This window comes from Pseudopipra pipra, chromosome 2 (assembly GCF_036250125.1).
Source record: "Pseudopipra pipra isolate bDixPip1 chromosome 2, bDixPip1.hap1, whole genome shotgun sequence".
Classification (NCBI taxonomy): domain Eukaryota; kingdom Metazoa; phylum Chordata; class Aves; order Passeriformes; family Pipridae; genus Pseudopipra; species Pseudopipra pipra.
The window spans coordinates 101,971,300-102,043,240 of NC_087550.1; the positions used below are offsets into that span (position 1 = coordinate 101,971,300).

The window sequence follows — 71,941 nt, forward strand, 5'->3', positions numbered from 1 at the left end:
TCCATTACAGCAGGGTCAGGAAACTGTTCCATCCCTTAGCCTAAATATGACTTCTTAAAATGAATAGCAAAAGGATGCATCATAAATATCGATATTTAAATACTATGGTTTGATGGAAATGCATTTGAACTTTTTATGTTTACATTTTGTCATATTAAAATAGATTGCTTGTCTCATTTCAGATAGCTTTTTATGCACTGAGTTAGAATCACCTTAATCAAATTATAAACACCAAGATAGTGCTTTGCAACTTGTTTAATTAACTAAATTGTATTTTGAGTGTGGTGGATTGTAAAAAGGTCAGTTTATCAAAACATTCAAACTTAAATTTTATGGCTCACCAGGAAGGCTAATAGAATTCGTAAGTAAGTAGAGATGATTGGTTTTCCATGTCTATCCACAACTTGAAAGTTATACAATTAGTAGCTCTTGCCCTCTACATCTACTTTATTTGAAACTGGAAAGAAAATTTGTATTATTCCAGATTCTGTGTTGCTTTAGAGCTCTGAATGAAAAGCTCACTGAGCTGAAATAGTTCACCTGAAATGAAGGAAAAACATCTCTCTGAACTTGCATGGAAGAATACCTGTAAAAGGCATTAATGATAAAAGGTATAGTAAAAATAGAGGGTATTTCTATGAAATGAAGTGGTCTTTGGCCATATTTAGTACAGGGAATGCCAACACAGCTTGCTGAGGGGTCCTCACACCAGTAGGCCTGCCTGAGGGGCAGGGGTGGAGGGAGATTGTGGAGTCTTTTTCCTCAACGATACCCACTTAGCAGAATGAGAGTATTCTAGTTCTGCAACAGCTTGTCCTGACTGACAAGTGCCCTTTGCTTGGTGCCTCTCCTGCCTGCTTCGACCCCCACTTCTGCCCAGCCATTTGCCTAACCCAGGACTGTGTTACTTTCCCACCAGATGCCCAAGGCCCTGCCTGTACCCCCACCCACAGCCCCTGCCTGCTGTAGACAGCTGCTCCTGTAACTAACTCGTCTTCTCTCCCATCTCCCCCACCCTACACTGCTCCCTGCTGTCCAGACTTCTCCACCAGGGCTGTCACTATCCCTGCTCTGCCTTAGCCCACCACACCCCACCATCCTGCCTTGGTCCCTCTACATCCCCACACACACCCTCCCCAGACTACCCTTGCTGCCTCGTGTTGTTGAGGATATAGAGCCAAGCCACAATGACAAGCACTTCCCAACGAGTTTGTTTACTTCATCTGGGTGGAGGACATGTTTCTGTGTCTTTCAGAGTCAGGAACTCCACCTTGCCAGCATTTTGAGCTGAGTGAAGAATCATGCTTTTTACATGGCTATTTCCTCAGCCACCATAAATTAGCCAGGTTCTTCTCCAAGCTTCTCCTGTCATAACTGCTCTCCTTTTCCATCTTAGTTTTCCATCTGCTTAGTCTCCTGAAGAAAAAGGTTACCAGGAGGGAAGGAGCCGGAGTACCCTGCATTACAGCTTGCCATTAGAAAATGCTTATTGTGACCACCACATCCAAACTACAGAAGGAAACAGAAGCAGCAGCTAGAGAATGCTAGAGATTGTACCTCTAGCCTCCAGGATGTCCTAGCCCCTTTTGCTTGTTCCCAGGAGTTGAACTTGATGATTGTTGTGTATCAGTTCCAACTCAGGATATTCTATGACTCAATGAACTCCATAGAACTGTCTCACAGCAGCCCTCTTTCTGAAACATTGGGAAGTTTCCAAGTCCTGTTTCTAAGATCTGTTGGAGTAACAAACCTTTTTTATTTGTCTCTGTGTTACAGAAAGCAAAGAAAATGCAACAACCCTCGGTACAAGCACAGTTTCAAGCGTGGAAAAATAATCAAAGATCCTTAGATCTTTCATGTCTCTTCAAATCATATGGAACAAATGTTTACAGCTAATTCCACATGGCATTTTATTTTCTTCCAGGGAGAAATTAGATTTCACAGTTGAAGGAACTGAGCTACATCCAGTAAAAAGGGAGGTTGCAATTCTCTAGGTAGGCAGAAATTTGTACATGGCACAGGCCACTCTCTGCACTTTCTGCCCTGAAGGATCATCCATCCCCTCAGCACAGCCGGGTGGTCAGTGCAAGCACAAACTGACTCAGCAAAGTGAGTCTGCACACAGAGGAAGGGCAGCCTGCACAGACATATTTTATTCCTGGAGATGTAACCTCATTTAAAAATGGAAAAAAAACCCCCAGAAATAAAAAGAGTTGAACATTTCATTTGGTATAATTTCAGCTGTTGTGATTTCTTTTCCACAGGCAAAAGAAGAAGAGCATTGTGCAGTGGATTTGGCCAGGAAGTAGTTTAGTTTCACTGTCAAGATTTTTTTTAGAGATTGGAATTTTTTTCTCTCTTGAATTGTAATGAGAAGTCAAAATCTGGATAACATTTTTTTAAACTTGAGCCAGAGCACTCCAGTAATGAAGTGGCTTATATATGCTGCAGTATAAGCAACTGCTCCCTCAAAGACTGAATACTCAGTATTCTGTTTCAGAGAACCAAGGAATGTAATACTTTTATAGGCTTTTTTGAGTCTTTTAGGTGTTTCTTTTAGCCTGTGCTTTTAACCTTCTATTGCATCCTAGAATTAGGTCACGTGCTTGCCACAGGTCCACAGACAGAGGCAGAAGGCATGCTATTAGATCACAAAGTGATCAAGTATGTCATTTACTATGCAAGGACGTACCCAAAGACACTGAGTACCTAAATTTAACAGAATATTGTTTTCAGACACATTAGAACAAAGAGTATGTGTCTTTTCCCATATCAAGAAAAAAAATTTTAACTTTTATATTTAACTCTAGTAATAATTTTATTTTATAAATATATTTAATAAAACTTGTAGGCAATTACTAATTATTTCCTAACTTATATTTGATATATTTTATATCCCTGCATTTTTAATAGTGTTTATTAATAAATAAGTGTTGCAATGTACAGTTTAAAGAACATAACGTTCTAATATTTAAATGAAATTACATACTGTGATAAATCCTTTTGTCTCTATTCATTTCTTAGCACAACTTTGTCAAATCCAGAGATGATTTTGTTAGTGTTTCCACAAGTAGAAACAGAAGTACTTGGCCTTTTTTCTAAGCCCCACTAAGAGTAGATTGTAGTCATTCCATGTGGCTTCAGCTGGTCCTCTCTGAGCTCTCAATGGTCACAGTGTTAGAGCTGATGTGGATTAGACATCTAATCTTACATGAGTAATGTTATCAGTCCTGGTAGTTCAGGCAATTGCTCTGATTAATTCAAGCAGCAGTAGGCTAAGAAATTTTGTGAAGATCACACAGTGGCAACCCCAGAAAAAAGACCTGCAAACAATGCTTTAAAATAAAGTAGCTGAAATTCCATCTCACTTATCCTTTTTCCTGGCCTCCAGTACTCCAATGAGTCCCATGAACTTAAGTGGGTTGGAGCTAAAGATTGGATGTTTCATAGTGTAAGGAAACAAAACCACATATGCTCTTAAAAAACACAGGAGGTCTTACTGCTCCGCTGTGGGAATGACAAGTTTTTTATATTTTTATATTTTCTATCAAACCTAATATTTTATTTACAAAGACAACATAGCCAGATACCCATGCAGAGTATGAGAAAAGCCCCCTCCACCTCCCACCCCCCTTTTTCTTCTTCACGGTGTTTCTACAAAACACTTGCTACTTTCTGGGTTCAGGTAGGATCCAGTGGATAGATCAAGTGAGTGTGATGAGCCTCATGCAAATTTTCTCTTTCTGCTGGACTCTCAGTAGTGAACAGGAACATAACAAAGGGGGGTACTTAGCACAGTGCTTCCCTTTGGAGCCTCAGAAATACAGAGCAAAGGACATGACCTACTTCCTTCACACTTGAGTAAGATAACCTGAGGCCACATTAGACTTGTAGAGATATGATGGATTTCATCCTTCTTGGCATTTTCTACTCTATGATTACCAAGGTTAAGAAAAAATACTTAGATGTAAATATATGTGTATATATACATCCTGCAAGAACATTTTTAATTTTTAATCTTTTCTACATATCACAGTTTTGTAAATGTGCATTTGTTTCATTTGAAAGAAAGAAATGAGAAATTTCAGTGCAGGGAACAGACAGTCAGCACTAGATATGTTTTCCTGGTCTTTAAATAGAAGGGTTTTCTTTTTTTGTTGTCATTTTCTTAGCTGCTGTAATGACTTTTGTGTCATGCTGCAGATGTAATACATTTGTGGATAAAGCAGGCTGTGCTCTTTGCCAGAAAGAGTGCATGGCTTTAAAAGGAGAGATCCTCAGGAGATAAAGTAACAGAGATGCCTTGTTTAGAACTACAGTATATCTGTAGCTTAATTTTTGTATACTATGATTGTTTCTACCAAGTGAATAAGCTAAACAACCTCATTTGTTTAAACAGTATTAAACACATCCTTTATATCCATGCATTACTATAAAATTTTTTAAAACTTATAGAGGACAATCTTACAGTCTCTATAGTTGGTGTTGTGATGTTATTTTAGGGAAGTGTAATGGAGAAAAAAAATTCTAGAAGAACTGCTTTTAAAGAAGTCACAACAGAAATAAAAAATAACCCAGATCAAGACCCTGAGATGAGCTGAGTTTGTTAGAACATGATGCTAATAATGCCAAGGTTGTGGGATCCAACCCTGTATGGGCCGTTTACTTAACAGCTGGACTGGATGCTTCTTGTGGGTGCCTTCCAACACAGAATATTCTGTGATTCTGTGAAGTGATGTGGTCATTAAATTACAAGAAAGGGTTGTTTATTCTGTCAAAGACAAACATTTCTTATGAACATGACAAAAGAGTAAGAAATAATTTTTTAAGTAAACTGTTTAAGATTGTCCAGTGCCACTCCAATTTTCTTCTGTGAAACTTGATTGGATATTATGTATTAGAACAATATGCGTACTTTGTTTTGAGTAGAATTATAGGATATAAAATTCTAGTTTCAGTTCTAGTAAGAAAACACTTACCCACAGGCTTAGGAGTGTTTATATTCAGAACAACCCTCACAGTTGTGCTTGCTATTGAGCATCTGTTTGCATCCTTCCAAAGAGAATTTAGGCAAGTAATTAACATTGACATATGTTTACACATTGTCTTGAATAGGGATGTTTTCCTCGTTGAGGCTTCGTTCTGAACTGATGTAAATAACTGGCATCAGAAGTTACTTGTATGAGGCATAATTAGTTCAGAATCTCATCCCTCAGCTGCACAAAGCAGATGGTTAAAGTATCCTCATTTCCTAAGGAGTGACTGTATATCACAAAAGGGTGGCTTTTCAAAAGATCTCCTGTTGGAAATGCAAATATATGTTTCAGGCAACTTCAATTTTTTTCCCTCCTTTTCATACTTTAGGACTCATCCTGTCAGTTACATCCCATTCCAAAACTGCAGGGAAGCTCGGTGAGAATAAGCTCCATTACCATAAAAAATTATGAATGTCACAGCCAGGCTTTTGGTTTGCACTTAAGGTGTTCTCCTCTTAACTCCTCCCTCTTTTCCTCTTAGTCCCCCCTTCTGCCCTGTACTCCTGCAGCTGCAGCAGATGCTTTCTCAGATGTAGGACTGTGTTCTGTTATTTTTGTAGCTGATTTAGAAAGGAACTTGTTCCATATCCTAGATGCAAGTAGTGCACCAAGGAGGTTTTTACTACCTTTCTTTCAAAATTTAACAAGCCTGAATATACAGTTTGAAATATAAAACTGTACAAAATCATCAAACTAGAATACTTTATATTGTGTTAGCATTAGTTTACAGTCTGCTGTGTTTTTCTCTCTTAGAGAAAAGGAAGCAAGAGGGGATCAACTGAGATTGAGAAAATTCGATGTTTTGAGACACTGAATCTTGAGGAATCAACATCACCTCCTGCAAGACTTTTCAGGTTAACCATGAAATTTGTTTCATTTACATTTCTTGAGAAATTGTCAGTCATCCTAAGGTTACACTTTGTGTTCTTGTCCTAACCTAATGTTGCTGAGTGCTACTGATACTGATACTTTAAGGTTGGTCACAATGGTCTTAAAGGTCTTTTCCAACCTAAATGATTCTGTGATATTTACAGCAAATACCAAACCAGTCCCTATTACTGAAGCTGTGATTTTGCTGGAATATTTTTAATTGACTGTGATGGAATTTTGATCAAGTCTTGTTTCTTTTACATTCAAAAATCTACGAGATATTTGGTTTAATATTATCTGGAATACGTATGTATGATTATCACTTATTTTAAAGCATAATTAAGCATGTAAAATTCTTATTTTAATTCTCACTGTCTCATTCTACTTCTCTTTTTAGGCCACAACACCAAGAGGAGACTGTGCCCCATGACTGCCCGATTACCATTCAAATGTACCACAGTCAGGAAATCCAAGGCTGTGCTTTATATCAGAATATGCAGCTGCACAAAGTACTATACTTGCTCAAGAAATAAATGCTGTGAGAAAAGCGCAACTTTAAATTTGCTCCCTTTCATCTCTTTCAGTTGTCCTGCTCAGATTCCTCCTAGAGCCTCCATCAGTCCCAATTCTATGGGCAGTGGGACATGTAGATGTGAGAAGTGGCCAAAGATCCCCTCCTGGAGTGCCATGGACAAACCTTGCCACAGCAAGCAGAAGGCTGCTAGAGTGAGTAACAGCGTTGCTAAATAACGCATTAATTCATGACCCTGCAAGAACTGACTTGCCCAAGGGCAACCTCATGACAGGTATGTAACATTTATCAGCCTGGTTGATCTGAGGTGTCATTCCAATCTTCCTTTCCCTTCTCCCTCACCCTATGTTGTGTCACTGAATGACACAGGTATGTTAAATCAGTGTATTTATGTCAGGAGCACATAATTCAATTAAGTGGGGAAAAGTGTATGCTATAGTTTTAGGATGGGAGACTCACAAAACAGCATCTCTAAAAGAGCCTTTAGGATCATGATAGCTGAACACAAATTTCCACTGTAAAGCTGTGGCCAAAGGAGCTAATGGCATCCTTGGACATGGAAGAGGCACATATTGAGTAAAAGCACTCAACATGTTTTGACACTGCTGTGATCACCAGGAGAATATTGTGTCTAGTTCTGGTGACTATAATTGAAGAAAGATGTTGTAAGCTGAACAGAGGTCAAAGGAGAGACTTGACAATGACTAATAGATGGGTGGATAACATGTAAAGAGAAAAGCTCACAGGGCTCCATCATTTAACTAAATAAGGAGACAGGAAGCAAATTGATCAGATGTGTGTACTTACCAGTGAGAGTAAACATTTAATAACAAGAGCTCTTTGGGCTAACAAACAAAAGCAATATCAAAAGCAATTCGTAGTTCAGTGCAGATGACTGAAAAGAATGTACATAAGGGAAATTAAACCCTAACCTAACACAGCCACATACACAGAGTCAGCCCAGTACTAAACAAGATCTAAAAAGCAAAGCAGATGTTAGTAATTATTAGGTAGGCATCAAAGGAAGATAGGAAGATAGAAAAGCAAGCTGACTATCTATATTGGGTAGTTAAGCTGTAGGACTACTTACTGAAGGATGTTATAGATACTAATTATTTGTTTAAAAAGGCAACTGAATGAATTAACAGAAGAAATATACCTCTCAAAGGGCATTAGGTATAACTGCATCACCTTTGGATCAGGATTCTCTGATACTGTACAGCTACCCTGAGCATATACTTTGCCTCAGTATTTGTTAGTGGATGCTGTCAGAGACAGGCTCCTGGACTTGGTGAGGAGTAACACAAGCTTGGTGTAACACAAGCCAGAAGCTGGAGGATGAACATGGAAAAACTGTAGTGGAAAGAAAGAGTTTACATGTGGACTATAAGGTCTTTTGTACATAGATGATGGGAATATCCGGAAATATTTGATGCCATCCTTTGTTTCTGCAGCTTTTCTTTAGGACACTTTGGTTAAGAAAGTACATCATTATATTATTTATATTTATACTCACACCTTTCCATGTATGTGCTAAGCTTCTTTTAACATCATAGCTGCTATACAATGTAGCTTACAGTATAACTGGAGGAAATAATACACTACATTATATCTGCTGTATTTGATAAAAAAGTTAGTGATGTTTTTACCTACAAAATAAACTAGATGAAATTATTTTTGTCTTTATTCTTAATATCTCTAGCTAAATTCTAGTCTTTTGTTGTAAGACCATTCTAGTGATTATGTCCCATAAGCTGAGTGGGTAGCGACAATAGAAATTCAGCACAAGAGAATATATGGATGAGTGTAAAACAAGACAGTTTTACAAGCTGTCTTATATTAATATATTTTCTCTAAACAATGTTATTTCTTTTGTATAATTTATTATAACATGTTTTCCTGAAATATTTTCTGTAGAATTTAGTTGCAGTTATTCCAGGATTTTAGTTTTTATCTGTAAAGACTGAGACAGGAAAATTTGTACAATAGTACCCTCCTAGGTGCAACTTTTTCAGAAGGGAATTCTCTCATGTCTGTGTACATACTTGACAGTGAAAGACCGTGTTTGATAGAGGGAACAGTAGTTTATGAGTGTTTGGGCTTCAACCTTTTAAGGCTTGATTTTTTTAAAGCTTGGTCTTAGTAATTTATAGTCAAAAATTAAAAAGTATGAACCCAAAATTAAAAATTAATCCAAAAATGTAGATGTGAGCAACTGGGAACCTAATTTAGAATTGTGAGACTGCCTGTATCAGGCATTTGTTTTGAAAATTGAAATTAATCATAAAGGCTTATCTACTACTACCACAGGTTTCATCATTATGGAACACTTAATAATGTACAGAATTATCAACTGATTTGTAACACTAATTTGAACACCTTCATGTAGCTTCAAAACCACTTGTCACAGAAGCAAAAGAGCCATGAAACCCCCAGCCAGTTGCAAGGACAAAGAAAATACCTTATTACCAGTCATGGGTGGCTTAGTTGGGAGAAGACCTAAAAAGAGAATTTTTGTATATTGAACTCTTTGTTTATGTCAGATAACAACATGCATGATAATATGCTGCATCTACTCTAAATTTGTTCCTAAATAAGTTCCTGATGTTACTAACAGAGATGCATGGAGCACAGGGAGACTGTTTCTGTCGGGATGGATCCAAACAGCCTTGAACTTGTGACCACTGGGTAACTGAAAGAAGTATTTCTTAATAATTTCTTGATTCATAGACTAAAAGTGCCAATGAGAAAAACTTCAACAAAGTAGAAGCTGGCTGAACACAAGCCAGCAGTGTGCCCAGGTGGCCAAGAAGGCCAATGGCATCCCAGCCTGTATCAGCAATAGTGTGGCCAGCAGGACCAGGGAAGAGATTGTCCGCCTGTACTGGGCACGGGTGAGGCTGCACCTCGAGTCCTGTGTCCAGTTCCAGGCTTCTTGATGCAGGAAGGACATTGAGGTGCTGGAGCATGTCCAGAGAAGGGCAGTGGAGCTGGTGAAGGGTCTGGAGCACAAGTCTTATGAGGAGCAGCTGAGGGAGCTGGGGTTGTTTAGCCTGGAGAAAAGGAGGCTCAAGGGAGATCTCATTACTCTCTACAACTACCTGAAAGGAGCTTGTAGGCAAGTGGGGGTGAGTCTCTTCTCCCAGGTAACAAGTGACACAGTGAGAGGAAATTACCTCGAGTTGCGCAAGGAGAGGTATAGAGATGGATGTTAGGAAAAATTTCTTCATGGAAACGTTTGTCAAACTGTGGAACAGGATGCCCAGGGAAGTGATGGAGTCACCATCCCTGGAGGTATTTAAAAGGCATGTAGATGTGGTGCTTAGGAACATGGTTTAATGGTGTACCTGGCAGTGCTGGGTTAGCAGTTGGATTTGATGATCTCAGAGGTCTTTTCCACCCTAAAATGTTCCATGATTCTAAATAAACTGGGAAAACCACAGAGCTAAATGCAACTGCAAATTTCCGTGGATTATTTTTGCATAAATGAAAACAATATTGATGGGGTTTGTAAAGATATTGAGATGGTGCTTAAATTAAAACAAGATTGGAAAATACAGAGTTAAAGTATGTTAATACCTCAGGGAGGTGAAATGTCAGCTGTCATGGTGCTGTTGCTGCGACTGTATAAATCTGCAAGAGAGACAGCCTCAAGAGGTAAAGTATTACTTAAATTCCTGCTTTTTTTCTTTAAGTCTCCCTCTCTTCTAGATGGGATTCTGTGTTGTACAACTGGGTCTGTGAAACTACTGCCTCCAGTCCTTCAAACTCTCTTTATGTCAGCCATTGTAGAAGTGTCTATAAAATTAGCTATCTAGTGTGTAGGAGGTCCCCATTCCAGAAGATCCTAGATCTTCCCTCCACCACCCTCCTCAGTGAAAACAGTGCTTGAGAAAACGTGGTAACTGACAATATGAACAGATACACCTGCTCTGCCTGGGCGAGAAATGATGATGAACTGCATTTTTCTCAGGCAAGTCCCAAGTTGTGCTGCTCTGGGGTTGGGTCAAGAGGTCAGATATCTATTTGGGAATGTCAGTTTAGCCCAGCTTCCTAGAGGCAGCCTCTAAGGTAATGAATTGGAAAGTGTTTCTGAGCTCTTTATGTGCTCTTGCTTATATCTTTATATCAGACAGAAAATCAAGAGTGTGGTGTCCCATCAGCACCCACTGGGCCTTACTGTCCATCTGAGAAAGGCAGGCTTTCACAGACCTAAAGAGACAAACAGGACATCAGGATGACAAAAAGTACTACTTGTGCTCAATTCAACCTGAGTCCTCTAGCACAGCAGTTGCTTGATAAAGAAGGTCAAGAGTTGTCAGGGTTAAGAATAAAAGTAAACTGGAAGATCTGCTTCTATGTTTATTTGCTCATCTATCTCCTCCTGGACAAATGCAACATCTGACCTTAGTTTTACTGCCCAACTTAATTATTGGCATTTGTAGGTGGGAAGGAGGTAACAACAACAATAAGAGAAGCCACCAAAGTGGTGTAAGTTTTTATGATATTTTTATCTCTCAGAAAAAAGGACTAGCAGTATGGTCTGACTGTGTATGCACACATCGTTACACAGCCTCTAACAAATTAAACCAAATTGTGTTTCAAATGATGAGATTTTTAAATCCATATTTACTGCTTTATTTTGTCTTCTGTTCTATATCTTTAGATCTGGATCTATTTCCTAGTTTCTCTCTGTTAATCAGAAAGTAACTTAAAGGAAAAAGAAAGAAAAGCTCGAATTTTATTTATGGAGTTAATATGAACAGCCAGGGCTTTAAGAAACACATAGCTTGACAGGAGACAGAAGATACAAATCACAAGAGCTATGCAATGGAGCTTTAAGAAAAAATAATAATAAACCCTTGGAAAGAAGCTAGGAACAAAGAAGACTTTGACTTCTTTTCTGATGTTCAGATTTGAAAGCAATAGCATTGTGAACACGCAGCAGCGTAACTTGTTTTGAATATCATGGTCTGTTATGCCTGGGTTCCATCAGGAGATGCTTTGTCTATATGGAGAGATCACCAGTCATGCAAATCTGCTGCTGAACATTCTGGGTTCTGTTAAGCCTTTATGATTTCTTTTTATTATGTGCTTCAGTTCAGAGAAGATATTTTGAAGAGGAAATTTAAAAAGCAGGGCACAACAGTTTTCCGATGGGTACTTCTAAAAGAGGTTCAGTAAATGAAGATATAATTACCACATCTGGGTAGAACAACTTGACTTCATTTTCCCAAACCATATGATACAATCAGGTTAAGAAGGCCAATACTGACTTCTCACAGTGAGGAACAGTCTATATTTAGTCACAGAACTGCTTCTATAAGCTCTCAGCACATTTTTACTTTTCCTTTCATGTACTCATTTTGATCAACAGAGGTATCACCATGCCCCCAGCCTTCTTTCTGCCTGGCTCAGTTCATGTCACTCACCTCTCCAGCCTCTGCAAGGCTTTCTCCCTTCTTGCTTCCCAGCTGACTCGAGGTATTACTTCTGCATGAGGCATTACCTTTGCACACTCATGTCCTGCACCTTTGATACCTCTATTTCTTTCATCAGTTCACCATTATACCTCTAGTCTCCCACAGAGGAGCTGGTTCCTGAAGCGTGATGCCATTATAAGGAATATTGGGCACAAAAGGTCACTTCATGGGAAGCAGAGGGCACTTCCTCTTGGCTTTGATAACAGCAGGAAGCAGGAGCTTTCTGCCTGAGAATTACTTTCACCTCTGCTGGTGCCTGACATCCACTGTCTTTGCAGTGGAAAATGGTTCACATAGGTCAGACCAACACTGCAGTAGATCAGATGGAAGATCACTGAGTGCACACACATATTCTCTCGTTAGTATGTATTGGACAAGCTTTATGGGAGCTGAAGTGATTTAGCACATGCTTCCAGCCATATGATAGGGGTACAGTTTTGCAGATAGGAACTGTTCCTCATGTGCACATCACAGCTGAACCTCAGACCATCCCCTATGGCTCTCTTTAGATGATAGTGACACGATCATCAATACAAAACCCACAAAAATACCACTGCCAGCATAATGGAAATAATAAGATCCACTCAGTTACTCTTAGGAGGTGTTCTGGGGCTTTCAGCCAGTGTTGGACATGGAAAGCTGTATGTATGGACACAAATCAGGATAATAATCTCCACCAGATTACAGATGAAGTCTGTCTAAAATATTGTAACAGTTAAATATACATCCAGCAGTGAAACACAAACCTGATGTGCTCAGCTTGGACTGGTTATTTTCCCTGGCAGGTTGGACAAAGCAAAATTAATTTCCATGATAATAATTCATTTATTTTGGCCAGTGCTTTGCGGTTTCTTCTGCTCATCCAAAAAGATGACAGCTCCATCAGAGGATGACACTCTGATCACTTCACACAAAAAAACCAGAAAAACAAAAAAAACCCCAAACAAACAAAAACTCAAACAAAACAAAACAAACAAAAACCCGAACAAACAAACAAAAACCAAACCAAACCAAACCAAACAAAAAAACCCAAACAAATTAAAAAAAAAATAAATCAGGAAATGAAGGAGCAATTTAATCTCCAAAATTACCAAGACCAAATGTCAGAGGTACACACCAGCTCATAAGCATGATTACTGCATATCAGTTTGCTCTAACATCACTAGATGCTCTAAAGAGAGAAGAGTTTAATCTCTGTACTATATTTTTTCCCCATCTTTCTGAAATCTGCAGGCAACTATAGTTCTGTCATTATTCCACAAAGCAAACGGATAGTCTAAAACTTGAATCCTGCCTAACTCAGGCCATCAAACTATAAGCTTCTCTCCACTAAAATCAGATACAGCCAATAGAAACCACCAAAAACTATAACAGAACTACTTCTCATCAAATGAAGAGGACTCTTCTGTGACTGATACCTCTTTAAGGAATGGAGCTCAGATTGATGTGTTTTGTGTGTGCAGAAGAGATCATATATGTCTTCTGGCTCAGTGGATTTAATAAGGTGGTTCTGTGTTTTCTTCTTGTTTAAATTAAGGAATGCCAATATATAGAAAACAAGTAAAGACACAATGACATGGTCACTTGGACTTGATTTAAAGGAATCATAGCCTGCTTCAGGACACTTGCCCTTATTTACTGACATTGAATTACAGTGGTTTTTAGTAATACGTAAATAGGTGCCATTTGCAGCCTTTTCTTATAAGTCATTCTTATTTTTCCTCATCCTTAGTTGTCAGTGTTTCAAGTGTATCTTTCTCTCCTCTTAATTAAAGAATTGTGATGTCCAGATTTTCTCAGTTATGACATTCCCTGATTTCTAAACACATTTCAGTGCCTTAATTTTAGATACTCTTCTGTCCATGATCTGATTGTTGTCACCTAATTTTAATGCCAGGCTTCTCATCCAAGTAATTTTGCAGACATCCTCAACAACCCATGATGAGAGGTAGGCACTCCTGTAGGATGACATATTTCATGTGAAGACATGGGTTAAAACTTGGTAAGATGAATCCCATGGTTGCATACCTACACTTGTTCAGCTCTCCACAGGGAAAGTGAGGCACCAAGGAGTGAGATTACATATATCCAACATACTTAGCTGAGAAACATCAAAAAAGTATGTTAGGAAAAAGGAATAATTTAGAATTAGCGTAGCTTTTATTTTGCTTTCAGTGATTAGTAGTAACAGTTGACTAATGTTTGTTGTGCTTGATGGTAACGTTACTATTGATCAAAAGCCATTAAAAAATTATTTTTAAAATACTGTGATGGGATCTTTTCATACAACAGGACATTAGTTACAGTAAAAAACAACTTGGTCAAGTGGTGTCCAAAGCACAGGAATTGCAACTGTTCATTAAGTAGTATCAGCTTCAGAGAGGTGTCAGGATTTTGATACAAGTCAGGTCTATCATGTAATTCTGGTAATGAGAGCTTCCTATTACAGCAGTGTCAGCCTCCACTCAGAGTTAATTGCTGCTGGTGTCATTATCACAGAACTTGGCTCTGCTCTCACCTGTCTCTCAAATGTGGACAACAGTGTCTAGGCTGTCCTTTTAAATGGATGAGAAAAAACTGCCTGTCTGTGCCTTGAGCTTCTGAGCTTTGATTAATTCGCCTAATATCATTATAAATGTCCAAGATATAACTGATCACATAAATGCCATGTGTTATTTCTTACTGTAGCCTGTTCTACATCTCCTTATCATTTATTTCCTCTGTCTTCAAAAACGGAAGCGTGGAAGCCTGCCCCAGAGACTATCACCAGAGAAGTCAGTCCTGAATGTGGCTGTGGCCCAAGGCAACTACAAACCTGAAGGTAATTCAGCTATCCAGCTTGTCAGAAGCAATAAATATTGTGTATCACAAGAAAAATATTCTGACTGGTGGAAAATAATGGATTGGGAAGGGTAAGTATGCCCTGCAGAATGCTTTTGTTCCATGATCATGGTCTTCCACATATCTCATATTTGAAGACAAGACTGCAGGCAGTCCTGGCGTCTTTCAGAATCTATGTTAGAATTACCTTGGTAACTTTTAAACATTACTCTAAAAGCCTCGTTGTCTCTGTACAACTCCATTTTCATTACCATCCTTGGCTGGCAGGTTGAATAAAATTTACAGCAGTCACTGCCTAGTATAATAGCTAAGATAGTATTCAGTGGCCTTAATTTTTGTATGTGCCTGAAGAAGGACTTGTGTACACAGAAGCTATCCATTTTTTTTCAGTATTTAGTTTAAGTGACAAAAAGATAAAATCTCTCCTAACAAAAGTTGTCTCTCATGTATGCACAAACCTTCTTTAGACCACCACCATCACAGCTGCAATAGCAGTGACACCGTGGGAGACCAGTGTGAAGTGCTGCAGTGCCAATCCCTTATCACTTCAGTCTCTCCTCAGCTTTAGTAATACTTTTGCACAAAGACAGGGCAGCCCCATCCTGCATAGGGTTTAATTATTTTTTTTGAGTTTTACAAGCAGAGAAATCTTCTTAAGCAACCGAAGATATTTTTCATTAATATCCAGCTGGAGCAGAAAAAAAGCACCTCTTCCCAAGTCATTAAATGAGAAATGGTTTTAGGAGGTACTGGAGGTGAAGGCAGTGCAACAAACAGGAGTTGTCTGGAAGAGATAAGATTCCTTGTCTGTCTCATGATTAATACTAGATGAGTTTGATTTTATGTACTTGATAGAAGTGTGGAAGGGAAGAATTTTTGAGATAGGGATGCCCAAATTACTTTGGAACAGACTGAAATTACTTACCTACTGTTACAACTGTAAGAAAATCAACAAATAAAGCAACCTTAACTTGACGTAAAGTGTTTGCAATTTATAACTTAAGGAGATCACACACTGTTCTGGATGAAGAAAGCAGCACACAACCCCAGCAACTTGAAGAAAATAGTAAATTGGTAAGCTGAGATATGGACCTGAATGCCCTCCCTTATGATTATGTAAAAACATACAATACAGGCAGCTCTTCTTATAGAGCCTGAGCAGAGGGCTCTATCACGAATAAAGAAGCAGAGGGAATCTAGAAAAAGGAGGGACATTTACGGGTTTTTCCCTTTGGGTTGAGAAACTGAGACTTTTGCAGTATTGCTTCTGTAAGGACAAGTTACATATACATCTTAACAAAAGCTTTAAATTCTTCTTGAAAAAAAGAACGAAGATCTTCCTTTCTTGAATGTAACAGGAACAAATATCAGGAGTCATGTTTCTCCTGTTTTAATGCACTCTCAGTTTTCTTCTTCTCCTACTGAGATCTATGTTAAAGATTCCTTTCTTTGTCCATCTGTACTCAAATATACAATTTATTTCTCGGGTTTATTTTTCTGATAGGCACAACATACAGCCCACCACCTTACAACTACAGATGTCTGTTGGCCCCCATAACTTAATCCATCATGCCATGCTGCCAACTGCTGTAAGTGGTAGCTCAGCTGTCCATGTTCACTTAGTTTAGCTTCTCAGTTTCATCTGGCATTGTGTCAGGAAGAGTGCTGAGCTTGCCTATTGACTCTGTGTTTGATCTTGGACAGTTTGCTGGCATCCATTATTCTCTGGCATCCTTCATCACAGCGACTGAGGCGGAATGTAATGACATTGTTGAACAGCTGCTCCAACCTTCCATAACATGAAACCAACCACGGAGGAAGAAACCATTTCAATGACTAGCAGAAAGAGTACTCCACTGAAATGTAATTTTCTCAAACAAATTGCTTCTGTGTTTTTCTGCGTGGTAAGTAAAAGCAGGAATGTTTTAACCATGAGCATTTCTGTTAGTGGCATTCTGAAAAGTGACTTTCTGTTTAATTCCTTTTCCTAAGTGACCAAATTTAAGATGCAGTCATGTACAATAGCTAAAGTGTGAACTATTTGTTTTGTGGGAATAAAGGATTTGTATTGAGCACTTACTTGAGAAAGCTGTTTCTGAATGATGATAAGCCCAGGTTAATCAATACGCAGCCATCCACTGCTTAAATGTTTTCCACACTAGCCTAGCAAAAATTAGGCAGTTTTTCTGGATTATTTTTCTTTTTCAATAACATTCTGAGTACTAAGCGTAAGGTTTCCTGAAATGTATAAAATCAGATACAATTTGTCTTCTTGTCTCATACATTCATGTGAAAAACATACTGGTTTCATTTAAATCAAGTCAAGGGTTTTGTCACTGACTTCACTGATGCTGGTATTTCAATTTTTGTACTCTTATTTCAGCATTAAATCACCCTTCCTAGCACTCCTGGGCCTTTGTATGTCTGTGAGTAGTCTGGTACAGGATAAAGGGAGTCCAGGTCTGTCAAAGTGAGACATCAGATCCATATTTCCCTTTTTAGTAAGATGACGTGACATTGTAAGCATTAAATGTATGCCAAGCTATTTGAATGAAAAATTCACAGAAATATAACATGTTGTCTCATAATAAACCATACTGGACAAGATTCAGAGATTTCCTTAAAAAATCTCTACTTTTATAGTATTCTGTGAAAGGAACCATAAATAAGAATCATCATTATTTCTGTACAAGAGGTTATTTTAGAGGTTTCTTTTTCTGCCATATGGACTCCTGTTGTCTGTCATGCTAAGAACATTTATTTGTAAAGTCTAGGGTTGTGCAGTTTTGGAAAGTTTCCATGTACATTTTGAAAATGTAGATGCAATCTCTGCATAAGGTCACTAAAGGCATATGTAGTTTCATTGCCTGTTACAGCATGCACAGAGAATATTTGGCTTTCTAACACATTGCACAGTGGAGGAGAAAGATTGTTTAAGTATTTACCAAGTGATTAAAAAATCCAGACAATTACATATGTCTCACATTCTTTAAATACTCATCTTAGACCACAGCATAACTACTCAAAAAATACATGTAGCATGACTTTTAACCCAAGGAAGGAATTTTTCATAGAATCATCAAATCTTATAATGGTTTGTGTTGGATGGGACCTTAAAGATCATCTACTCCCTGCCGTGGGCAGGGACATTTTTCACTAGATCAGGTTGCTCAAAGCCCCATCTAACATGACTGAATACTTCCAGGGATGGGGGATCCAAAACTTCTCTGCGCAACCTGTTCCAGTGTCTCACCAACCTCCCCATGAAAAATATCTTCCTTGTGTCCAGTCAAAATCTACCAACTTTCAGTTTAAAACCATTACTCTTTGTCCTATTACAATAGGCCTTGTACAAAGTATGTCTCCATCTGTCTTATAAGCCCCTTAAGTATTGAAAGGCCACTGGGTTTTCACAGTTTTATCATTTTGTTTTGTCTTTGGAGGGAAAACTCCAGTGTCAGCAAACAGACATTGGCAGAAGAGCAGAGTATTGCCAAGCGTAAGTGAGCGTGTAGAACAGGTCTTCTTGAGAACCAAAAGATTCTTTGGGCAGAGATTGTCTTTCCACCCTACATGTCCACTGTACCTGCAGCAATGGTATCCTACATATGGTTGTCATAATAATTATAATAAATATAGGTATTTTCATCAGCAATATCACCTCCCACAGACTTCTGAAGGTATAAATATATTTACTTTCAGAGAAAAAAAAAGTCATTTAGACAAATCATTATCCTGTATGCTAAAGTAATGCTTCATAAAAGGGAACTCTATTGAAACAGACTTCATTGGTACTCCCTGAACTGATCTGACAGAGCATGTTTGGCTTGTTTCATCCATCAGGGAACTCTCAGTTTACTTAAATATTATGAAAACAGAAGGTTCAAATTTAGAGGAGAATTAAGTACCTCCCAGCTTTTGGGCAGACAACTACGTCATGGTCTGCATGAAACAGAGAAAACTACTTCTGATAGAGCTCCTGGCAGAACTTTAGGCAGTGGGATCCTCCTCTAAGGAGTTATTGTAAAAAGTCAGTGTTACAGAGTAGACCCAGCTATTTTGGGGCAACGAGAGCCACTGGACGAGAAAAAGCAGATGGGAACTAGTGGTTTCCCTGTTATCTCATGGCCCATAATTACATATACAGGACAAGCCCAAGTCTATCCTCTGACTTTAAAAAGCAGTTTTTACATATGTCTGCTGAATCTTATTCAGAAACCAGCCTGTGAATAACAAACCCAATATTTCTCTTTATAGTTGGTATGCTGATATCTCCTGTGCCCAGTCTGAGTAGCTGCTCTGTCTGAAAGTCATACACATCCTTTATTGTTTGTATATCAACAACCACAGAAATGTTTCTGTGTCTGTTGTCTTTGCTATACAGTGTAGCTAGAGGATGCTGATGTTCTTCAAATAGCTGTAGTATTATAAAGTGCTAGAAATCCTTGTCCTAATTTGGTATGGATAAACAGATTTCAAAGAAAGCCTCTTCCACATAAATGAGCAGATGACTCACCTCTAAAACAGGCTTGGAACAAAGCCACACTGAGTGCATTTCCCCTCAAAGCTCTATTTTTCCCTTTTGTTAGTCCTGTGTTGTTTGCTCCAGTGTGGCTTTTTCTGCAGGTGAGTGTAGAGGAATCCTCAGTGGTGGTTTTACAGCTCACCCAGACAGGAACACAACCCTGAGCAAACTCAGTGTTATGCTCACTGAGTCTTGACTGGATGCAGCTGACTAGGAGCCAGGATGGATAGCACCATAGTCAGGGGTACAAGCAGATGACTGCAGAAATACTTGTCCATATACTTTCCTGGAGGAGACACAGCCTCACACATTTTTTCCTCTTGGATGTGCTGTGTAAACATTTTCCTCTTGTGGCTTGCTACTTTCTTACACTCAGTGTTATCGGTACCCAGCCTCTAACAACTTTGATGGAACATGATCCTTTGGGAGCCTTGACTCAGTGTCCTTTCCCTTGGACCTGCACCATAGGTTCAGGAATGGAACTCAGGTGTGGATGAACTCTGGAGAAAGGCAGTTGTGTTTCAGTCCCCAAGTGTGCTGGATAACACTTAGTCCAGTTAACTCAGGGGACATGAAATTTCCTTCAAACTTCACAGCAGTGAACCTCTAGATGTCTTCTTTTACTCCCTGCAATATAGAGGTGTAGCTGTTTAATGAACTCTGAAAGTCAGAATTTCCAGCCCAGTATGGTAATCATAAACAGAAGTAAAACTGGAGAGTAAAAGTTAAGACTGGAGTAACATATAGACTAAAAATAGTGCAACTATAATAGAGTGCAGTGAAAATCTTTTTATATGCTCAGTAATGCAGAAATACTTTGGCAATAAAAAATATATCAGTCTAATTCTTCATGTAAAGGAACTGAGTGTGGTGGGTAGAACTCTTTTTCAGATAGGATATGTGTGTGTCAGTGTTAGGGTCTTATGACACATAGAGCCTCTGGAAGGGACATGAGGAAGGAGATGGGGTTAACAACTCTCAATCTCCCCAGTTATAAATCTGCACCAAAACAGAATTGCAGATGACTGGCTTCATGTCTGGGCTGGAGTAGAACTCACCTAATTTTAAATATTTATAGTGGGATACCACAACCTGTTACCTAAACCCTCTTTTTACTGGAAAGAAAGACTTCTCATGCATTATTCATCTTGTTCTAATGAAGTCCTTAAAGGAGTTCAGATGAGTCATGTCTCCTTTCTGGACATTACAGTGTAAAAGGCTAAAGTTCACTGAAATTAATCCCAACCTTGTTGCTTCTTGGAAATTATTCATTCTTTTTTTAATTTTTTTTTATTTAACTGGGGAAAAGAAGGTGCTTTTATCATTTAAGTTTAGCCAAATGTATTACAAAGCAGGAATGTGTATTACGTCTGTATTCAGCAAGGTTCCTGAGTGAATATCCCAAGAAAGTGTAACATTTCTATGAGCATGCTATGGACATGCTGCTTGCTGTGACAGGTCAACAACAATCTCTACATGGTATTAAAAAATGAACCTTGGGCACATTCAGCTCATATTGGTTCTTTGAATTCATAGATGACAGTGGCTCCCTGAATGGGGGAACAGAGGTCCAGAATCTTCTCATCTGAACAATGCCGTGTAACAGGCACATAATCCAGGGGAACAGCAGAGATTCAAGTGCGAGAGAGAAGGAAGAGAATGAAAAAGGGAATGGGAGAGGGAATGGGAAGGAGTAGGGGAAGGGAAGATGTTCCAAATTGGATGTAAGAACTATTGCTGGGGCAGAATATGAAAGTCTTTTGCTTAAGATGTAACTGTTGGGAGACAAGTCCTAACCATCAGACTACATTAAAGTGTATCACAGAAGTCTCCAATGGGTTGAGCCTGTACTGCATAGCCGGGGGGGCTAAGGAGAGGAAAGTAGGCTGAGGCAAATGTAACAATTTTCCTGGAGACATCTACTACATATTTTGTTATTTGGCCAGTTGAAGTGTTGCAGCTCATGACAACTAATCTATTAACACTTGGACTGGAAGGCACTTTGCAAGGTCTTGACATATACTACATATTGTGATGTTTTTAATAAGTAAAAAAGGAACAGTAAAATATTACATGTGTATAAAACCCCTGAGCACAAGTATTACCTTGCTGAAAATTATTGTTTTGAATCAATTCCCAAACTTATACACTACCATCAGCACAACTTCACCAGTTATCCTATGTACTCTTTCTACTTGATTGGTTTTGGCTTAGGCGTCTGGCCTTCTCAGCATTATGGTGAATCTCTTCCAATACTGAACGTTCCAAATACTGAGCCATCTTTTGGGAGAGTTTGGGTGTAACTTGATCTAACATATTCACAATCAATGTTGCTTAACTTTGCTGTACAATGGTTTTTTGGTATTGAACTACCCCATCTTGCAATACGTCTGCTGAAACAGCCCTTAAACACAGAAAATTTTCAATCTGGTGTCACGATGCAGCAGCTGCTGAATATTGAATATTGACTCTCTGTCATTACCTGGATGGTTGTAATATGGTAGGGAGAGGGAGGTATTTGTTTCCCTTTACTTTCTTTTATTTCAGAAAACCCATGTATATACTGTGACCTTTAACAGTTTTTCTTTATAAATATGTGACAAGGTTCCAGCATGCAGTATCTACAAAAGTAAATAAGGTCTCAACCACAGCTTCATCAGGAAATTGTATGAAGATAATTTTCCTTTTTGAAACTTGTGTCTTGGCCACCAAGAAAAGAATAACCAGAGAACAATGACCTTCACTGCTTTCAGTCTTGCAGTTACAGTCAGGAGGTTACAGAATCTTTGTTTGGTGGCCATTTCTGCTTGTCCATGCAAGAGGCAATGGGAGAATTTGGTGAAATTGGTCTTTCAGTCAATAGTTCCTTCTGTAATTTTCTCTTGCAGAGTGTAGCATTGAGATTTTATGGTTCTATGAAATAGTGTATCCCTTCCTACAAGTGCATTTTGTCCACATTCAGGGCATTTTGTACAAAGGCATTTTGTAGCAACTTTTATGTTGTGCCCTTTTTAAGGCATTTTATGCCATGTCTTATATCAACTGTGCAAGTCCTTGCAAGGTTCCTTCCCCAGCCCATCTGAGCCATGGCCATTCTTTCCCTTTGCCACATCACCTGGCACAGTAATATTTGTTCTCCGATATCCTATATGAAAACACATTGTGATTTCATGCATAAATCTTGTTCAAATCTATAGACATAAGGCTTAAATTTAAGCAGTAGCAAACAACACTCATAGGAAGTTTCCATAACTCAAACACAAAGCTGAGAGACAGGTATGTTACTCCAGTGCTGCAACTCTCCAGAGAAAACAGCACTGCCTGGGAGGGATACTGCACCTGCATTTGTCCACTGTTTGTTGTTTTTCCACTAAAGGAATTTTTTTTTCCCACTAGGAATTTGGGAGTTGAAATGAGAAAAAATTGTCCTGTTGAGAGAGCTAGAGAGTGCTCAGTTTGGAGTGGTGCTTCAGGGAAAGTGGAAGGAAAAATATGAAGTGGCTATAAGGAGGATTAAAGAGGGAGCAGAAGATGAACCCATAGAAGCTCAGGCCATGATGTAAGCTATGGCATTGCTTAATTATTTGGAAATAATGATCTCTCCAAACATTAATCAGTAATGTATAACACACACAGGAAAGAGTTCTTCTTATAAATAGCATTAAGTAATGGTGAGTACATTAGAAACAGGCTAAAAGGAGTCACAAAGGATATTTGAAGTATTATCAAAGGAACTTTCAAAGATCGATAGGGTCATCTACAAAGTTTTCCATAATTTCAGAGCTTTCACATATGCCACGTAAAACTATGCTTCATTAGCATTTGTACATAAACAGTTAGAAAGCTGTTCCTGCAATCCCACAGGCAGGAATGAGATCCCACAGGTAGGAATGAGAGACCGACAAATAACCAGGAAACACCGGAAACAAAAACATGGGACTTGAAGTTTCAGTCTCTGACTCCAAAGAGTTAAAGATGTTAGAATTTCCAATGAAGTCCCACAAGATGATAGTTGAAGCATATGAATTCAAGAATATTTTGGATATCCTGTATCCTGAAAGAAGGCACTACATTCCTGACAATTAACTAGTTGATAGGATCTGGATTCTGAATGTGAAAATTTTGTAAGGCCACACTTTTGTGCTGCTAAATCCTATTTCAGGTTTTGGCTACAATACTGTCTTTTCATCAATACTTTTGTTTGTCATCAATACCAAGTTTCAAAATAATAAGAAGAAGGACACTCAGTCCTTCTTGAAATGGAGTATCTGAAGGCTGAGCTGGGACTGTATCCAGGTTCAATAATTTCTTTCAATACATTATATTGATATTTGAAGAACAAAACTTAGAGAAATGTACAGTAATATCTATTTATTAATTGATTTTTTCTTTATTTCAGGAAAATTAATAATCCCAAACACTTTAGACTGTACAATGTATGCTCAAAATTATATCCTGCCTATTTAGTGACTGACTATTTGATCAGCCACCTAAGGAGTCATGGAAAGGAACCCTTCCTACCCTTTAGCTTTTTTGAAAGTATGTTATGATGTTTGTGATGCTATGGCATTTCTGGAGATCAGTCAGTTCATACATGGAGACTTGGTAATCTATCCCACAGGAGAAGCGGAACAGGGAAGGCAGGGGCATGACCCAACATTAGTCAGTTCTACGCCTCAGTATCAGCCACAGATGCACTGGCTCTGTTGGCACTCACCCCAAAAAGCATTGTGGTGTGCTGAACAGAGACACAAAGCTGGCTCAGTACAAGGCAGCTCTGGAGAAGCAGCACTAAAGTCACATGTAAACAGCACTGCCCATGTGGGTCCCTTCCAACTCAGGCTATTATATACTCTAATGTGCTCTGCTTCAGGGCAGAGCTGACAGGTTCTAGAGCACTGCATACTGTGCTGCCTGCATTTACGGGCTCTGGGCTCAAGGATTAATGTGTACACAGCACAGACATTCAACTGGAAAATTTGCCCACTGAAATAAAGGGTTCTGTCCAATGATGCTGTAGTCCTCCAGGAGAAAGAAATGCAATGTTAAAGATTTGGGTCACTTACATTGTTTCTAATGAGTTAGGGATTTATCTAATTGGGAACTATTTCTGCTAGAATAAAACGAGTGTGAACACTACTAGGATAAACTGGAATTTGGTGCATTATAAGCAGGAACAGAATTTGAAAGTCTGCAACTGCCCAGCTCTTTAAAATACATTTATCTGCCCGTTTTCAAGCAAGTATTTCAAGTTGCTTTTGATTAGGGGATCAGTCCTTTTATGGACTTGTACCTAAAGTTTATGCAAAACTTACCTTTCAAGAATGCTGCCATTCTTTGGGGAAATAAGCTGGTTTTTTATTGGCCTATTAACAGTGAACCTAACTAAATTTCTGGTGCATTGTGCTTCAGAGTCAGTAGCAATATTTTGCCTTCTAACTCTAGATAAAAATATGTTGGTAGGTTTTTGACTATTTATGTTACAGACTTGTTTCATTTTCCAATGGGGAAATGGAGGTTTAGTTGCATTTTAACTGTCTTGTTGATGCTTTCAAAGAATTGTCTTTATTTGTAAACACAGTTGTTAAATCCATACCTCACCAATTTTCACAGCTCAATTCAGAAATCAGGAATATCAGACAAATTAAGTAGCAGAATTCAAGTTTCAAATATAAAGTCAGTTTCCTGAAAACATGGGAAACCATGGGAAAACAGATATAAAACTGGAGCTTGATTTCAGATTGAAAACTGTAGATACAAACAGTATCACAGAAGTTAACGAGTATGCATGCAGAGAATACAGCCTTAGATAAATGTTCTCAAGTGATCATTTACACAACTAGGCTTCTATTGAACTTCTCATAAATCAAGCTGTTACAGTCCCCTTTCATTGCTCCACTCTGGTTTTAGTGCATTGCAAATAATCCAATCAATGTTTTCCACTTTTTGATGCCTTGGTAAATTCTGAAACGACTGAAAAGAGCCCAGGTTAGGAAGCCGTTTGAAAGACAGAGTTTAGTTCCTGGCTCTGTTGCTGTTTTTCTAGGTGAATGTGGATTTCTCACCTCTGTTTCCTCATCCCTCAAAGTCCTTATTTGTAAAGCTGGGATAATGGAACAGAATGTTTTTCAATCAATAGTCAAAAAGTGAAACAAGAGAGCCACTTACTGTTCCCTTACCGTTTCAAGCTTAATTGCATCAATCAAAGATGTCATTATTCACTGAAATGCTAGAGGGCAGACATTATTAGCAAACACCAAATACCTAATGTTATTTGCTCCTCTTTAGGTTCTTTCCATTCATCTCTTCTCATTTCTCCAATAAAGGCTGCTAGGAACTGTTTGGTTGACAGCAAAATTACTGTGGAAGTATCTGACTTCCAGACGACTCGGTAAGTGAGAGAACTGAGAGCCTGGTGAAGCTCTGATGTTGGTTTACTGGCATTGATCAGCTGGCTGATAGGAAAGTTAAGCCGAAGAGTGTGATACAGCTCTTTGTGTCTCCTTTCCATTAATGACTGTAAGACATTTTAGAAGAAGAATAGGGTCACTCCGCAGTCTCAAAAAGTTAAGTTTTAAAGGCAAATCGCAGCTGAGAGGTTTCACTAGTCATGTTTGTAAAGAAATCTCAAAGTTTATTTTGTGTATGAGGTTTTCACCTAATTTGGGGACCAAATAGCTTAATCAGATAAAGTGATTAATAGCTGCCTCAATGGCAAGGGTGAGCAGCCTACAGAGCATGTCCTCTGAGAAGAGGCTGAGGGGAGCAAGCTGCTTAGCCTGGAGAAGAGGAAGATAAGAGGGTATCTAAAAGCTGCCTGTAACTACTTACAAAGCCAATGGAGCCAAATAAGTCTTATCTGTGCCAGGTGATATAACAGCAGATATAGGCCACAGGCTGCAGCTCAGGAACTTCAAGCTGGATAGTAAGAGAAGTTGTTTTTCCAGGAAAGTGATGGAACAGTGAAATGTGCTGGTCAGGGAGACTACAAGATGGTAATCTTTGGAGGCTTTTAAGACTTAGCAACACAGAGTCGTGGCTGACCTGCTCTCATGCTATTTGATCAGGAGGCCAGGAGGCCAGGCTAGATGGCCTGACAACAGGTGTTTCTATGATTCTGAGTTATTTCTCTAGTAAGTTGGTAGCAATGATCTGTTCTAGATTATAGCTAATGCCTCTATGAGGTATTCTTTGGAAATTTAAGATTCTGCCTAGGCTTTTCTTAGGAACATTGTGATGTACAAGAAAGAAGCAGTAAAGTTTTTCACTGTAACTCAATCACAACCAAGTTTGGTTCTTGTCTTGTGTTCTGGATGATCATGTTCTGGATGATCCGCATATAAGTTCTCTAGGAACCAAGTTTCCAGTGAAGTGGTCAACATCCAAAGTTTTTCATTGCAGGAAGTCAGATGTATGGGCCTTTGGTATGTATGGAATTTGACACATGAATTTGTATGTATATATGGCATTACATTTGGATTTCATCAGCTTATTAAGCAGAAATTCTAGACATTTAACACACTGAAAGATTGTAAAAAGCAGTTACAGCTTGTGTTCTTGTTTAATATTTTTATGCAAACAAGCCCTATCCTATTTGGAATTTTTTAGCCCTTAGATTTTTCTTTAAGGCAAATAGAAACTCTGCCCACTCCCCATTTGCGACATATGTGTTTAATATAGTAAAGTAAATTTTGGCAGTGGAGATCAAGTGTAATCTTTGGTGTCTTTAGACCATAAATCAGTGCTGCCCAAGTCAAAAGGGCTTTTCTGTATGTCCCAGAGGTCAGAGTGGACTCTGTACATAAGCTGTCTGTGGGAGACTGTGAGAGCTGGGACTCTGTATCTCAGCAAAAAGTATATCTGTTTGCAGATCACTTTCTAGCCAGGAATTTTGAACATTTGAACTTCTACTTCAGTGGTTTCAAGCTATGCTTTACAAATCCCTGGGGTCTGTTCAGTGTTTCTTAAAGTCTTCAGAAGGTGTCAAAGGAAAGGGAACCTTTTGTGAACAGGCTTGAATTCCACTTATCTGGGTCTGCTCCTCCAGCAGGAAAATTTTGGCAGCTGTCAAGTTGATGAAAGATTGGCAACCCACTGTTCTTGACATTGAACAATGGTGAATAAAGCAGATAGAAGTGTTTCCAAATGCTGGGCTGCTTCTTATCTTTAACCTCAGCTAGTCTCCCAGTATTAATGACTCTGGCAGAGAAAGAGTTCCTTCATGCCCTTTACAAGTTGTTTATACATTTATAAAATTATATCAGAAGTTGGATTTTCTGGTGATAATGTTTTCTTTTTGCTCTTATCGATTAACTTCTGGCCCCAGGCTTTACTGTCATTAACTTCAATATTGGCATTAACTTCAATGAGAAATGTTATTTTTCCATAGAAGATTTTTTTTCTCATTTTAACACTATCCATTGATGCAGTGGAAGCAAGGGGAGAGTGGGATCTGTCAGTTCTTGTTTGGTTGTTATTAATTAATCAGTCTTTAAAAAGTGAACTGATGTATTCATATCCCAAAAGCAGATGTCAAAGAAGAAAGAATCTTGGGGGTTTTAATGTTCTCATCAAGGAAAGCTGGGATTCAGGTTCCATTTTATTCTGATCTCACTGTGACACTACAATGCTCCAGTCTTCAAGCTGGAGGGAAGTCAAAGATCCCAAAAATTTCTAAGAAAAAAAAAATGCAGCTAGTATTATATATCATTTTAAAATAAATATTTCACCATTTGTTTTTTACTTTAGGGTAGGCATGAGTCTCACATATGTTCAGTTACAACCAAAATTGTTTCTTGAAAAGCTTTAATTATGAATTGATGATTATGGTATTGTCCAGTGTTTCTATTGCTTCAGTATAACCAGTTTTTAAAGGTATGTGCAGCTGACACTTTAAAGTATTTGGAAAACTTTCTGATACCAAAGGGATATGTCCCACTCAGAAAACACAGCAAACTTTTTCTTATTATTTTATAAAAACATGGATACCTATAGTTGTCATTTTGTTTTTCCTTCCCTCTCTGTGCGCACACAGGCATATATAAGAAGATGTTTATGCATATTCTGTAAAAAATTCAGTCCATCACTGTCCACATTAAATGTATTTTATAGCTAACTTTATAACCTAGCGTCATCTTCCCCTGCAGCAGGAGTTGTTTTACATTTGTGTATAGAATCACACTTTTCAGTTACCTCGATACTTTTCTTTGGACAATATTCTCTGAGTCTGATCAGTTGTATCTTGCATGTGTATCTTGTTCTGTGAAAAGGGACTTACCTTGCATTTCTTGACTTTCATTTCATGTCTTAATGTAGGAGGTGTTCACTTTGGGAAAGCAGCCCTATGAGCTTTAATATAGTATGCCAGTGATTGAGAAAGTTTCTCATGGATACAGATTTTATAGACCACAACAGGTTTCAAACACCATCTACTAGATAATGGACAACTGCTGGAATGAGGTATGTATATCTGCTCATACAAACTGGAGAAAACAAAATAATAGGAACCACTAGGAGTCCCTGCTGACAGCTGAACTGAATTTCACAGGAAAAATATCCTTTATAAAAGCCACTGCTTGTATGTAGAACATTCTATATCGTATCTAGCTCAGGAAATTGTCAATACAGGAAACAGGTCATAAAGGAAGATTGGCTTCATTTCAGAAGCGTGTATTTAATCATAATACCCTTCAACATCAACAAAATAAACATGATGAGATTCTTCTCACCTAATTTTAATGGATTAAAAACTGTGACTGAGCTAAACTAACTGTCCAAATTTCTTCCATGATTACAGGACCATTACTGGTATATCTCCATGGTCATTTGTCCTTTCTATCTTAGCCACCACAGAATAAAAGATATTTGCCTTCCTATACAGAGATCTTAAACAGCAGATGTAGAAGAGACCTAAAATAACTCTACCCTTAGAAGGAGAAGAAATGTGTTACCCCACCCATGAGTCTAGGAGCTGTGAGTCAAATGCTGATCATGCTCATTTTATTTTGAGAGATCTGCATCTTTTGTGCCAAAAATGATTCTGATTTATTGTTCTTCTTCATGTAAATTTTAATCACCTGTCTGTAGACCATGACTTGTTTCTCACCAGCAACAAAGAACTGTTTTACACATTATTGATGATACCATGAAATGACCATGATGTTTTATTGGGTTTTTTAATATAATTGTCAGGAAAATGAGAAAAGTGACTTATATTTGAGGGCATGTTAGTACAAGTAAAGCAGATTAAATTATCACAACATAAGATATATATAAAAAGTAACTTTAATTTTATTTTAGCATGCAGAAATTCATAGCAACATCACTGTCTACAAATTTTTGCATGCTAAAATCAAGAGAAACCAATGCAAATTACAGTACTTGAATTATTTTAAAATGAAACAACTATATCCATCATCTTCGCTTCATTTAACTACCAGAAAAGCACCCTGCCTTTTATCAGCTCTTACCATTTTTTGAGGCATTGAGAGAAGGCAACAGAGGTTGAAAAAGAAGATTCAGAAACAGATGACTGTGCATACTGGTTTCATATCACCTGCCTTCTGTACGAGAGCTACATCTGAAATCTGCCTGACATTAGCCATGCCTATTATGCTATATATTAGTGTTCTTCTCATTTAATCAGGGAGTTGACCAAGAAGCATATGGAGAAAGCTTTCGTGACACTCTGTGGGTGGCGCAATTTGGAAGGATACTGTGGAAGAATATAATTCATTTCGTTAGCATTTTTTCAAAAGAATTCTCAGGCACTGAGATGTATACATACCAATTATGTGCACTCCTTCAGTGCTTCCAAGCTGTCATTATTTGGCCTTAACTGGTAATGTAAACAGGGAAATACATGCTTGTTAGGTTTTCTGATTATCATAACTCATCTGAATGTGTTTTTTCTTCATAATCACTTGAAGTTGACACCTGAAGTCAAACTTAGAACTGCTGCAAGTGACAGCGACATAAATAGATAAAGTCTCACTTTCAATTACTTAGAAATTACCACTGGTGAAATATTATATCTGTTTTCTCACCAGTATTATTGACTTTAGATTTGGCCCTCAGGGTGTACATTTGATTTGGAATTCATTCTGAGCTACATATCAAGGATATTTGCAATTTAGCAACATATGTGGCATCTACTAGAGTGTTATTGCTTTCTGCTACAGGTAAAAGAGAAAAACAGTCATTGCAATAGTAAACGGTAAATTTGCTGATCGCTATAAAACCTGAAGAGCAAAAATTTGAAGATAACTGAAAATGCTATTAATATAATTGCTTAGCCAAATATTTTACTACTGAGGATCTGAAATTCGGCTCCTCATGTTAGCATTTAAATAAGAACACCTAACTTTCAAATGTGCATAGCACTACAAAAATTAGTGCTAACTTCAGCAAATCTAGAGATACCAGATACCTCTGAAGCTACATAATTATGACAGAGGCATTTAGACACAGAGAGTTGTAAAACGCTGATCTAATATGTATAAAATAAAGAAGGTTTAAAATAAAGTAAGCTCTGAAAAAAATAATCCTTTTCTCTCTCCTTATATTTGAGCTAGTTCAGCATGCAGTGTCTCTAAGAGTCCAAGTGGTGCCTGCTTGCCCTTTCCCTGGTGGAGCTGGCCCAGCCCTAGCAGGGACCTCTCTGCAGCTCTGGTTCAAGCTCACCTGAACCTAAGGAGTAAGAAATCCAGGGGGCAGACATAGGGGGAAAGGGGAGAAAGAAATGAAGGTCTCTGGCCAGCTAGAGCTAACTGTGCTTGCTGGCACTGCCTGGTCTCAGCACTGGAAGATGGCTCAGAGAGCACATCCTTGCCTACCTGGAGAGCTGTGTGTGTGTTTGAGGCAAAGCAGCATTTGGGGTCATGCAAATGACTGTGGGAATCTATGCAGGCCTGGGGGCCACGGGAGGCTATGCAGGAGGGAGAGATAGGGCATGGTATGATGCTGCCTGAGGACCAGGCTGGGTCAGGGAGTGCTGACCCAGAGAAAGGGTCAGGAAGGAGTGCAGACACAGAGAAAGCAGGAGACAGAGGGAGCCCCTAGCACAGAGGGTGTGAGCTGTGGGTGGGGCTAATGCACGTAGCTGACCTTTTTCATATAAATGTTGTCTTTTTATTTATGTTCTTCCAACATCCCACTGTATTTTTTTAGTGGCTTTATATGTTGACAATTGTGAATGGTGTTTTTTTGATTCATAACACAACTTTTAAAATTATTGGATTGAAATGAAGGCTTTGTCATAATGGAAAAGTTAATCTTAACAACCAATCTGAAGATGGCTGGCATGACTAATTGCATTATTTGATTGTTTCAGGCTTTGCCATTCCCTTTTTGTGTTACTGCACAGTAAGTAGGAAGGAAGACCACATAGACTTGAATTAGTTATCCCAAAAGTTCAGCTAAAGGACTAAGGTTTGGGGTTACTAAGGCAATAGAATATGTGGTATAGGTAGTCAACTTAAAAAGTATTTTCATTCCTTTGCATTCCTGTCTAGTTTGCAGTTAATCAGTATCATCTGCCTACCATTTTGAACTGCTTCATTTAAGGGTCTTGTCTCAAACAGGAAATGAATGCGGAGCATTATTATAGTGTTTTGTGGTCCTGTACAGTCCAGCTGTATGTTTTTAGATATATGTCTGACTGCTTTCTGCAGATTCTGATCATGTTGGAGGCCCATGATTTTAGGAGTCCCTGCATTTGCTGGACATTTTTCGTGCAGGTTCATGTTTGCTACTGGCTCTTTGTCACAATCCAGGACTGAGTATCACATCCTTGTGACTTTCAGTCACCCTGGTGTGTCCAGAAAAAACATACAGACAATGTGGCAGCTATGGCATGGGACCTTAGACTTAGACTTAGAATCATAAAAAACCTGAGTGAAAGGGTCCTCTGGAGGTCATCTAGTCAAATTTCTCCCTTGCAGTGGGATTATCCTCCATCAGCCATACATTTTTCTACCTGATCTCTAAACACTTCTAAATGTGGAGATCTCACAGCCTCTCCTAGAGTATAGAAGAGGCAACCTGTTCTAGCGCTGCACTGTCCTCCTTGTGAACAGGTTTTATTTTTCATGTGCAATCACAACATCCCAAACCTGAATCTACTGCCCCTTGTATGTAATAGCACAGTTGTATTTGTTGTATGCAGCATTTGTAATGCAGTATTTGTAGCAGCGCAGGCAATGACTAAGATATAGAAAAAAAAAAACCTTTGATCATATAGTATTAAGGAGTTTTATTCCATTTTTAATGACAACATAACACAGCGATATTTTAACTTTTTTTTTTTTTCTGAGGGAGCATGGGCTATTTGGTCTCTACAATACTTATCAAGCAAACAGTTAGAAAAATAATTTATGTTACAACTTCCTAATAAAGTTCCAGTACTTGTTAGTCCTCATCCAGTATCCATTTTGCATTGATACGGATTTCTTGAAGGTGCAAAAATTGCAGTTATTTCATATCAAATTGAGTTCTTCATCACTGAAGTTCTTTTGGTGGTCAGGTGGTTTTCTTTTCCTCACTGTCTACCAGATCCACTTTTGAGGTCTCCATCTGGAAAGATCAAGATGTTCCTCAGGAGTATATGAGTTATTTTTATGTGTGTATTGATCTGTATACAGCTATATACTTCCAAGCTTTCATATCTCATTACAGAGGAAACAAGGAGAAGTTGGCACACTTATGAAAAGCAGCACGAAGAGTGTGTAATGTTATGTACATAATTCATAGAAATGCCACAAGACATATATATCTTCAACTTTTGCATGGTTTCTAGTTACCACATAAACAGCAGATTTAGTTGATACTGGCCATGAATCAGTAGATTAATGGTCAACCAGAAGACATTATGTTTGAAGACATCCCATAGTGTTTTAGTCCTTTGCTAGGCACTATTGTTAAAAGTGAAATGAAAAAAAACAGAAACCCTTAGTGTACCCACATCTTTCAAAATGATGTTTGTGTCTCTTCAGATGGCTCAAAGCCCAGGTTGCTTTTTCCCTCTTCAGCATAAGGGTTCACTGCTTCAGGGTTTGGTCCTGCTTCAACTCTACTTTCTCTTGCTCTCCTGTAAGGAAAATTCATTTTATAGTAGAGGTCTCTGTTCTGTTCAAGTCCTTCTGAATACCCACAATCAACCCCCAATGTCAATAACACTGTGTTTAACTGGGAATATTTATATAAAAAGAATTGTGTTGGCTTTAAAGAGGAACTGTAGTAAAACTACTGTGTTCTTGGAAACCCTATTAATGGAGAGACATAGAAAACCAATCAAGCTTTATTCCTGTTAATGCAACAATATTTAAGGAAAATGACATTACTGGACAGCCTGCTATAAGATTATAGAAAACTGGAGGTGCTGATGAATGTGGACAACTTTGCTGTTAGAGAAGGCACTGTGTTCCCAGCAGGACATCCCATCCACCTTGCAGCAGGGTTGGCAGAAGCCTGGCCACCCTGCAGCTCCCTGTGGCCACAGCATCCAGCTGCCTTGGTTAAACTGCTCATGATGGGGGAATTGAACTGAGCTGCCAAAGCTGTCGTGCAGTGAAAGGCAGGGGGCTGAACCTTTAGCTATCCCTGTTGATGGGAGAGGGATAATAACCTTTCATTCTTTAGCTTGTTTCAGTTAGACTTGGCAGCCCAATTTGTAAGAATCCTGATGATTCAATTATTGGGACGTCTCCCAGTCGTCATAATCATAGTATCAAAATATATTACTCACTTTTTGCGATCTCTTTGGCCAGTGATGATCAAGGCAATAACTCCAATGACAACCAGACCAATGACCACCCCAAATACAATTAACCAGATGGTGACTGGTGGTTCATAAGGTGTGGCCAGGGTTGGAAGTATGCCCACAAACTCCAGCGTGTTATCATCCAACCTGAAAGCCTCATTGATTCGTCCCCGAGACATCCTGCCATCAAATGCAAATTCAAAGAGTTTCACACACTTATTGGAAGAAGAGAAAGTTTTCAGTTGTTTTCTAAATCTCTAGTGTGCCAAGCGTCCTCTGAACTGCTCAATTGAAAAGGCTGCACAGGAGGTACTGCTAAATCTATATTGCTTCTGGCATGGGGGGGGTGAGTGACAACCACAGTAACTTAAACCCTTAACCTATTGCAGCTGCACTGACATGATCAGACACTGTATGGACTCTTAAACTCAGTCTTAACATTTATCAAAATGAGGCAAACAGCCTTGTGGTCTCCCTCTCTATTTGCATTTTGCTCTTCATTCTCTTTACCCTAAGTTTTTTGACTATCAAAAAGTGTCTTAGATGTGTGACATAAAACCACAGCTTTGACATTTTTTTACCTGTTTCCCCCCTACAGTTTTCTGCAGTTTTGGATCTTGTGTTTTTCACTGCCCTAAACACCCTTTCCTTGGTGTATCTTCTGTGCCCTGTTTTTCCCCAAACTTCCACATCTGCTATTGAGTGCTAACTGGACAGTGACTTTCACAGGCATATTCTTCTTTTTTGGCTCACCAACTTGTCTCACTGCTTTCTCAACTCCATTTCATGTTGCTGCTGCTTTTAGATTTGTTCCCTCTTCATTTCCCACTGTATCTTATTCATGTTCATCTGCAGAGTTGCAGTTTTACTTATCATTTTTATAGCAATGACTTACAGTGGTGTCACACTGTGCTATAAAAGAGCTGTTCATTGACCTGTAAGTGGGAACTAGCTCCTGCTCTGACCTCTTCTGTATAATCAAATACATCTGGCTGTCCTTCTAGTACACCATTATTCTGGAGTCCTTGCTAACAATAATTCCTTCACTGAATTTTCATTATTGAGAGGAAGAAAACACATGTGCATGCACACACCACTACTGTATTCTGCATTTCAGAATATAACATAGTTCCTGTTAAAGTCTGAGCAATGATATTTTCCAGCAAGGTGTGATGCAATGAGATGTGTTATGGCAATTTTACATGCCCCCTGAAGCATTTTACATTGGCTGTTGTCCAAGACACATCAGATAGATGGACTGTTTTCTTTCTATCATAACAGTTCTCATCCTAGTTTCTCTCATCCCACTATTTCTATTTTAACTATATAACTGACTTTCTTGTCATCCCTTCTGTCTCAGCTGACTTGAGCACTGCTTCCCCTTCCACCCTCTCGTCTGGTTGTTTTGTTGGGTTTTTTTTTCCCAGAGAGGAAAATCTCACCTGATGGCATTTTCCACGTCAGCTTTGGGCACAATATCACTGATGTTACCTGGCATGCTGACAGTCAGATAGAAAGAGATCCTTTGTGTTTGTTCCCCAACATGAATGTCTGTAATCCTGAAGGAGAAACAGAAGAGAAAGGTTACTTTCATTGTTAAGATACATTAGCTTTAAATTCAGGCAAGTGAACAGTTGTGTTTGATTGGCAGTACCAGGAGCTTAGTTTATGCTGAGGGAATACTTTCTAGTGAAATCAACTAGGAAGTGAAATCAATTTTCCTGACAGAATTTCTTTTTCTACGTGCTAATTTGTAACTTTAGTTGGAGAACATCTACTCCATACCTAAGACAATCCTTGGTGTAATTTTCCTCAGCACATAATCACCTGCAGAACAGAAAGCGTTTGGGGTTGGTCTCATGAATGAGGTGATATATGAAGTACCAAGTGGAAAAAAAAAGTGTTCTTCCTTATTTTCTTCTGGGAGTAGATTCTAGATATAACATGACTGATGTTCTATAAAGTAATATCTAGATATTACATGACTGATGTTCTATAGAATAATATCTAATAGTTTAAGTAGGTAGCTTCTGGAAATTTTTGAAGATACTTAATAAAAAGGACTGGTTTTCGTACCAAAATCAATTTCATGTGAAAGATTTTGTGTTTGTAACTGAATCTAGATAAGATTAGTAACTCTGCACCAAATTCTAGTATTTTTTAATCAACAAGTTTATCTTTTCTTGGCCCAAAACCTCTTGGATATCCAGTATCAAACACATACATTGCTAGAGATTTTTATTTCCAATCAATGTACCTTCCCTGATATTCCCATGCAGGTGTTGGGCACAAATTCTCAAGGCTCACCTGCACTGCTGATACGCCGTGGGAGTCAAAGCTTTCTTATCTAACTTTAGCACATTACTCTTAAACTTCAGACTCTTCAGCGAAAAGACACCATGTACCCAAGCTGGCATCTTGCCTTTTGCAACCAGCTGGTGTTTGACATTGTTTGCTATCACCTTACATTTGACAGAAGGCACAATTAATTCCACCAGTCCATGCTGTTTAGTGAACCAGAAGCCATGTAGACATAGCTGGCATAATTAAGCAAGCCACTCACTGGAAGTTAACGTTCTCTTTCATCACCTCTGCATAGTATTTTCTCATGGCATAGGCGATGGATGACTTGAACAGGAAGAGCTCGTTGTCATCCCATTCATACTGCAGAAACAGCACAAGAGAAATTCATCAGAGACGGCAAGTTATCTGACACTAAGAAATCATTCTAAAAAGAAACAGCAATTGTAAGGCTTGGCATGCACTTCAGTATTATTTATTTGTACCATTATAGCACATCAGAAACCTACCCAAACACTTTAGCTCTGTTACTCTTGGCTCTCTGCAGGAGAATAACCAAGCAGGCATCCCTGCTGCCAGACATCATGGTGTCCCTCTGCAATTTCTGGTAAGTTTACATAGGGCTGCTGAAGATGCTGCAGTGCCAGCACATCTCCCTGCCTTACAAGGAGAAAAGGCGTCAGGAGCAACACTATTCCTACCAAATATTGTGAATTCTCTTTGAAGTCTAACGATTTCATAATTTAGATTCTTTTATTCTGTTCTTTTAAGGAGGAGAATCTTTGGGGTGGAGGTGTCATACGAAGGTGGCTCATTTATTTGCTTGATGAGCTGGGATTTTTTTGGGGGGTTTGTTCTGGTAAAAAAATTCATTGCATCTGTATTTCTGCAGCAGGCACCAATTTCTTGTTTTTCCCTGGAGAACAGATAGGTGATATAAAAAATGTACTGCCTGTGTGCAGGCTTCTCCTGGCCTACCTTATGAGTCCAAAGTTATTTGCAGTGGAAGTCAAAAACAGCTTCTCTGAAGCAGGAACTAAGAGCTGTACAGGGGGCAAAAACCACCACAGGAGCTGATAATTCAGCCTGGTCTGTTGTGCAACAGTGAATGTGCACAAAGGGGAAATTCCCAACTGAACTTGTGGCAATTTTTTTTATCCCCCTAAGGCCTAGATTTGATTATGTTTATGGTACCTGGGCAGGAATGCCTATAAATGCTGTCATTGATAGTTTTACACAGCTCCTGACCTTATTAAGTATCATTCAGGAAGGTGTGGTAGAAGGCAGCTCTGTTGTAACAGGCTTTATAAAAATCAGCTACATTTTTCAATCCTGTCCTCCTCTTGATACTGATATAAAATGAAGAGAGAGAAATATGTATAAACATAAAAAAACCAGGGATAAACGTTTTAGTAGGGTCTGTTGCAATAGGACAAGGAGTAAGATTTTTAGACCAAAAGAGAATTGAGTTACTGGATGAAATTCTTTACTGTGAGGGAGGTGAAGCAGTGGGACAGGTTGCCCAGAGAGGTGGTGGATGCTCAGTCCCTGGAAACATTCAAGGTCAGTCTGGGTGAGGCTCTGAGCAACCTGATCTAATGGAAGATATCCCTGCTTATTGCAGGGGGTCTGGACTAGATGATCTTTAAAGGTTCTTCACAACCAAAACTATTCTGTGATTGTACAAATACAGGGGAGGAAAGAGCAGAAAGAGCCTGGTGTTGTCAGTCCATGCAGGATCACGCCCCAGGAAAGAAAGGTGCAGGTGACCCAAAGCCACTGCAATCAGAGCAGTCCCCATGGCACTCAGAGGGCAGGGGCTGTGCCAGCCCTGGCTGCTCCCACCAGCAAGGGCTGAGGCTGTGAGTCACCTTTGCCAGGCAAATGCCCCTGGCTTTCTCCTGCTTTCACAGCCCTGCACTGAAGCACTTCTTGTTACCTCTGCTGTCTCCGGCAGCTGGCACTGTTCACCATAACAGCCTATGATGCTATCGTGGGGGTTTCTCAAATTTCTATTTATGCCCAGACATTATGGGCTGTGTGGATGGGAAGTACCTGGCTGGCTTCTGATCTGTGTTTGAGTAAAACCTATCCACACTCCTTCCCTAGGCATCTCAGAAACACACCTTTCACTGTTTGTTACAGAAGCTGCTTTGCTTTCAGAGAGAAAGAAACTCTGCCAAGTGCCTCTGCTCTTTCCTACTGTGTTCCCTCCAATATCCCACGTGTGACTTGAAAGACCGTGTAACTCTGGCCTCTGATTCAAAAAGGATTTTTCATTGTAAAATACATCTAAATGCCTGCAGGCAGACAGCTTTCCATTCCCTAATGCTGTCTTGTGTGCCAGCCTTTTACAATGTAATCACATGTATGGCATTGATCCAGTGGGGAATTTTGAATTAATGCTTGAAGAGGAGTCCTGTTTTCAGGACTGATGGTCGGTGGACTGATCCTCCTGGAAACTTTTATTTTAAATAAGACATAACCCAAGAGATTCAGTGGGGATCCTGTAGCAGGTTCCTTTAGGAGGACACTTCCATAAAGTCCCAGCTGAAGCAAAGCCATGGGTGTTTCAGACTCATCAGCTACACTAGTGATCCAATGATGCAGCTCTAATCTCATCGGCCTGGAAACAATTAGCAGGGTAATTGCGGCAGCGCAAGCTCTGGTACATCTGGCATTAAGCCCATCCATGAGTCTGGATGCTTAATTTGCCAGAACTTTGGGCTATTGAAACTCTCCTGCTGGTAACAGCCAGGGTCGAGATCTGTAGCTGAGAGGCACAGAACTGCCTGCGTGAGCTGCAGCTGCCCCTGCGGCCGCCCCAGCGCAGCTCTGCCTCTGCTCAAGGGGGGAATGGTTCCCTTTCTGCTCTCTCCAGAGCAGAAATACAACTAGGTTTACTGGCATACTCAGAGTGCTTTCTACTGCCCTAACAGTGCAAAGCAACTCAAAATTCATCTTAGACAAACGACTGCACTGGGTTCACAGCCTCTGTGCACTGTGAGCCATGTAAAGCAGCCAAAACATACTGCTCTGTGTAGCTGGGCTGAGATTCCTAACCGAGATTCCCCTGCCTTTTCTCTGTGCCAGTTCATGCATGTACCACTACCTGCTCCTGACATACCAGCATTCAGTCATGTCCCCAGGGGCCCAGCATAAGGGAAAATCATGGGGAGGCAGAAAGAAACAGAATGGAAAAGGTTCTTTGCAAGTTGGTGATGTGGACAGGTTCTGAGAGGAAAATGTATGGCTTGCTTTTCAGAGCTTAAGAACCTACTGTCCATACAAGAATTCAAATTAAGTAATCTGTATGAGATTGTTTTACAGCTGCTCAATTGCACAACAAAAGACTGTGATGGCAAAAGGCAGGCATAAAAATGATATTAAGCTAAACATTAACCATAATGACTAATAAATGTCTTTTAATATGGAACCTTTTCATGCTGTTGATATCAGTTTTGAATTGTATCTAACTCAACTCAGCAGTCTAGGAAGCAATAAAACTCCAGTAGGGCTTACATATGAGAGAGTGATAGAAGCAAGAGCACCAATTCATATGAAAAATGAGCCCATGTTATTGTGTCCTAGCTAGTGCAATAGGTTCCAACACGCAGGTCTAAATAACCTGCTGGATGACATACTCATTCTTGGAAAATTACTAATGTTCTGCAAGGTGAAAATGGCTCTTAAGAGGAATGAAGTGTCTCCACTTAAGCCTTCTACACTGCCTCCCTGAGATTAGCATATAGAGGAACAGCTAGAATAAGGAGCAAATTTTCAGCCTGGGCTAAGCAGATGGGCTAAGGCAATGTTCTGTTAAAATTGTAAAAGCCATCTTTGGCTTTGATGAGTTTTTTTGGTTGCTTTAATACATTTTATTGGACCAGCTGGTATAATTGGGAAAAGCAGACAAGCTCTTGGGAATGAAAGCCCTTCTTCTCATCTGAAACAGAAGCAGCTGCACTGCACTCTCCCCCTCTCAATAACAAAGCTGTCTCTGCATAAGGGTTGGAGGGCAGGGAGGCAGTCGAATATATCAGGGCCCAGAAAGATTATAGCAAACAGGCAAAGAAAAATCTACAAAGAAAGGCTGACAGCAATGTTTTAGTTTGAAGTCAAGAGCATTTAAGAACAGAGTGTTGGAATCAACCCCTCTGCTTTAGCCCCACATTAAATGTGAAGTAGCGGTTGTAATAACTTCTGAAGTCAGACACCATAGCCACGATAACTAATATTAGAAGAAATTAGGTAGAGGCGTTATTAGACAAATCAACATAGCTGGGGAAAACACAGCCCTTTTCAGGCTTACAGGTTTCCCTGTGTTAGCCCTCCAGGCCTGTCCTGTAGCAGGTGAATAACTGTGATTGGTATCTCCATGGAGTGACTCATCTAGTTGAGATATGTCTCTCTTAAAATGGATGGGATCACTTTCTGGAGAAAGTCCCTTCACTGATTCTAGGGGGAGTCTTGACCAGAAACTCAGACAAGACATCTTGTATGTGATAAGTTTTCACCTGAGATGATGCCACTCTTCAGACACAAAGATCAGCTATATCCTGCCTTATTTTCCGAGAGCCATTAGTACACCATCCCTGTTGCCCGAGCAATGGGAAGGGAGCCACAGCACAAACACACTCACCGCCTGGTCCCCCAGCGCTGACTTCAGGCTGATGCGCACTTTGATGGCATCACTGGAATCTGGTTTAAAAAGAAACAAGGGCCTTGTTAGAGCTGCATTAACAGAAAGTCTGTCCCTGGGAAACACTGGGGTGGCTAAAGTTTCCTTATGGGCTCCCCTGCTTCTCCTAGAGAGCTTGGTGGGATTGATCTTGTTTCCTTTCAGTTACCACTACTGCAAACATGCATGTGAGCTGTTCAGTCCCCAAGCCTGGCTTTGTGGTAGACAGAAGAAAAATTCCTATTTCCCACCACTGGGAGGAACAGCTTAGATGCAGATGTTGATGTCTGGTTAGGTGAATCCCAGCATTAGAGACTAGCACAGCATTGTAAGAATTATGGTACTCTCAAGTACAGATAGTGATTACACATATATAACCTGAGTGGTTCAACAATTATTGTCTCCACAATAGGCTGAAAAATGCATTTTTCTCCTTTTCCTCCCCTTGAGCTCCCATCTTTGACTAACACATGACAGTAAAAAAACACAGTACTAATTTTTTTGCACTGGTTTGTCCCTATGCCCCCAGGTCAGGGTCTGCTGGCTCCCAGGACCAGTGGTTGCCAGCCCTACCAAACAGGCCCGCTGCTTTCAGGCAAGTGCCACACAAGTCCAAGCCTCTGATCTTTTTTCCTTTTGTACAGCCATCCCACACTCTGAGAGCTGCCTCTATGACAAAAAAAAAACCAAATCCACCTCAATTTCTGAAAACTGGGTGGGGCTCTGACAAACCTCGTGATGACTTCTCCAGCTCTGGCCATGAGGAAGCCAGTCCATTTTCCTGTGAGTAAAACTTACTGCTTGGTTTGTATTTCCCATAACCCTCTTCCCTATGGAGAAGAGCCTTCAACAGCTACAAGAGAGAGGGACTTTGCTAATCAAGAGTTGTGAGGACTAACAGGAGTCCTTAAATCACTCACAAGCCATACGTACATGGAGCCCAGTCTGTTTTCCAACCAATGAATCTTCCAGAATTGTTTTTTTGCAGCCATTCATATAAAGGTTCGAAGTAGTGGAGCAAAGGTGTTGCATTCATGTATTTCTCTCCTGTTACACTTTCCAGTGCTTCAGTCCAGGGCTTGGATCTGCCTAATGACAGCAATTGTCTGTGTATTTGAAATGAGAGGTAATATATATTATTGCCACATCCCATCTAGAATAGCAAAATACTCTGTGATCACTATAAAAGTTTTCTTATTTGCTTCTGAATTCCCTCTTTTCTCCTATTATTCCTATTAATAAAAATATTTTATTTCCATTAACAGCTAATTAAACCTTCAATGTTTAGAACATCAGTGTACATAAATCTAGTCAACTTGTTCAAATGAACTGAGCAAATACACGCTAAATTTCCAAGCTAAGTTCATTCTTGATGCAACCTCATTAACTCTAGAAGCTTTTGAGGATGACTTAGGCTTTGTTATACTCTGATTTACACGTGTGACAAATTTGCTTCATTACCTCAGCTTCTCACCAGCTGCAGTGGAGTTGGTTATATCACATTTGTGAAGAGGGCCAGTATGGTTAGCTGCCTTGCAAAGTGCCTCCTGAAACTGGAACTGATAGATGGTCCGGGTGTAATACCTAAAGGAAGGGCAAGGAAAAGGGAGGCACAGGTTTTGTTAGTTGTCTGTCAAGGAAGCCCGCAGGCCCGTGGCCTTCGACAAGCTCTGCTGTGTCAGCCATCACTCCTGCGTGGGGGGCTGCACTGCAGAGAGAGAGGCCAGATGATATTATAGGCTAAGCTTGCTCGAATCTAACAAAATGCCACAATCAAATGCAACAGAAGAGCCCCAGATCTGTTTGTTGCCACAAAAAATAGGAGAGAGTAAGGTTTTTAAGCCCAGCTCTCCACTCTGGCTGAACCCTCTAAAATGTAATGGATGAGACACAGAGGGATGTTCAGAGTTAGTTGCTTCAGGGCTGCATGTGCGTGGTCCAAGTGACACATAGCACTGTGACTCCCCAAGAGGTAAACACCCCATACAGAAATGCTCCTGCTGGTTTGATGGCAGCATGAAGCTTCTCTGCTCGGCAAGAAGCTCAGCAGCCTCCTCACTGCTCAGAGATTATTGTGGAGCAGCCCTTGATATTCACAGAAACACTTCCTTTGAAATCAGTGACCTTCAGTCTGGACTTTAAACAAAATAAGATTCAGTCCCAAGACTCTCCAGTAGATGTTTCAGGTAGCTGGGGCTTGTTCTGTAGCCAAAATTTAAGTAATGAATTAAACATTGCACTACCTTATGAAGGAGTAATCATTGGCCACATGGAACAGTGCTGCAGGATCGCAATAGGTTTCATCATGAGGGACTGGTTCCACAACACCAACTATTTGTCTCCTGGGGATGAAGGAAAAACACAGAGTTTTTGTTAAGAGACGATAAAGAAAAATAATCTAACTCAGCTTTTCTTCTGTTTTGTCTGATACGTATGGGCACCTCTCTCATTTCCAAACAGAAGAATTCCATACATCTTCCAGTAACCCCAAGCAAGTTTTGCTCCACAGCTGGAGACCACAGAGAGGAAGCTGCTTTGAAACTAAGAGTGCAAGGAAATTATTTGTATAATAGCAGGGTGTGCAGGGAGAAATTAGTGGTATAAAAGAATCTACAAGATGAGATTCACACACACACCTCATGCCCTGGGCCATCCCAAGTTGAGACCTGTGTTTTTGCTCTGGGTAAGTGCATGCAGAGACTGGGCGACCCAAAAGGTGGATGGCCTCCTGTGCCACTGGGTGTAGAGGAGGTTTCTCTTTATTTTCCTCTCCTGAGAGTGTGTTTCCTGAGCAGCACTACAGAAACAAACCCATGCTCTAAGTTCTGAAAATGGTAGTAAGCTTTCACAGAAATACGTTCTGTAAGCTCATATTTCAGGTTCTTGTTCCAGCAGAGCTTTGCGGTGCCACTGCAACAGATGTGATAAGCTTCCCTGAACAATTTATCATTCTCTGTTTATCTGACATCTCTGCTACTTTTGAATACATTGAAGCTGATTGATTTTTACAGTAGGTCAGGAAGCTTGCATATATCAAGTTTTATTATAGATTCTGTTTGCTGACAGAGGCTTAGTGTTCATGTTCATGTCAGAGGGCAAGCTCCATTTTCAGTGTGGGGCTTGTTTGGTTTCTTCGTCTTTTTCTGTCCCCATATTATAACCAACCTGGGAAATTCCAAAATGTAGTCTGAATCAAACTACTTTTAAATCTTGAGCTCCAAGGTGGTGAAAATAGATTGACTGGTGGGCGTAATCTGATAATGCACTTTTGGATGTTATTTGCCAAGGGAATTGTATTTTCTTGACAAATAAAGCTGGGATCTTAATATATAAGAAAGGAAAGAATCAGTCTGGAACCTTTCGGACAATTTGTCTCCAAATCCACTAGACAGTGGGGAGGAAACACAAAGCAAAGAAGTGTGCACAGATAGTTGGTAGACTGAGATCTGCATGCTTCTCAGGCTGGCAAGTGTGATAAACTTCACTTTCCACTTGTCCTTGAAGATGTGGGGAGCACACCAGAACACATGACCAATGAGACTTAGGGAAGGTCTGTACTTAAGTACTTAAGCTACAAAGATGTCTTGGGGCATGAATCAGGGGGACAGCAGTGTTGATCTGGAACATCCCGTGTGCTGCCTTTATCAGGAAACTGACGTTAAAAATGGTGGGGAAAGTATTTTGAGAGGCAAGGTAAATGGCCTGGGGCTGTACACAGTCATAATGAGGATACGTGGCTTGTGAGATATTGTGTGAACCACACTGGGTGTTTCCAGCTGGCATTCTACAGAGATTTGTAGAAACACCCAGAAAAACAGATCCTGCCCTATGGGGGCACAAACTCCTCAATATGTTGAGTAACTATGAAGGGTTGGTTTTGCAGGTTCATTTGAAAAAAATCCTCTTTGTTTCACAAACTTACTTCATCTCCCACCACCGTTTTGTCCATTCCTCCTTTGTAATGTCACCCCTAAACACCATCCACCTCCACTTCTCAAGCATGTAAGTAAAAGGCATTGTTCCAACAATTGTTAGTGCTTGCTTGAGCAGAAAGTTGATTTCGGTTTCTGAAGAGAGAAGCAGTTAAGATAATGGTTATGGTAACAATTAGTATCTGATTTGACGGCTAAAGTTGCTTCCTTTTACAGCTAATGCTTACATCTTGTTTGAATCACAGATTTTCACTAAAGAAAACATGGAAGGAAGAATACAACTGAAAAAAACATGAGGTAAAATCCTTAGGTATTGTATGCAGTTTTATCCCTCTTTCTTTCACCCAACCTCTTAAATAACCTTGGCCTTTGGCATTTACATTTCATTATCCTTCACTGAGAGCCTTCCCAGGCTCTGGGGAATTTTGAGTTGAAGACATCTAAAAATGTCAAAAATGTACATCATCATTCTAAGGCAATACTCAGGGAAGCCAGACAAACTGCATTATAACAAGGGCTGACATATGTTATCACTCAATATTCACTGAAATGGGAGATGTAAATCTCAAGGTTGCAGTTTCATTTGAACTGCTAAATACATGCCTGGATAGAGATATGTACGGATTCATGCAACAAAAATTGAAAAGTGTTGTGGAGACCCATCTAAATGAACTATGAAGATTTAAGGACAAATTCAGTACCGAAGATAATTAAGTGCTAACTATTTGTTTCTGAATTATGTAGCATCATTGTAAAGCCATGATCCTTGCTCTACAATGTGATTTGGGGAAAAAGTAGTATTTTTGGCAAATTAGTGTAGTAAGATTTTCAGAAGCTTCTCAGCTGATTGCTGAGTTTGCAGGCATAATAAGGCCTGCAAGTGCTTTCACTTAAACACATAATATTTATGCATTTATTTACCTTCATCCTCTTGGAAGGTTGGCTCTAGGAGATCAAGAGATTTCAAGTGCTGAGGAGTGGCTGCAGAAAGTGACATAATTTCCCCTACTGCTTCATGGAAGCCCTCGTTGGCACCACTTCTCAGCAGGTAGGGCTGTGCAGAGTATGCCATGTCGTACTCGATGTGGCCCATCTCGTGGTGTGCGGTCAGGAAGTCATCCATGGTCACTTTGGTGCACATCTTGATCCTGCACACCGGAACAAAGTGCTTGTGGTTAGAGAGACAGTGGCCTAGGCAGTGGCTGCCTCAGCCCTGTCTGCCACAGCCATGGGGCAAAGCCCCTCCAGAGCTTGCTAATGCCCCTTGCCCCTCACAAAACCTGGGCTGCTACATCCTGCTATGCAGTGCAGTTCCTCCTGCAAGAGTGAGACTTTGAGGGGAACTTGGCAAAACACCTTCAGTCACCTTGAAATTGTGCAGAGAGTAAGAGAAAATTGCTGTTTTGTGAGAAAGCAGCTGCTTCCTGAAACCTAGGCATAAACTCACTGTGTGTGTGGGAATGAGTAAGCACCACCAATCTTAGGAAGATAGTAGTGTGAAAAACCCTGTGTGTTGGTGACTCCTGCTACTTCATCCTCTTGTAGGTACTTTTTAATAAAGGAATTTCTTCCAAATCAGGTTTCTTTTCACCTTCCCCAGAGTGCTAAGGTGTGAGGCTGATGGCTTTCACTAAGGCTTTGCTGGGGACCAGGCTCTTTCCCTGGGTAACTGTGGGGACTGCAAGAGGGGACAGAATTCCTGCCAGAAAACTTCATTGTGTGGGGACTTGTCGTCCTTCTCCTTTCCCAAACATGGAAGAGATTGATGGATTTTTATGAAACTGGATCTCTTTGCTAAAGATTGACAGTGGGCCCTCAGGAGATTTTCTCTTGTTACCCAGGGACCCGGTGCCATTGATGCAGAATATGCAGTTGTCTGCAAATCTCACTGGTATCCACAAGCACCTGCTTTTCTGCTTATTCCTTAAGACCTAGAATATAGTCATTATTTCTCTAAATCATATAAATAATAGTCACTTCTCAGCTAAAATTTGAGAGTAGTTCTTAGACCTTCATGGAAAAAGTTACACAGAAAAGTTAACAGTCCTACAGGATCTTGTCTTCCTTTCCCCTCTTATCAACCGGAAAAAAATAAAGTAGGAGAAATTATAACTTAAACCAGGATGTTGCACCTTTAGTGAAAATATGTTTATTCTAGGAGATGGTATAAAAGGGGATCATAGCAATTTCAGTACCTGTAATCGTTATTCCCCAGATCCCATGCCGTTGGGTGGCAGACAACCTTCCTGCCATCAGTCGGCTCTGTGAGCATAGAGTTTGTCCAGAAGCCCTCAGTCATGTTATAAAGGCCAACGGAGGTGAAGAAGGCCTCAGCGGCTTGGAATATTTTATTTGCATTCCATCCCTGAAAGAGAAAATGCCACCAATACCCACTGCTTCTTCATAGAGCCTGTTCCCAATGGCCTCCTTAATGCAGGGCAGCTGACTTTATCTCCCAGGAACTTCAGATCAGCACCTGGTTTACTGAGAGTAAGATAGTAGTGTCTGCCTTTGGCACTTCTGGAAACTCTGCTTGGAACTGGAATTAAGTGTTTTCCCTGAGAACAAAATAGGTTTCTGCACTCAGAGGTTCAGCTGATAGCACCTGACCCAGACCAGAGAAGTTCTCAATAAAAGATAAGGTAAGATAAGGAAGACATTCCTGTCAGTAGCATGCCAGATCTGGGATCTGACCCTTCAGCCACTTCAGTCAACTTGGGTCAACTCATTTGAGGGAGTGGAGCTACATTCCCAGAAGACGAGCATGACAGATTTCAGCCAGAACTATAAAACCTGGCAAATGTGTCTGTGGGAGCTGCTTATCAGATTGTGACTGTGTGGTAATGCCCAAGATATTTTTGCCGTTCAGCAGTTTCATTATCCTACATATCAGAAGCTCTGCATTTACTGGACTTTAGCTTTCACAGAGATCTAGGTGGCAAACAGCTCAGGTGGATGATAATTCTTAACTGGGGACATCAACCAACAAGGATGAGCTCAGCCTTTGCCCCTCCTTGTGGTGATACTTCAACAGATACAGATTTTTGACGGGGGATCAGCAGCATAAAATAGAGGTGAGAATGATGCAGACTTGTGCAAACTGCTAATGAATCACCTTTAGCTGTTTCTGTTCTCTTATCAGCATAACATCTGCATGGAGTGCTCCCTATGACAGAAGGTTAGATTTCAGGTGAATAAGCACATTTCAAAAATCAAATTCTACCTGTCATTGTTTATTTTTTAAAAGAAGTGAAGCTTAGGCAAGACTGCAGAGAGTTGTCTTCACCCCTATTCTTGGTCTGGTAAAGGTGCCATCGCAGCTTTTAGCACTACAGATCTCAAACACAGACCTTATGGTGCTATGCAGTTATCAAAAGATAACAGGCAGCATTGCAGTTTCCTAGATGTATGCAAATAAACAAGACTGATAAAAATGAAACAAACTGTGATGTACAAACTATTTTATTATGGTAATGACTGGCAAAGGTCATATTTGATACTAGCCAACTCCAGGAGTCCTGAAATATTTATATGTTCAAAATATATCTCTTAATGGATAGATGTCTCAGAGGAAAATAGACTTGGAGCCTTGGGTGTAGGAAAAAAGAGAACAGCTAAGGGGAAAGGTACAGTGAAAAATGCATAAACACATTAAGGTGAAAAGGAAAAAAAGGATGCAGAAAGCAATGTTTTGTTGGCAGTGTGTCTGCCTGAGGGAAGCCATGGTTTTCTAGAGAGCAGCTGACACTTGGTGCATAATTTTTATACTGTCTAGATTTGTTACACAATGCAATGCATAAATGCATGTCTTACCTTTTGAACCATTGCATCAGTTACGTCAATGTTGGGTTTGGCTGGATAGGGAACAGTCAAGGCATACAAATTTGTCCAAAACCTACCCCACATATCACCTTCATAAAAAGAGAGAAACATAGAAATACTTTCAATTATTTATTATGTATTGTCCAAAAGTGCCAGACAGCTCTATAAATTGTGCAGTGTCATAAATAGGGATTTCTATATATCTAAACTGGTCTGATCCAGATGTGGAGGGGAGCAGTTCTGGGAAGTCATGCATAGGTCAAACTCACATCAAAGATGCTTTTATTACCCAATGTCAGATATTCTTGTACAATATAGTTTCAGAACTGAACATCCACGTTGTTAGTCAATGTGATTTCCGTGCTATATTCAAGTACACAACAATTACAGCAGCTTGATGCTGCATGCTTTGAAAGCAAAGTCGTGAAATGCGGGAGTTTAAGATTTGAAAGGAAAAGCAACTCTCTCCGAAACTCTCATTTCTAAGGATGACCAGTGCTGCAAAGGGGAGGGAAATGCCCCAGCCCAATGCTAGAGTTCTGACCTGTGTGTTGCCAGCTCTGGTGAAGATGAGGACAACTTGCCTTCTCTTCCTGCCTCTGCTGCTAAGCACTCGTGTCATCTCTGCCAGGAATTTCTCCATTTCTCCTCTCCCCTTCTCTTATCTGCAACCTTTTTGCTACTATCGTGATTAAACAATCAAATTACTCTCTTCCCTCATGCCTTGAAGGTGATTGTCCTGTGTATAAAGTCATGCTTGCGTGACATGGACATGTTGACATACCCAGCAAGTGAGCAGGGAGGCATCCTGTGGAGCTGATGAGCTTGGGGCCGTACACTCGCTCCAGGTGGTGTCTCACGTAGGCATGCAGCTGCTGGTACAGAGGTTTTATCTGGGGGCAGAGAAGGAGAAGGAAACTAATTATTTTCACTTTTCTCTATGCCACTCATCACTCCTAAACAGAAAGCCTTGAAGATGCCTCTGACAAAATTCTCCTGGCAGATAAGTGCACCCCAAACCTGCAGCTGAGCTTTGCCCCCTGCCTCAGGGCTCAAGCACTGAGTCCAGATCCTAGCCCCAGAAGTCATGTTCAGGTATGAGGAAGGGAGCATTGCTAACTTTAAATGCAGAGCATCAAGGATGCCATCTACCCCACAGGAGACATACCTCCTGCCATGGACCCTACCTGGATGAGAGACACAGACTTACAAAGCTCCCTCTCTCAGCCTTTGGGGACAATGCAGCCCAAGGGGACCAAGCTGGTCCTAGAATGGCTGCAGAGATAGAAATCTCATGTGTGTCTCCCCACATCTGTTAAACCCAGGTAGACTACAATCAGCCAGTTTAGAGGTGGTCTCATCATTTTTCATAACATCAACATCTGAGCCCACCATTTCAAAACACAACCCAGGTGAGAGCTTCTTCTGCCTCTACCTGCTCAAATGTCTTCTCCACATCTTCTATCAGCTGGTCACGGCTGTATTCATAATCTTTTGGAAAATTTGCTTCATAATTTGCTCTCCAGTAATCTCCATAGTCAGAATAATCTGCAAAGCATGGATGCATCACATCAGGACACCACATGTGGCACTGCTTAGGTCTGCAGCTCCCTTCTGATCCCATGCAGCCTTCCCCCAAAGCAAAAAGGCAAAGTGCAAGATAGTTTGGATCTAGCAGGAAGTAGAGAGCTCCCTGAGGCTCTGTCCCATGAACATGCAGGTATGGGAGGTTTCCAAGAAATTCAGAAATTGCAGTCATGGTTATCTGCTAATTAGGGTCATTCCATCTGGAGATGGAGGTCAGAGGAAATCATCACTCCTGACTGAAGCTCCTGAGGGACAGCAGCCTCTGCTCAGGCTGGATATCAAGGGGTTCGTTCTCACCAAAGGTATAGGCTGGTGAACATTAAATATGGGCCTCCTCTTCCAGCAACTAATCCACCAGGACAGATGGAGATACCACAACTGAAATTGAGCTCCCAGTTCCACTAAATCTTCCAGTCCACAGAGCTCCATCAAGCCTGGAGTAGAAGTGGCTCATTGCTGAAGTTTCTTCCTTAGTGGTATGAAGGAAAGTCATAATGACCATTTCTTAATATTTGAGGTTTTTCCCTGTCTAACTATTTGGACTATATTTTCTTATCCCTTGTCTCTAGCTCCAGCTTGACAAGTTTTGCAACACAAGGAGTATAGGAAAGCAGGTGATACAGCTGCAGTTTGTCCAAAAGACAGATGATGTAGCCACTTCAGAAGGTATCTTAGAAGACCCCAAAAGAAAATTAGCAGCCACCTGCCATTGTTCCTTGAAAAGACAGTTTCCTATGATTTGTGTGGAGATCTCAGACTGGAAGCACACTTAGTCCAAAATCCTTTTTAAACACCCAGCTGCATATGCTGGCCCAGGCCTAATAAGTCTGATCATTCCAGCTCGGGAATAATGCTTATAAATGCTACCAATGATTGTGGCTCCAGAAAGAAGGTCAAGGCCCATAGGAAAGAGGAGATGTTCCCAAAACTCAACCGCACTCAGAAGTTGTTCAAATCAAGTGTGCTTAGCCATAAGTTACAAGCAGTGCAGTTCTGGGTAAGACAGTATGTAATGAAGGGCACTGATACATTATGGCCTCTGGAAAAAGTGCCACAAAGAAGGGTGCCAACAAAAAGGTGCCTGGTGTTCCAGGCTGGTAAGAAACCTCTGATCAGGTCAATGGCATCTGTCAGCATTGCGTCCTACTTTGGGACGTGCATACCAAGAGCAAATTATGTGCAAATTATGTATGAGTTTTAAATTCCTGGGCAAACTGTGCAAGACTGCAGTATGTTTGGTAGTTTATGGAAAACAGAAATTATTAAAAAAAAAAAATTACTTACTATTAAGCTTAGCAACCTCGTTTTCAAGCTCAACATACTCTTCGTATAATGGTCTCATCATCCTGCCAACATCAGCTCTCCAGCCTTCCCAGGCCCACAGTCTCTCATTATAATCAGTGCTGTCAGCCATAATAGCATCCAGACCTGTCAGAATGAAAAATAAGTACTGGGCCTTAAAAAAGCAGAATTTTTCTTTCACAGCAGGCAAATGAACCCAAGTGAAAGAAATTTCATGAACTGAGAAGAAAGCACTTTGTGTTTGATATACTGAAATATCCCATTATTTTATTGTATCCTTCTCTCATTTAAGGTTTTTCCCTTCTTTTTAAGAAGCATGGAGCAGATCATGAGTGTCTTAAATGCTCTCTCTGCGTTGCCCTCCCTTGAGTTGGTAGAGTTCTTGGGACTGGCCTCAACACAGCATTGATTCCAACAAGACTTTGACAGCAGGGGAAAAAAATTAAATTTTCTGTGATGTAGGCAAACCCCAGGTGACAGGCAGGCTGCCAAACAAACTGAGCAGCCCTCTCCAAATTTTGTCTACTACAAGGAGGAGACAGTATGTCTCGTGGGCAGCAGGCCCACTGGAGTTCCCTGAACTGCAAGGTGCAATTAAATTATGACTAAGCTTTAGATAGCAGGATATATCTATTGAAATTACTGCCTGTCCTCTTGCAGTCAGGAGCCACCCTTGGGCTTTCTCTTTGTGCACCCTCAGGGTAAAGGACACAGTAGGGGCAGTGTTTAGTACCGTACCTGGTTCCAGCACCAAACACTCAGATGGATCATTGATTTTACAGACGGTCCCAGTACTGTAGATGGTACTCATTGTACTTAGCACAGTGCCCAGCTGCAAGTTAGATGCAAGACAGTCTGTTAGAAACCCACTCTGTGCAAAATAACAGCCAATTATGCTAATTCCTTAAGAGCTTGATTCAACACTTCACCCACCAGCTTAGCATTGAGGCATATGTTTAAGCTCAGTAGATTTTAATGAAAGAATTTGCCTAAATGTATTAGTGAACCAGACCTAGCTGGAGAAGACAGATAATCTCCCAAATATATGATGTAACCTACAGGTTCTGAATATCCAGTCAAACAGATCACTGGATTTAATGAGCACTGACTGTCACAGGAAAGCTATAAATACACAGCAGCAATAAAACAATAAAAGTTTAGCAATGTGGTTCCATAAGCATGAACCCACATTAACTTCCTAGGGAGATCATGGCTTTGAATGGCAGCAAAAGGGCCCCTTCTGCAGATGCTGCCAGGCTGACTTGCTTGTGGTTTTAATGTCACATCACACTGATTGCATAAATCTGCTTATACATCATCACAGAGAAGTTATGGCTCATGTCTTGGCTCAGCTGAAGGCCAAAACCCATCTGAAATCACCTCAGAACCTATGCTATCTAGCTTTGTTTTTTTGGGTTTATTTTAATGTTTTCATGCCTCAAGAAATATATGTACCACTTTTAGCTTTTCCTTTAGGACTATGCAATTTCTCATTTAGAGCTCTAAATCAGAACTATAAACAGCTGTCAGTGGGAGGGGTAGTTAGTGATTAGCTCTGACTTAATCTCTGTCAGCATTAAAATGGTGCCCAGGGAAATTTTTGTATCAGTGAAGAATACCTAAATGTTTCTATGGAATCCCATCAGACTCTACAAAAAGTCACTTTTTAAGAAAGAATCAACAACTTCAGCCTCAAAGGCCATTATCTAGGAAACTCTAAATATCTGAACAGGGAGGGTACTGAAGAAAATACCTCCTCAACTGAGACAGCATTACCACCAGTGCACTGTTGTGCTCCAAAATAAATATAAGTTTGTATAAACTGTCAGCATTCCCGCCAACGTAATGTGTCTTTCGAGAAACACATCTCATTTGGAGATACAAGAGATCCAGCCAATCCGCTGTTTTTCTCTATGGTTAGCACTGCTAGCACTTAGCAGAAAAATCTCGGATCCTTCAATGATTAGGATTGTAGGATCCTGGACTGTAGGTTCCCATGACTCAATGCTATGTTTCAATTCGATCTCCAGCAAAATGAAACTAATTTGACTCTCAAGTGTTTGGTTATGATTGGCTATAAATCCCTTTTGAGTCCGCATAGCTGCTCACTCCAATTTCACAAATAGTCATTATCCATACAGTTGCCTCTTACATGAACTTGCCAGCGCAAATGTCAAATCTCGTTATGAGTCTTGCTAAATCTTGTTGGCCTTCAGTGGCTTTCTGTGGAAGGAGGTCACCAACCCTCCCCAGTTTCAGGCATCCCAAGGTGCCCACTGCAACAGAACATCATCTCTTTTTCACAGTTTGATAATGCACCACGTGCACCTTTTTGACTCAATGGATGTCCTTTCACCCATCTGTTTCTGCTCATTGCCCTAAGTCTGGACTTCACCAAGCACTTACCATAGGTCCTTTTTTTCTCTTATGACTAATCCTGCCATTTGTGCAAGGACAACTCTGAGGCACGCTCGTGTGTGCGTGTGCTTGAAATTCATTCGATGGCAAAACTGCTGACTTGAATGGCAATCAGCTTCCTAGGCTAGACCCCCCTTCCAGTCCTGTATTCCTACAAACATCTAGAACAGGTACACTTCCCTATCACACACAGCATCATTGCAAGACAAGCAGAGTGGCAACAGCACCATGCTCTCACTTGAGGGTGTTGTGGGAGGCAGCTCAACTCATCCAACATAAATGAGGTACATTCAGCAACTTACTCTGTTATATTTTTCTGGTGACAGCACAGATGATCCTCTGTCCTGGAGAATCTGGATCTGGAGCTTGATGAGGTTATCCTCAATGCTGTCTACTGGGAAGCTGCTGGCGTTCCTAGAGGCCTCGTCGTAAAATGCAGACCACTTGGCACTTGCCTCGTTCTGCAAGGGGTTCAAACAAACCCTGAATTATTCCCTCCCAAAGAGTGCAGCAGCCCAATGTACTCAGTGGGAAAAAATATTACTTCTGTAGAGAACTTCATTTGTAGAGAACACTTGTGGATTGCGGATTGAGCACTTGCACTGCACAGTGAAATGGCTGGAGAGCTTTTTGACCTTGTTTTACTCACACATCCAGATAACCATTTTTCTTTGGAAATAACAAAAAGCATGACTGTCTCCTCACACCTTGCTTGTTATAATTGATCCAGCATCACTTTTCTGTGTTCCCTGCTACTCTAAATCACCACCTATTCTTCCTTTAGTGCTTTTCTTTGCCCACCTGTGAGGAAACAAGAAAGGGCACAAACAGGTTGGCAACATAGATGTCACTCCCCATTTTTCCTGCAGTAGCAGTGGCAGAGAAGCAGCCAACAGCAACAGCAGAAGATATTGATACTGAGTCTTTTCATTATCCAAATATCACTTTCTTCTGAAATATTGGTAAATAAATTTTTCTTTTGTTTTATACTTGGGCATAGGAGGCTCTAGGCAATTGCCTAAATTGGGCATGCAAAACCTCAGTATTTTATGAGATTGCTTTTACCACTGCTGCAATTATGCACATACATGTGAAACTCCCACATTTCAGTGCACAAAGTAGCACCATAAGAGCATTATTTGGATTTGGGAATGTCTTATTCACCTTTTTCTAGTGTATTTGTACACAGTTTAGCACATCAGCACCCATTCCAAATAGCAACAAGAACAGTACTGATTGACCTGGGTCCTTCAGACAGTTTAATTGATTGTGCTTATTACCGATGCTTCCCAGGTTGTGGAGAGGGCACCTGTAACACTCGTCCCTCCCTTCTGAGGAATCAGGAAACACAAATGTCATACTGTACCTGAAGAGCTCTTTCAGTCACCTTCCACCCCTGTACAAACACACAAGGCCAAGGCTTTTGCCAGGGCTCTGCCTGGGCTGTCCAACCCCAGGCCTGCCGTGTGTGCAGTACCCACTGTACCTGCTCTAGGCTCCACAGAGAAAAGCAGTGGCAGATGTAAGCCCTTGGCAGTCCTGTCCCTGCGTCTCCCCTGCCCATGCAGCCCCTCTGCAGGACAGCAGCCACCACTGGGAGATTTTCCAAACTCTCCCTTTCATGGGAGCATGCAAAGCTAAGTGGGCAAGAGCTTGATAAGCACCCAGAGGAAGAGCATCACTGTGAAAATGTGTTCCTGAGCTCCTTCTCCTAAGCAGGGACAGAGAGGCGCCTTAGGAGTGGCGGGGCAGAAGGGGGGGCTCTTTGGCTACAAAAGCCAGAGGAAAGAAGTTAACTTGCTGTCTTATATTTCCACAATTAGAGGAACTGGTTGGTAACTCAGAGGAATAGTTATAGGGTTTGTGACATGATTTACAAGGAAAATGGATGGAAAGGAGCCAGAAGGGACAGTATTCATTAACTCTCTTCCAGCAGAAAAGGAAAAGTGGAATCAGTGGGTTTCTTACCAGTGCTGCTGAAGAGATCAAGCAAGAGAAAACATTCTCTCTGAGCAATGGACTAATTGGTTCTTATTGCTGGTATCTTCTCATGTATTTTATTATCATCTCATTAATGCTGGAAATACTATATGAGGCTTTCATTTTATGTGTTTGGAAACGTTACAGTTTAAGCACCTGGTGCCTTGGAAAGCATTCCAGATTGACAATGATTAGTCATTTGAATTTCTTCCAGCAACCAGTCTCCTTGCTTTAATTAAGAAATATGATAATTAAACCATGTTTCAATTAAGCTATATGACCACAAAGTGGAAGACAAGCCATTACGCAAAAATAGATGTACAGTGTTCAGCTTCATTTTTATGCCCTAAATTCTTTTCTCTAAAGCTTGAGTTAACTTTAAAATACACACAGCTACAAAATTCAAGGTGTTTTTGTGCATTTTGAGAGGCTCTGAGCTCACAAGATGCTGGGCTGAGGCATGGCAATATCAGTAACCAGCCAGGCCATAGATGCCTGCTCTCAAAAAGCCCTGTTCTTGCCTAGAGCTCCTGTTGTCTGGGAAAACCAGAGGCTAGTGTTGAGAAGCAAGAACTGTTTTGCAAGACAGTATAGGTATAAATGCCATGGTCCTTCCTGCAGATAGAAATTGACTTTCAAACCAATATACCAGACCACTGTACTACAAACTCCACTGCTGGCAATTGGTAGTCGATGATCTCGATTCATTTTTCCCAGTTTAATACCTCCAGGCAGCATAGCAACAGCCCTGACTATGAGAAGAGTGATGGAGGCAGGGGGAAAAGTCCCCCACTGGATAACTGGTGTGGACCACCATATAAACCCATCAGCAAACATTTAATAGAATACCTACATTCAGAAAATGTTTGCATATTCACTGAGAAGCAAAACACTTTCAGGACCAGAGAAGAGAGAGCATTGGCTGTGCCGGTAAAAAGCCCGGCGTAAATTCAGTCACATTTCTCTCAGTTCAACACAGATTTTGGGAACGAACATGCAGAGCATCCTTTCCTTTTCCGTCCACTCACTGGGGTGACTCCAAGTGATGGCTAGGGACAAGCCCAGGCTCCAGCCATCCCTGTGCAGTGCAAAGGCAGTCCAGGTACCAACCCAAGGCTGTAGAGGCTGGTAGTGGCCCAGGCACACCCGGTGAGGTATTGCTATGTTAAAGCAAGCCCCTCTACTCTCCTCAAACTAAACCACAGATACCAAGTAACACTCTAATTTCAGCCAAGCTTGGTGGAACACCAGAATAAACCAGAAAGTAGCTGTCAGATTCCTAAGACAACAGTAAAACCCACGGGATGGAGTGCTTACCATTTTCTTGGCATTCTCCTCAGTGATGTTCGTGTTGTAGTTCCATGAGGCAATGGAGCTCTCGTAGCTGATACTTTCTGCCATCCTGTTAAACTGTTCTAGAAAATTTTGGGCTTGTTGGTTGACATTCTGAGGGGTCACAGCAGTGATCAGACCACAGAGAAGCCAGAGGTGGACCAACATATTCATGTCCAGGCTGAGAACCTCTCAATGAAGTAGGTTTCCTCCAGTAAGCTTCTCTGTCAGCCTTTGTCTCATCAGCCTTCAAGCATGGCCAGCATGGAGAAGAAAGGCTGAATCCAATTTGCTGGACCTTTTATAGGTTTTATTCCTTACAGGAGAGAAAGGAAAAAGTTTTTTATAAAAAGCCAAATAAACAAAAGTCAATGATTAACTTTGGAAAAACATAATTACTCCTGCCCATTTTATGGCCTTCTTATAAAAGGCTTTTACTTTTGGTTAATGTTTCCCAAATGTGCTGTCAATGATACAGCTGATCACTTTATCTATAGCCTACCCGAGTCTTTGGTAGCTCAGAGTCTGTGAATCCTTTAACAGGTTGGTGATGAGCTGTAAAAATATTTAGAAACTTCACTGAAACACTAAGCCAAGAACCTTAATTCCCATGCAGAAGGAAACCCCAGTTAGCCTGAGATAGGGTACCTAGTTGCATGTTTAGGCCCATGTTTTAAAAGGCTTTTCAAAGGCCAGGTGATTTGGAGAACAGACCTCCTTTTCAAAGCAGTCAAGGCATATAAACCCAGAAATTTAAATGTGCTCACTTCACGGGATCACATCTTGCATAGAGACCTAATCTGAACTATAAATCAACTGGATTTAAGTACTAAGGTGACTAAGACTACTAAAATTACTCCATTTTAAGATCTAAATACCTTTGCTAATCTAGCCAGGAACCTTGTGGTTACTGAAAATCAGTGGGAAAATCAATGCATGAATTAGCTCTGGAAATGCAGGTTGGGTTGAGCTTATTGATCAGACAGTGCCTTAGTACTTTTTAAATTAGCCTATTTCTTCTCAGGATCGCTTGATTAGTTCTGTTTTGCATCTTGTGGGGGAGATTTTGAGATGCAACTCTCTAGCCACATCCATGGGGTTGTTTTCCAACCAGAGGAGAGCTTCTCCAAAACCACTATGAGTCTGCCTACGTGGGAGCAACAGCAATCAGTGCATTCATTGCCAAACCCTGGGAAAGGAGCTCCAGCCCTCACACCTACGATGGGCTGAACACAGGACAGCCTCAGCAGGGCCACCAGCCACAGACATCCCCAGCAAGCACAGCCAGAAAACAGGGACCTTGAGGAAGCACCTTGCTTCAGTATCTTCTGGGATCCATGTCCTGTGGACAAGTGATCTCTGTCATCCATGTCCAATCCTCTAACAATCTTTTTCTTCAAGGGAAAATAAACAACATTCACTCAACCTTCTCCTAGAGATCATGTTCCCTAAATTTTTTGTTACTCTTCTTGGTGCCATCCAGATTTGCCACATTTTGTGCTTCCTCAGCAATGGTGTCCACATCTGAACATAACTGAAACCTTACCAATGACCAGTAGTGCAATCACTGGAGCATCTTGCATGCTGTTCCTCAGTGATACGCACCTTCTTTCTGGTGAGATTAGCCACCATCAACTCATATTCTAGTTGAAACCCTTCTGGTAGTGCTACTTGCTCAGCCATTCCCTTTTTTGTCTCTGTACATCTGGTTCTAGGGTGGAATTAATTACTGCATTTTGAATCTGTCTGGGCTGAAGTTCCATCACACTGATTTCAGACCACTTTTCAAAATTTTATGACTGTTTGGAATTGTAATCCTTCAAAGGACCTCCAGCTTCACAATGCCTGCAAACCTGTTAACACATAGGTTTTCTCCTCCTACATGCAGATCATATGGGAAACACTAAGGCCCAGGAGAGGTCTCACTTAAAATGACCCACCTTATTGAATGAGAACCATGAAGCCTGTACTTAAGTAATTACATGCCTTCTGTGCTTCTTGTCTTCTCATCATTTCTCAATTTGCCAGTGAGACTGTTACCTGGTGAAATGTTGAAAGGTTCTTCTTGTGTTGTTGTTTTAGCTGTTGTATGTCAGAGCAGAGAGTTATGTCTATTATTACCTTGATATGATTTCTTCTTCTTCAGTAGAGAACAGGGGTTATGATGACTCTTCAATTCTTTTATTTTCTCTTCTATGGTGTCAAGTTAACTGCATAATCATTGAACCAGTACTTTTTAGGGTACTGAAACAGGGCTGGCTGAAGACAAAATGCCTTTTTACATGCAGGTGCTATTTTTCCCCCCTTCACAGTGCTCTGGTGCCTTCCTCAGGGGCAGCTCTGATAGTTGTCACCTCCCTGCCATGATGCAGGAGTCACCTCTGCTCCTTGTCCAGTCTGCCACTGTCACATGCTCATGCACAGCTCTGAAACCCCCAAGGGATGCCTGCAGGACCCAGGGGACCCTAAACAGTGGAATACTTGTGGAATACCTGAAGGGGAGAGAAGGGTGTCACCTCATTTCATATAGGGAGTGCATCTGCACCTGCATTTGAGTGTGTGTGCAAACGATGTGGTGAGCTGAAAACGTAACAAGCAGAGTCATGTTGAATTGTGCTGCAAATTTTTAGACCTATTTCTAAGTTCTTTTCTATTGCATATCTAAATGCAAACCTTGATATTATATCTGAGGAATAATGCAATAATTACATTCCACCTTTCTTGCCATTGCCTTTACGCAAGAGAAAAAAAATCAAGATGTGAGATTAGCACGAAGTTATGTTTTGAAAAATAGTGTTACAATAGTGAGGAGTCACTGGACTCCAAACTTTCATGGATGGATTTGTTCCCATTAAGCAGACACATGGGAGACCACTGGATACATAGGATCACAGAATCCTAGAATATCCTGACTTGGAAGGGACTCACAAGGATCATCCAAGTCCAACTCCTGGCCCTGCACAGGACATCCCAAGAGTCACACCATGTGCCTGAGAGCATTGTTCAAATGCTTCTTGAACTCTGTCAGGCTTGGTGCTGTGACCACTTCCCTGGGGAGCCTGTTCTGGTGCCCAACCACCCTCTGGAGTGAGTGTGTCAGCCTTACTACCATGGCAGGATTTCTGCAGGATGGCCAGGCTCAGCTGAGAGTGATTTATGTTGCTCAAGATGGTGATGGCCATCCATTCTTGGATAAGCCGGGAGTATTTCTTGGGGTGGACCTTCATTCTGGTCCGGAAAGCTGGTGAGAGCATGGAGACAGTTTGTGCCACAGCAAAAAGGAAAGAGTGAACAGCTGAGAAAGGAAAGTACCTTGAGCCTTTTCAGGAAATTCAAACCTCCAGCCAGGGCAGCAAGGCAGAAGCCAATGGGTTTGGGTGATAGAAGAAGAGCAACTGGGAGTTTAAACCTGATCTCAACCAAATATGTTGTCATATGAGGTGGCAACCAGCCTGCTTTCCTTGGAGCAAAGCAACTCTCAGCTTGCCGCCGTTACAGAACAAAGGCTGCATGTAACCTGACGTGCTAATACAGGCTCCTCTCCTCCAGTGTGCCAGTCCTCCCCTCCACCCCCTAGGCTGCAGCGTGAGTTGCAGCTCCCAGCTCCTACCTGATACTCCCAGTCCTGTCCCCAGGGTCCAAATTGTCTGACATCTGCTTAGATTGCTGCCCACCAATGTTCATCCATACCCTGCCTCTGTTCGAGCAGTTTTCTGCCTCATCACTCATGTTGGCTAAGCTGTGCTATGAAACTAGGACTGCAATAACAGAGAATTGCATTTTGGACATGCCTCAATAAGAAACCACTGTGTTGTGTATTGGGCACCACACACCCTTAAAATGACTTAAAATACCATTATCAGGCCATTTTTTTCCACACAGCAGCACTGTTTAAGCTCTCTGCTACACTATGTCATTCTGCCTAGTGCATAAAGGACAGACATAAGCATTACTCAGTGATCAGTTTATGAAGAGGGTCTCTGAAGGGCTGTGGCTGCACAGCCTGGAGCATCCCCAGGGAAGATGAGCTGCCGTGGGACAGCCACCCCACTGCCTGCACAGTGTTGCAGCTGCCCCGCTCTCTGCCACTGCTCTGCCGCTTGCCAAAGAGCAGCGTACATCAGTTAAATACCTGGCAAATCCTTGCTCTGAGGACTCCCGTAAAGCGGCTTTATGGAGGCAGTGGACAGCCCAGGGGCGGCTTCAGCCCCTCCACACATCTCCCTGCAGCAGTGCTGGGAGAGGGGCCGTGCTGCCCCAGCTGCACCTGGGCATCACTGGGGGGCAATCCCCGATCCTCTCCCTCTTTCTCGTTCTTCAAACTGGGGGCTGGGCAAATAGTCCTTTTAATCCCCCGAACAGCCTTTTTCCCACATGATTAACTCTTCTGCATGCGTGACATCCGCCTTTTCTCGGATGAAAGCCCTCCTGCCAGTGCTGGGACTGGGGAGCTGGCTCCCTGGCTTACCAGCTGCCCTCAGCCCATGCAACCCGGGCTTTCCTGCTGGGAACACTCCTACGAGAGGAGGCTTTCATGAGATCCTTGTGTCCGATCTCTAGGTGGGGAGCTGAGCTGTGTGGCAGCAAGGAGGGTTGATATCTCTACTCTTCTGCAGGCTGGCACAGCCTGTCCTGCTCGACATCTGAGCCAGCAGGGATGAGCTCCCATGGAAAAGGCATGTACCAGCAGACAGCCTCAGCTTGAGCATCAGCAGTTTGGGCTCAGCTGGCTCTTCCTCTGCAGGAACGACACAGGGCAGATGAGTGGCTGGTCAGATTAATTCTCTGTTGCCCAGCATGAATGGAGGTCAAGGTGGCGAGTGCAGGGCACAGAGACTCTGCTCCTGCTGCCCCACTCAGGACATCCACCTCAGAGGGGAGAAGGGAAGGGAGGTTTCCACTTGGCTGGCACCCACCTCCTGCAGCTGGTTCAACCACACAGCCATATCCCAGTGACATCCTGGAGCAGGGAGGGGTTTGTATGCCACTGGTCCGAGGCTGGGGCCAGTGCCTTTGACAACAAATCCGTACCTCTCCATAACCTCCTGTTCCAAGGCAGGCTGATCCACTCCCTGTTTTTCAGACAGAAAAGCTGTCACTTCCACACAACTTTGCACTCAAAGGTTGCCAACAGGCTGGTGGCTGTTTTCCAAGTCAGAGTGCTCAGCATCACCAAGGGAGAAAGTGCCCTGTAGACAGGGGCTAGCCTCTCATCTGAAGACAACATCAGGAGCTGTGTAAAGATGCTGTCAGCTGCCCGAAGCATCGGGAAACCAAAGTGTTTTTGCAAGGTTTAGGAGAAAGCTTTGAAGCTGAACGATTTTCAGGAAGGTGATGAGTGTACAAACTGGCAGGTTAAATTAGGATATCATGAAGTGTTATTTTTGAAGGCTACAGTCAAAATCAAGACCATGTTGAAAAGGCAGAGGAAAGGCAACGACTCAGGGGCATGGTGTTCTGTATTCCTTACACCTTGTCTATTACAAAAAGCCACCTTGCCCCACCAGTGAAGGGAAGGGTATTGATCCTGTGAAACATGGCTTTTCATCCAGGCAACCCACATTTCTCATTTCAGTTTTACTAAGGTGGGAGTGAGCAGTCTCAGTTCATTTACAGTGACCATGTGTTAGCACATCAGCACATGCAGAGTTGTTTAGATACAAGATCATAAAGAATATTAGTCCAAGGTCTAAAATTCCTGTTGGTCCGCAACTGATAAAAGCTACATACTGTAATTTGTGGCAATTACAATTTAAATTATAGGAGAGAGGCAGAAGCTGATGAAGAGATAATGCCGGCTCACTCTTGCAGTTTCTCTGAAATTAAATGTTTTCCATTTAGCCATTGCTGTAGCTGATAAGATGCTTTGATACCTTCAAATTGCCACCTCTAAGGTAAAGGGAAACACAGTAGGAAGGAAGAGGACAGACCAGCAAAATCAAACTTTACCTTTTGATCTTAGGTCAAATTCGGTTCCTACTGAACCTGCTGACTTTACTCAGAACAAAGTCGAATTTGTGCTATAAAGGTGGAATTCCTCTGAACTGATGCAAACATCAATCCAGCCACAAAATATCCAGTTAAAATGCAAGTCTATTATGCTAAGTGCATTCACAGTGCTTAATGTATTCATAAAACTGAACATACTGACATATTTGTGCTGGCAAGTGTGTACCACTCATCACTGTCAATGTACTTTAGCTTTATGTGATTTGAAAACTAGCAAGTTCAGTCTGTGAAATTAGGCATATCTAACTGCAAATTTTTCATTAGCAATTGTCTGTTAGTGTAGGAAGCCGTGGTCTCATTTTGTTGCACACATCCCTTCTTGCATGCCACATTAAAAGGAAACAAAAACCAAGAGATGCCAAAAGGATCTACTTGTAGAAAGTCAAGCATGGATTACTCATTGTGGACAGCTGGTCACTGCATTTTCCATAAAAACTAGACATATTTAAAACAGCTCATTTCATGAGTCACAGTCACTGCACTGATGAACTGACCAAATTTCTGAGGGCATCTGAGCCTCAGAAATTTGGTCAGTTTAAGAGTATCTAGAATCACAGACTCCTACTTTTCACTGAGTTATTCCATGTCTTTGTTGTGCTTCTGCCCTTAGCTTGAAAGTAATTTCTTTTGTTTTCCCACATGTGGGAGCTTACACATGAAAAACTCTTCTGTCAAGATGTGATAACATTCCTTGCTTGGTCAAAACTGATGCCCAGTTCTTGAAAAAAATTATCAAAACAGAAGCTCTTGTGCTATAACAGTGATTTGTATTAATTTGGGAATTATTTCATTCTCACAGTGATGAAGCAACAAGAGTTGAATCCTGCTCTGAGGCTCCTTGTGCCCACTTCACCCTTCTCTTTTGTGAACAACAGCAGAAACAATAGACTGGCTTTCCTCAAAATGTAGAACAAAGGTGGCCTTTTATGAAGGCACAGCCAGGAAAGGGTTCTCCATGAAGACCAATGTGACAGAAGCAAACATTGCACCCAGACAAAGAAATGGGTGTATATAGTCTGCACAAGGCCCATGAGGTCACCCCTCCAGGCTCTTCAGCACCAGCAGAGCCCCAGGAGAATACTGGGTGCAGTTGTGAGTACCAGGCTTCAAGGTAGGCTGACAGGGAGATGCTTAGGGGTAAATACCACAGACAGACTCTGTCGAGACTTTGTGCACTGTCCTGGAAGAGAAGAGGCAAATGCTGCTATGACAGAACAAGCTTCAGTGTAGTTTTTTCCCACACAGAGTAAGCATTAGTTTGCAGGACAGAGTGATTAGCTTTCCTTAAAGCAAGTGGCAGAATAGCGTGAGTAAGGACTTCAGCATCTGCCCACAGTTTGCAATATTCCCTAAATAAATATTGATAAACAAGGACTACTAATTTCATTTACAATGCCAGTCTGTGGTTGGTACAACTCTGAAGGTTGTGCACAGCAAATGGTTGTGGCACCACTAATGTGGTCCCTAATTTAAAGAGGGCACTGCAGAGTTCCCAATGTTCTTCAGCACTCTAAATGTGTAGCTAATAACTGACAGCATAAACAACTTACTTATGCATGATTTGTGCTCATTCTAGCTTAGACATCAATGCTCCCTCTCAAGTAAACTGAACAGAACGGTAATGTCCCTTCTGAAATGTCAGCTTGCTGGGGATGTGGAGCTAGTGATAAACGTTGCAGATTTTCTTAAATCAGAACTTCTCTGAGTTTATTGCTTCATTTCATTGAATTTTCCTTTCTCCTCTCTTTTCTCAAACACAGCTCTTGTAAACGAAACAGTTCAGTCTCGAGCACACCATGTACCATTTTCAAAATTCATTGGCACAGCACAAACGTAACTGAAAGCAGAAGCAACTCATTTTTTTAGGAAGCAATTCCCCTTATAGTCTATATTGCTTATTACTCACTCTCCTGTTTGTTATCAGGTGTTGCATGGCAGGTGGTTTAGAGGAAAAAAAAGGTGAAAGTACATAAAAAATATCTTGGCCACATCCTCCAGGGATATACATTGTCATCGTACCATTTGCAGGCTCTGGAGACAGGCTTTACCAAATAAAAGTGCTCTTTTTTTTCTAATATGATCCTGCTGCACAGACTAGAGATTTATTTCTTCCGTATAGGACTATGCCCTTGATTAACCTCATTCGTGGTATCTATTTCAGTGAAAGAGCTAATACCAACACTGACTTCAAAGTGTTGCTAAGTGTGGTATCTGCCCGTTCATGTATCATTTGCTTCTCTCAAGCCATTTTCTGTCAGCAGAGAGTAAGCAAGATGTATGCTCTGGGTGAATCCCACATCATCATTAGCAGAAAATTACGCCAAACTGCTGTAAAGTAATTATGCAGTTACGAGGTGAGCTGGGGGGAAGACAGTGATTAAATACTTTCCTCAGAGTCAGCCCACATTGCATAATGTTTTGTTCAGAGGCTTTCAATCTATTTTCAAGTTACTAGCCAGTGCCATAGGCTGAACAGAACTTTCGTTCAGGCCTTGAGAAGTATGCTCAGATAAGCTTGGCCCTTTTTCATCTCAAATGAATTTTATTTCGATATCATATAGTACAATATAGGATAACAGTAAATCTTACTGGATAGCTAGAGGTTACTCTTGCATTGCTAAGCTGTTCTCACTGAAATCTTTCACAGGTTCTTGCAGAGGTGCTGCGGTTACAACGATCCATTGTGGTTGCACCGAGATGTGGCTATCTGTCACAGAAAGGATGTGAAAAGTGTGAAGGTTTAGAAATTATGGGATCTGAATTACCTCAATAAAACTGCCTGAGTGAGAGACCTTGGAGCAACGACAGAGGAAGCAATAGCAACACTGTACTCTGTATGTTCCCTTCAACACTGGCAAACTTCATCTTTGACATTCCTGTGAGAAATACTTACATGTTGTGAATGGTAATTTTGAAGCACTGAGATATTATCACTCATAACTAACTTTATTAATCCTTTTCCAGAATGGAGCAGCACACCTCTCAGATCCAGAGAAGATGCAGTCCTTGTCCAGAGGGACTTACCAGCAGGACATCAAAGATAACTGTGACAGATGAAACCATGTGAGGCAAATGATCAGTGGGTTCCATAGTTTTATTTTGCATTTAGCTTTCCTTTTCCCTGCCTCCCCTAGCCTCAAGCTTCCCCTGCTCAGCTTTCTCCCTTTACTCCATTGCTTCCTTCCCATTCCTCCCCTTCTGCTCAGTGTTCCCAAGAGCCAGTGCTGAGTCAAGTGGATAGCCAAAGGTGCTCAATACAGACAAAATGCTGAAGGATTGTATGCTGGGAAACAAACCAGTACCCTTCAGGATGTCCTTTAGGATGGTCTTTTAGCAGATTTTACTCTATTTAAGCCTATTCCTGTTGGTGAGGAGTCTAATGGAATAATCCTAATAAGTAAATGAGTTTTCTAATATTGACCCTAAACATGACACTGAAAACAGGATGCTTAATGATCAAATACTGCCTTCAGTGATGTGGGTAGCTGTTTGGTAACTGCAAATATTGTATTTTCCTTCAACACACTTCCATTTTCTGTGTACAGTTACCCATATACACAACTCCCCTTTTCTGAGGCCCAGTTCTTCTGAAAACAGGCAGAATGTTTTCACCAATGTAAATGGGAATGGGATCAGGGTACAGATAGCACTGTTTGTATGCACAACTGACTTCAAAGTAATCCACCCATGCAGTGTAGAGTCTGGCACTATTTGATGTCCTCTACTCCCAGCCAGATAGGAAACACAGGTCTGACTGGTCTCTGCTGACTTAGCACTGCCTACATGTTGTCATCTGGGTCAGGTGCACCAAACCCAGGAGCTGGTGTTTCACATACTGAATCCCTACAAAAGCTATCCTGCAGTCACATGAGGGTTCATCTGACCCCATGTTGGCCATGCCTTGGAAATCTACTCTAGTTTTATTGTTAAAAAATGTAAGGAAGGTTTTTTCAAAGAGTTGTGAAAGACTGTCTACAAGGGCACATAGTGACAGGACAAGGGAGAAAAACTGAGAGTAGGTTTAGATTAGATATTAGGAAAAAAATCTTTACTGTGAAGGTGATGAGGTACCAGAACAGGTTTCCAGAGAAGCTGTGATTGTCCCACCCCTGAAAGCATTCAAGGCTAGACTGGACAGAGCTCTGAGCAACCTGGTCTAGTGGGAGGTGTCCCTGTCCACAGCAGGGGGGTTGGAATTAGATGATCTTTAACGTCCCTTCCAACGCAGGCCCTTCTTTGATTCTGTGATTTAATGAGAGCTGGGCTGCTAAACACAGACTGCACCTTTGGAAAATCTGCTCTTTTTCACAACTTTTAATTTCTACAAATTTTAGAGTTTTAGAAGTTTTTATTTCCAGGTCATATATTCTGTTACTTTGTTAAGTGAAAAACACTTCTAGTACCAGATGTTTCTTAGCCTCAAAGCTACATATGTCCCACATGCTTTTTGACCTGGTCTTACAGAGGCTGTGAAAGCTCACTTTTTTGTTTCTCAATAAATGAAAACTTTCATGCACTGATCATTGTTCCATCCAAAGGCACACCACATATCAGCAAACAAAAGTAATTTTACAGAGAAACTTTTGCATATGGCTTGAAAGAAAACCCATCAAGAATTGACAATGATAGATGATCTCCCCAGCGACATTCAGGAATAATGCAGTTTCACATTTACATCAGGGACAAAAAGCAACAGACATATTTAAATAATCATTAAAAATTAAATGCCTGACACACAGCAGGTTTCAACCCTGTTCTGTCACACATCTGGAAATCTTTTCTGGATATTATCTGAGGCCTTCTCATTTGTGTTGTTCATGAACAAAAGCTTTGTAATGGAGGTTCAAGTGTATGTATTATCAGCACAAGGTTCTCTCCAGGGAAATTAAGTGAAAGGATGTTTTTCTTGTCTTCATGTTTGACATTCAGGAGTAGTGACGAGATAAGGTAGGCACAGGAGTCTCTCAGAAAACAACCAGATAGCAATCGCAGCATTTCATAAGGATGTGAACCGTTCATCATCTGCTGGAAAGACACCATTAATGTGGCCTGCTTTTAAATCCAGCACTTCACAAGGCAGCCCATTTTCTAATGTTACTGTCACTTCAACTTTCTCTTCTAAATTTTCTCTCTCTGTTGACTCTTTATTCTTTCTAAAAACAAGAAAGAAAAAATCATCTTATTCTGTTGACCCGCATCACTCATCACGATTCCACAGACAGAAAACTGCATGTTTAGTCAGAAGTTTGTGGTAGCTTAAAGGCATAATCTTATGTACATCTTTGCTGTTGTAAATACACCATGGAAGATGGGAGGCCCAGATTGGAAGCCCTGGTTTAGTGGTTTGACCTCAGGATTGGGAAAGAGAAAACACAAAGTAAACATGTTGTAAGTATGTCTTAAATATTATTTCACCTTCTTATTCTGTAAAGTGACTGGAGGGTGCAGAAGGAAAAGCTGGTGCAAAACAAAAATCAAAAAAATCCCTAAATCTGTTTTTATTTTACATCAGGAAGGAATGGACTAAATATCTAATCTGACCCTGTAATATATGTCATAGATCTCACCTCATGATGTGTACAAATTAAAGCATACATTTTAGAAACAGATCAGCTTCAGACTAACTATAGTCTCCAAATGTGTAGGCTTGGGTGCCCTCACACTCCAGGATTATCTTCTCCAGAAGTTAGGCACTCTTAATGCTGCAAATCTTTTTTTTCTTCAAACTTCATTAACATCCACATTCCTACCCAATATTTTATATTTTCATTTTCTAGATCAAACAATTGCACAGCTTTCACTTTTTCAGGCTTCACTTCTCCCAGAAAACATATTAAAATAGTTGCTGAATAAAATTATCTAAATTAAAAAAAATCTAAACCAGAAAATATAAAAATACAACCATAAGAAGATGTAATAGAGAAATATCAGTCAATATGTCACAACATTCCTTTAATTCCAGATTTATTTTGACCTTGAGAACTACTAGTTCATAGTTGAAAAACCTGATGTACTTTTCAGCCTGCGGCATCAGCGGTTTCAGAGGATAAGAAACTCAAAGGTCAGCTGCACTGCTTCTTCCTATCCCACAGCATGTACTGTAACAATCTGACTCAGGACAATCATAAAAATCTGACTCAGTGTAACTGCTAATAACAGTGATATTAACAATAATAAAATTTTATTGGCCTTTGGAAGATTCTTGGTATTACAGACTTGCTAAAATAAACCTGGGGTGTAGTAGCGGAAACCTCTGACCTCTGGCTGCTGTATCTGCTCTTACACTGATAAAAGGAATGTTCTTGAATACAAAACTGTGGGGACAGAACATAAAAGTTCCTAAAAAGCAGGTTCAAAAGAAATGAGAGGAGTAGAAGATGTGTGGAACTCATTGCCAGAGGAATTAAGAGAAGCAAAAAATTTCTATGAATCCAAGAGGAGACTCAGCAAGAAGTTAAGGGAAGAGAAAACATTGTAGGTAACTCAATACATGAAGACCAAATCCAGCTCAGGAAGGCCCGCAGCTGCTGGAAAACTAATAGAGGGAAAGACTGTGTGCTTACTCTTTTTTCACTCTTCCCAAGGCAAATGTTTATGGCCTCTGCTGCAGATGGGATTTTGTGGGGGTAGGTGTAGCCTTCAGGCTAGTTCAGGATAGACAGCAGAGGATGGTCCTGCCCTGGGCATGTGGCAATTCTATTACTGGAGAGGGAGGTGTCCTATCGCTGCAATGGTAGGAGAACAAACACAAGGCTGGGAGACAGTGTGTCTGATCCAGCCCACTGGAGAGACAAGGGCTACAGTCACGTGGAGCTCTTCAATCTGCAGGAAGCTGCACCTGCAATTTTACATGTTGGCAGTGATGCACAGTGAAGACCTAATTAAGTTCAAGAAATGACACGTGAGTTTAACTCAATATCCTTTACAGGCCAACCATGCTTCCCTGCTACCCTGAGCATAAACAGCCTGAAGCACCTACTTTTGAGCTTATCTGAACTGAGGTATTTAACTGCTACTTTAAAGGCCTTTAAAGATAAAATGCCAGATTTATGAGAAGTCACTACCATCCTTGGGGCCAGCTGTCCAACACAGATCACCAGGCAACAGAGTTCCCATTACGTAAGCTCTGGTTGGGTTTCCAAGAAAACTAATTACTGGACATGCTCAAGTCTTTGACAACCTGATCACTTACTTCAGTGTCTGAAAAAGAGATCAGCACTTCTGAAATTCTTTTCTCCCTGTCTGGCTCTTTTTCTCAGGAAACCAAATCACCCAGACCATCCTTTTTTACCACTCCAGTCTTTGCAACAGTAGATGGAAGAAATACGTGCTCACCCTCTCTCTCATTCCACCGTCCCTGCTTGCAGATGTCATTGATGTGAAAGGAGGGTTAGAGTTCAGCCACAGACAAATCTGCTCTGAGGAAAGGTTATATATACAGGTAGAGTAGGGAAACAGAGGGAGAAGTGAAAAGAAGCGTAACAACTAAAAGGACAAGAGCATGAGACAGAGAGGGTGCCAAGTGACCTCAGGCAGGCAGCAACAAGCCTGGTGATATGCCATGTAATTTACAGCACACTGAGGGGAAGTGCTCAAATTCTGCTGAGTTATTTTGAAAACACAGGGAGGAAACTTTGTCTTTCAGCATGATATGAAGCAGAAATTATTATTTTAGCTAGAAAAATCATAGCTGTTTAGCATAGTTTATTGATATTACACTTATTTGAAATGTTCAAAGAATCCCTTTAAGTCAGGCACTATAAGGACACACAGAGCCATGACATGACACAGAGGGCAGGTATAGGCTTCAGGTTCATTATTCTCTGTTTCTTCAGAAGAGGTTTCCTATGTTCAAGGCATGAAATAACTCAGTCCATACAACATGGTTGTGACAGGGCTAAAACTATCCATATACTCCAAGTCCCTGCCCAGACTCTTTCCCCAACAGCATCTTTCATCTATTCTTTTTTGAATTTTGGGGCTTTTTGAAAATGGAAGGAGATTTTGGAAGTTCATGCAACTCCTGTGAATGCAATACATAACTGAAGGGATTCTGGCTACACTGCTAAAGGTTGTCTATGAGAAGCGCTTAACCTTCACAATAAGTGTTGTTTTTCTGAGGTCTTTTAACGTTCTTCAAGGTAATATGGAGGCAGAAAGCAAAAGTCTCTGCAACACACAACTTTTCGTATATTAATCCTTTGTTCTTATATATTTGAGGATGCAATCTATCATACACTCAATGATTTTAACATTATCTAGTTGTCATCAGAAATTTACCTTTTCAGTTCTTCTGCTGTTCCTGTAAGAATCTATTGCTGAAACATAATTTTATGTTAACCTAACCTCTGTGGCAGCCAAAAGCATGGCAGAAGTTGAACTTCCCAACTCAGCTGAGAAATTTCTATTCCTTATGCCCCACTCAGAGCCAACAGATGGCAGGATCAAAACTCCACCTACTCTGTGTTGCTCCAACATGCTCACACTAAGGAAGCATGAATAGCCTTCTCTTTTTCACCAGTGCCACCACAG

The 71,941-nt window shown here is 40.8% G+C and overlaps 4 protein-coding genes across 5 annotated transcripts in view; 2 read left to right on the forward strand and 2 right to left on the reverse strand.

Moving 5' to 3' along the window:
* Positions 1-9,091: 9,091 nt before the first annotated feature.
* Positions 9,092-9,935, forward strand: LOC135409714 (uncharacterized). Its single transcript, XM_064645613.1, is given in 5 exon segments — positions 9,092-9,126; positions 9,206-9,279; positions 9,282-9,375; positions 9,377-9,641; positions 9,643-9,935. Coding segments are annotated over 5 exon segments (603 nt in total). The 3' UTR covers positions 9,778-9,935.
* Positions 9,936-20,879: 10,944 nt separating this feature from the next.
* On the forward strand, positions 20,880-30,269 carry BMX (BMX non-receptor tyrosine kinase). Its single transcript, XM_064645614.1, is given in 11 exon segments — positions 20,880-20,980; positions 21,344-21,469; positions 21,892-21,953; positions 22,684-22,846; positions 23,687-23,798; positions 23,800-23,892; positions 25,614-25,680; positions 26,607-26,715; positions 28,048-28,057; positions 28,603-28,744; positions 29,718-30,269. Coding segments are annotated over 11 exon segments (1,062 nt in total). The 3' UTR covers positions 29,795-30,269.
* A 2,245-nt stretch (positions 30,270-32,514) lies between these two features.
* ACE2 (angiotensin converting enzyme 2) lies at positions 32,515-57,719 on the reverse strand. 2 transcript variants are annotated; one of them, XM_064646674.1, is made up of 19 exons: positions 57,386-57,719; positions 54,391-54,549; positions 52,409-52,502; positions 51,653-51,796; positions 50,217-50,329; positions 49,566-49,674; positions 48,773-48,870; positions 47,155-47,324; positions 45,881-46,107; positions 44,950-45,094; positions 43,271-43,369; positions 42,489-42,611; positions 41,961-42,133; positions 40,989-41,047; positions 36,609-36,709; positions 35,488-35,604; positions 34,031-34,225; positions 33,248-33,373; positions 32,515-32,859 (listed from the first exon to the last, which is right to left on the reverse strand). In XM_064646674.1, the coding sequence occupies exons 1-18, from the start codon at positions 57,572-57,574 to the stop codon at positions 33,253-33,255; spliced, it is 2,436 nt and encodes an 811-aa protein (XP_064502744.1). In that variant the 5' UTR covers positions 57,575-57,719; the 3' UTR covers positions 32,515-32,859; positions 33,248-33,252. The 2 variants fall into 2 exon arrangements, with proteins under 2 accessions (XP_064502744.1, XP_064502743.1); XM_064646673.1 differs by having other exon boundaries at positions 32,515-33,373.
* Positions 57,720-67,708: 9,989 nt separating this feature from the next.
* Positions 67,709-71,941, reverse strand: part of CLTRN (collectrin, amino acid transport regulator) — a 21,187-nt gene continuing 16,954 nt past the window's right edge. Inside the window, exon 6 of the mRNA XM_064646676.1 lies at positions 67,709-68,562. Within this exon, the coding sequence (XP_064502746.1) occupies positions 68,406-68,562 (157 nt within the window). The 3' untranslated portion in view covers positions 67,709-68,405. The remainder of the gene's footprint in view (positions 68,563-71,941) is intronic.

Excerpts from the sequence above, each read along its gene's own strand:
- ACE2 (XM_064646674.1), bottom strand. The coding sequence starts at position 57,574 with ATGAATATGTTGGTCCACCTCTGGCTTCTCTGTGGTCTGATCACTGCT. Across the intron at positions 42,134-42,488 it reads GCAGCTGGTGAGAAGCTGAG|ACAATTGCTGTCATTAGGCA; the intron begins GTAATGAAGCAA and ends TCAAATACACAG. Across the intron at positions 35,605-36,608 it reads AAAGAGAACGTTAACTTCCA|GATTACAGACATTCATGTTG; the intron begins GTGAGTGGCTTG and ends TTTCTCCTTCAG.